This window comes from Lolium perenne, chromosome 2 (genome assembly GCF_019359855.2).
Source record: "Lolium perenne isolate Kyuss_39 chromosome 2, Kyuss_2.0, whole genome shotgun sequence".
In the NCBI taxonomy this organism is placed as follows: Eukaryota; Viridiplantae; Streptophyta; class Magnoliopsida; order Poales; family Poaceae; genus Lolium; species Lolium perenne.
Window position 1 is genome coordinate 115178806 of NC_067245.2, and position 72089 is coordinate 115250894.

The 72089-nt window shown below is 42.4% G+C and overlaps 1 protein-coding gene across 28 annotated transcripts; it reads left to right on the forward strand.

The window, feature by feature from the left end:
* Nucleotides 1-42923: 42923 nt before the first annotated feature.
* Nucleotides 42924-52143, forward strand: LOC127333594 (uncharacterized). Of its 28 annotated transcripts, none has more exons than XR_011751836.1 (8): nt 42924-43698; nt 43841-43913; nt 44033-44153; nt 44597-44815; nt 45017-46370; nt 46622-46985; nt 48299-48798; nt 51853-52143. XR_011751836.1 is itself a non-coding variant. In XM_051359968.2 (4 exons), exons 1-4 carry the CDS (start codon nt 43362-43364, stop codon nt 51867-51869), a joined length of 603 nt encoding a protein of 200 aa, XP_051215928.1. In that variant the 5' UTR covers nt 42924-43361; the 3' UTR covers nt 51870-52143. The 28 variants fall into 28 exon arrangements, 2 of the variants coding, with proteins under 2 accessions (XP_051215928.1, XP_051215930.1); XR_011751850.1 differs by lacking the exon at nt 42924-43698 and having other exon boundaries at nt 43705-43913; nt 44000-44815; nt 45017-45196; nt 46023-46091; nt 46191-46370; XR_011751854.1 differs by lacking the exon at nt 42924-43698 and having other exon boundaries at nt 43705-43913; nt 44000-44815; nt 45017-45093; nt 46023-46091; nt 46191-46370.
* The last annotated feature ends 19946 nt before the right edge of the window (nt 52144-72089 follow it).

A 72089-nucleotide genomic window follows, 5' to 3' on the forward strand; every position in this document is an offset into this window, starting at 1 on the left:
TGTGTGATATGTAGACAAACAAAGAAGTCCCTAGTATGCCTCTTAACTAGCTTGTTGATTAATGGATGATTAGTTTCATAATCATGAACATTGGATGTTATTAATAACAAGGTTATATCATTGTATGAATGATGTAATGGACACACCCAATTAAGCGTAGCATAAGATCTCGTCATTAAGTTATTTGCTATAAGCTTTCGATACATAGTTACCTAGTCCTTATGACCATGAGATCATGTAAATCACTTATACCGGAAAGGTACTTTGATTACACCAAACGCCACTGCGTAAATGGGTGGTTATAAAGGTGGGATTAAGTATCCGGAAAGTATGAGTTGAGGCATATGGATCAACAGTGGGATTTTTCCATCCCGATGATGGATAGATATACTCTGGGCCCTCTCGGTGGAATGTCGTCTAATGTCTTGCAAGCATATGAATGAGTTCATAAGAGACCACATACCACGGTACGAGTAAAGAGTACTTGTCAGGAGACGAGGTTGAACAAGGTATAGAGTGATACCGAAGATCAAACCTCGGACAAGTAAAATATCGCGTGACAAAGGGAATTGGTATTGTATGTGAATGGTTCATTCGATCACTAAAGTCATCGTTGAATATGTGGGAGCCATTATGGATCTCCAGATCCCGCTATTGGTTATTGGTCGGAGTGAGTACTCAACCATGTCCGCATAGTTCACGAACCGTAGGGTGACACACTTAAAGTTGGATGTTGAAATGGTAGAACTTGAATATGGAATGGAGTTCAAATATTTGTTCGGAGTCCCGGATGATATCCCGGACATCACGAGGAGTTCCAGAATGGTCCGGAGAATAAGATTCATATATAGGATGTCATTTTATGTGAATTAAAATGATGCGGAAGGTTCTATGGAAGGTTCTAGAAGGTTCTAGAAAAGTCCGGAAGAAACCACCAAGGAAGGTGGAGTCCCGGTGGGACTCCACCTCCATGGACGGCCAACCCTAGTGGGGGAGGAGTCCCAAGTGGACTCCCCCTTAGGGGGCCGGCCACCCCCCATATGGAAGGGGGGAATCCCACCCCAAGTGGGATTCCCACCCTAGGTAGGTTTCCTTTTCATATGGAAGGTTTTGGTTTCGGGTCTTATTCGAAGACTTGGAGTCCAACACTTGGGGTTCCACCTATATAATGAGGGGCCAAGGGAGGGGGCCGGCCACCCCAAGACCACAAGCTGGCCGCCCCATTGAAGTGGCCGGCCACCCCCTCCCAAACCCTAGCCGCCCCCTCTCCTCCATATCTCCAGCGTAGCTTTAGCGAAGCTCCGCCGGAGTTCTCCACCGCCACCGACACCACGCCGTCGTGCTGTCGGATTCAAGAGGAGCTACTACTTCCGCTGCCCGCTGGAACGGGAGGTGGACGTCATCTTCATCAACAACCGAACGTGTGACCGAGTACGGAGGTGCTGCCCGTTCGTGGCGCCGGAAGTGATCGTGATCAAGATCTTCTACGCGCTTTTGCAAGCGGCAAGTGAACGTCTACCGCAGCAACAAGAGCCTCATCTTGTAGGCTTTGGAATCTCTTCAAGGGTGAGACTCGATACCCCCTCGTTGCTACCGTCTTCTAGATTGCATCTTGGCTTGGATTGCGTGTTCGCGGTAGGAAATTTTTTGTTTTCTATGCAACGTTATCCTACAGTGGTATCAGAGCCGTGTCTATGCATAGATGGTTGCACAAGTAGAACACAATGGTTTGTGGGCGTTGATGCTCTTGTTATCTTTTGTTTGAGTACTTTGCATCTTCGTGGCATAGTGGGATGAAGCGGCTCGGACTAACTTTACATGACCGCGTTCATGAGACCTGTTCCTCGTTCGACATGCAACTTGTATTGCATAAGAGGCTTTGCGCGTGTCTGTCTCTCCTACTATAGTGAAGATTCAATTTACTCTTCTATTGAAAACATTAGTATCAACGTTGTGGTTCATGTTCGTAGGTAGATTAGATTTCTCTCGAAAACCCTAAACCACGTAAAATATGCAAACAAAATTAGAGACGTCTAACTTGTTTTTGCAGGGTTTGGTGATGTGATATGGCCATAATGTGAGGATGAATATGTATGAGATGATCATTATTGTATTGTGGCAACCGGCAGGAGCCTTATGGTTGTCTTTAAATTTCATGTTGAGTAGTATTTCAAAGTAGTTGTAATAGTTACTACATGGAGGACAATCATGAAGACGGCGCCATTGACCTTGACGCTACGCCGACGATGATGGAGATCATGCCCGAAGATGATGGAGATCATGTCCGTGCTTTGGAGATGAAGATCAAAGGCGCAAAGACAAAAGGGCCATATCATATCATATATGAACTGCATGTGATGTTAATCCTTTTATGCATCTTATTTTGCTTAGATCGTGACGGTAGCATTATAAGATGATCCCTCACTAAAATCTCAAGATAATAAAGTGTTCATCCTTAGTAGCACCGTTGCCAAGACTTGTCGTTTCGAAGCATCTCGTGATGATCGGGTGTGATAGAATCAACAAGTGCATACAATGGGTGCAAGACAGTTTTGCACATGCGGATACTAAGGTGGCCTTGACGAGCCTAGCATGTACAGACATGGTCTCGGAACACGTGATACCGAAAGGTAGAGCATGAATCATATGGTTGATATGATGAACACTTTGAGTGTTCGCCATTGAAATCACACCTTGTCTCGTGATGATCGGACATAGGTGCGGTGGATTTGGTTCGTGTGATCAATAAGACAATGCGAGGGATATTGTTTTGAGTGGGAGTTCACCTAGATTTTTTAATTATGTTGAATTAAAATTTGAACTCAATTTGTTATAAACTTAGTCTAAACTTTTGCAAATATGTGTTGTAGAGATGGCGTCCCCAATCAATTTTAACCAGTTCCTAGAGAAAGAAAAACTTAAGAGCAACGGTAGCAACTTCACCGACTGGTTCCGTCATGTGAGGATCTTCCTCTCTGGCGGAAATCTGCAATATGTGCTTGATGCACCGCTAGGTGACCCTCCTGCAGAAACTGAAACCGATGAAGTAAAAGATGTTTACGAGACTCGAAAAACTCGGAACTCTCAAGTTCAGTGTGCCATCCTGTGCAGTCTGGAATCCGATCTTCAAAAACGTTTTGAGCACCACGATCCTCATGAGTTGATGAATGAGCTGAAAGATATATTCGAGACTCATGCGGCCGTGGAATGCTATGAAGCATCGAAACATTTCTTCAGCTGTATGATGGAAGAAGGCAGCTCCGTTAGTGAGCACATGCTCGCCATGACCGGGCATGCGAAGAAACTCAGTGACTTGGGAATAGTGATTCCTAATGATCGGGATTAATCGTGTCCTTCAATCACTGCCACCAAGTTACAAGAACTTTGTGATGAACTACAATATGCAGAACATGAACAAGGAGTTACCTGAACTTTTTGGCATGCTAAAAGCTGCTGAGATTGAGATCAAGAAAGAGCACCAAGTGTTGATGGTCAACAAGACCACCAGTTTCAAGAAACAGGGCAAGTCTAAGGGAAAATTCAAGAAGGGTGGCAAGAAAGCTGCCACGCCTCCTATGAAACCTAAGAACGGCCCTAAGCCTGATGCTGAGTGCTATTACTGCAAGGAAAAGGGACACTGGAAGCGTAATTGCTCCAAGTATCTGGCTGATCTGAAGAGCGGCCTTGTCAAGAAGAAGAAAGAAGGTATATCTGATATACATGTTATAGATGTTTATCTCATCGGTTCTCGTTCTAGTACCAGGTATTTGATACTGGTTCGGTTGCTCATATTTGTAACTCGAAACAGGAACTAAAGAATAAACGAAGACTACTGAAAGATGAAGTGACGATGCGCGTTGGAAATGGATCCAAAGTCGATGTGATCGCTGTCGGCACACTTCCTCTACATCTACCTTCGGGATTAGTTTTAAGCCTAAATAATTGTTATTTTGTACCCGCGTTGAGCATGAACATTATATCTGGATCTTGTTTAATGCAAGACGGTTATTCATTCAAGTCTGAGAATAATGGTTGTTCTATTTTTATGAATAATATCTTTTATGGTCGAGCACCACAAAAGAATGGCTTATTTCTGTTAGATCTCGATAGTAGTGATACGCATATACATAACATTGATGCTAAGCGAATTAAATTGAATGATAATTCTACTTATATGTGGCACTGTCGTCTTGGTCATATTGGAGTGAAACGCATGAAGAAACTCCATACTGATGGATTACTTGAATCACTTGACTTTGAGTCACTTGATAGATGTGAAGCATGTCTAATGGGAAAAATGACTAAGACTCCATTTTCTGGTATGATGGAGCGAGCTACTGACTTATTGGAAATCATACATACCGATGTGTGCGGACCAATGAGCGTAGCATCGCGCGGTGGTTATCGTTATGTTCTAACCTTCACAGATGATCTGAGTAGATATGGGTATATCTATTTCATGAAACATAAATCCGAAACTTTTGAGAAGTTTAAGGAATTCCAAAGTGAAGTAGAAAATCAACGTAACAAGAAGATTAAATTTCTACGATCTGATCGTGGAGGTGAATATCTGAGTTATGAGTTTGGCATGCATTTAAAGAAATGCGGAATACTTTCACAATTGACACCGCCAGGAACACCTCAATGTAACGGTGTGTCCGAACGTCGTAATCGAAATCTCTTAGATATGGTTCGTTCTATGATGTCTCTTACTGATTTGCCGTTATCATTTTGGAGTTATGCATTAGAGACAGCTGCATTCACTTTAAATAGAGCACCAACAAAATCCGTAGAAACGACACCGTATTAATTATGGTTTAATAAGAAACCTAAGCTGTCGTTCCTGAAAGTTTGGGGTTGCGAAGCCTATGTAAAGAAGTTACAACCGGACAAGCTAGAACCCAAAGCGGAGAAATGCATCTTCATAGGATACCCTAAGGAAACTATAGGGTATACTTTCTATCACAAATCCGAAGGCAAAATCTTTGTTGCTAAGAACGGAACCTTTCTTGAGAAAGAATTTCTCACTAAAGAAGTGACTGGAAGAAAAGTAGAACTCGATGAGATTGATGAATCTATACTCGTTGATCGTAGTAGCGCGATCTGGAAGTTTTACTGCATCGCCTACCGGCAACAGAGGAAGCTAATGATAATGATCATGAAACTTCGAACGAGGAAACTACTGAACCTCGCAGATCGACAAGGGAACGTACCACTCCTGATTGGTATGGTCCTTGTCTAAATGTCATGATTGTGGATAACAATGATGAGGACCCTGCGACGTATGAAGAAGCGATGATGAGCCCAGATTCCAACAAATGGCAAGAAGCCATGAAATCCGAAATGGGATCCATGTATGATAACAAAGTATGGACTTTGGTAGACTTACCTGATAGCCGAAAGGCTGTCGAGAATAAATGGATCTTCAAGAGAAAAACAGATGCTGATGGTAGTATTACTGTCTATAAAGCTTGACTTGTCGCAAAGGGTTTCCGACAAATTCAAGGAGTTGACTACAATGAGACTTTCTCACCTGTAGCGAAGCTAAAATCTGTGAGGATTTTGTTAGCAATAGCTGCATTTTTCGATTATGAGATTTGGCAGATGGATGTCAAAACGGCGTTCCTTAATGGAGACATTGAGGAAGAGTTGTATATGGTACAACCCAAAGGTTTTGTCGATCCTAAAAATGCTGACAAAGTATGCAAACTTCAGCGTTCAATCTATGGACTGAAGCAAGCATCGAGAAGTTGGAACCGACGCTTTGATAAGGTGATCAAAGACTTCGGGTTTATACAGTGTCATGGAGAGGCCTGTATTTACAAGAAAGTGAGTGGGAGCTCTGTAGCATTCCTGATATTTTATGTAGATGACATATTATTGATCGGGAATGATATAGAACTATTAAGCAGTGTTAAAGGTTATTTGAATAATAGTTTTTCAATGAAAGACCTTGGTGAAGCATCGTATATATTAGGCATCAAGATTTATAGAGATAGATCAAGACGCCTAATAGGGCTATCACAGAGTACATACCTGGACAAGATTCTAAAGAAGTTTAGAATGGACGAAAGTAAGAAAGGGTTCTTACCTATGTTACCAGGCAAGGTCTTGAGTAAGACTCAAGGACCGGCTACGGCAGAAGAAAGAGAAAGGATGAGTAATATCCCCTATGCCTCGGCAGTAGGATCTATCATGTATGCCATGCTATGTACTAGACCGGATATAGCACATGCTGTTAGTTTGACTAGCAAATATCAATGTGATCCAGGAATGGAACACTGGACAGCGGTCAAGAATATCCTGAAGTACTTGAAAAGAACTAAGGATATGTTTCTTTGTTATGGAGGTGACCAAGAGCTCGTTGTAAGTGGTTATACCGATGCAAGTTGGAACACTGATCCTGATGACTCTAAGTCACGATCACAGGTACGTGTTTATATTGAATGGTGCTGCGATGGTGGGCAAGCTCGAAGCGGTGCACGGTGGCGAAGTCTTCAACGTAATCGAGTACATAAGCGGCTTCGGAGGCTTCAACAGAAGCGGTATGGATGAAGAGGTTCATTGTAGAGCTCGGTGTGGTTCCTAGTGCATTGGACCCATTAATCATTTACTGTGATAACATGGGTGCCATCGCCAATGCACAAGAGCCAAGGTCACACAAGAGGCTAAAGCATATCAAGCTGCGTTACCACTCGATTCGTGAGTACATCGAAGATGGAGAAGTAAAGATTTGCAAAGTACACACTGATCTGAATGTAGCAGATCCGTTGACTAAAGTTCTCCCTAGGGCAAAGCATGACCAACACCAGAATGCCATGGGTGTTAGGTATATTACAATGTAATCTAGATTATTGACTCTAGTGCAAGTGGTAGACTGAAGGAGATATGCCCTAGAGGCAATAATAAAGTGGTTATTATTTATATCTTTATGTTTATGATAAATGTTTATATATCATGCTATAATTGTATTAACCGAAACATTAGTACATGTGTGATATGTAGACAAACAAAGAAGTCCCTAGTATGCCTCTTAACTAGCTTGTTGATTAATGGATGATTAGTTTCATAATCATGAACATTGGATGTTATTAATAACAAGGTTATATCATTGTATGAATGATGTAATGGACACACCCAATTAAGCGTAGCATAAGATCTCGTCATTAAGTTATTTGCTATAAGCTTTCGATACATAGTTACCTAGTCCTTATGACCATGAGATCATGTAAATCACTTATACCGGAAAGGTACTTTGATTACACCAAACGCCACTGCGTAAATGGGTGGTTATAAAGGTGGGATTAAGTATCCGGAAAGTATGAGTTGAGGCATATGGATCAACAGTGGGATTTGTTCATCCCGATGACGGATAGATATACTCTGGGCCCTCTCGGTGGAATGTCGTCTAATGTCTTGCAAGCATATGAATGAGTTCATAAGAGACCACATACCACGGTACGAGTAAAGAGTACTTGTCAGGAGACGAGGTTGAACAAGGTATAGAGTGATACCGAAGATCAAACCTCGGACAAGTAAAATATCGCGTGACAAAGGGAATTGGTATTGTATGTGAATGGTTCATTCGATCACTAAAGTCATCGTTGAATATGTGGGAGCCATTATGGATCTCTAGATCCCGCTATTGGTTATTGGTCGGAGTGAGTACTCAACCATGTCCGCATAGTTCACGAACCGTAGGGTGACACACTTAAAGTTGGATGTTGAAATGGTAGAACATGAATATGGAATGGAGTTCGAATATTTGTTCGGAGTCCCGGATGAGATCCCGGACATCACGAGGAGTTCCGGAATGGTACGGAGAATAAGATTCATACATAGGATGTCATTTTATGTGAACTAAAATGATGCGGAAGGTTCTATGGAAGGTTCTAGAAGGTTCTAGAAAAGTCTGGAAGAAACCACCAAGGAAGGTGGAGTCCCGGTGGGACTCCACCTCCATGGCCGGCCAACCCTAGTGGGGGAGGAGTCCCAAGTGGACTCCCCCTTAGGGGGCCGGCCACCCCCCATATGGAAGGGGGGAATCCCACCCCAAGTGGGATTCCCACCCTAGGTAGGTTTCCTTTTCATATGGAAGGTTTTGGTTTCGGGTCTTATTCGAAGACTTGGAGTCCAACACTTGGGGTTCCACCTATATAATGAGGGGCCAAGGGAGGGGGCCGGCCACCCCAAGACCACAAGATGGCCGCCCCATTGAAGTGGCCGGCCACCCCCTCCCAAACCCTAGCCGCCCCCCTCTCCTCCATATCTCCCGCGTAGCTTTAGCGAAGCTCCGCCTGATTTCTCCACCGCCACCGACACCACGCCGTCGTGCTGTCGGATTCAAGAGGAGCTACTACTTCCGCTGCCCGCTGGAACGGGAGGTGGACGTCGTCTTCATCAACAACCGAACATGTGACCGAGTACGGAGGTGCTGCTCGTTCGTGGCGCCAGAAGCGATCGTGATCAAGATCTTCTACGCGCTTTTGCAAGCGGCAAGTGAACGTCTACCGCAACAACAAGAGCCTCATCTTGTAGGCTTTGGAATCTCTTCAAGGGTGAGACTCGATACCCCCTCATTGCTACCGTCTTCTAGATTGCATCTTGGCTTGGATTGCGTGTTCGCGGTAGGAAATTTTTTGTTTTCTATGCAACGTTATCCTTCACGCTTGACGTCGGAAGACTCCTAGTTTTCGTAGGCGTCCTGCTGGTCATCTCCTTGTTCATCTTCATACTCTGGCCATTTGAATAGCCAGGGACAAAGCCGTGAGTACTTTAAGTACTCGCAAACTAATACTAATGTAAGTGCTAGACATTTCTAGTATGGTTTGCTAAGCTCTAGTTTATTTGCATAAAGCCAAGTTTAGTTCACAAGTATTTGAGAAATCTTATTCAAGTGCTAACTAACTCAAGTGGGAACATTAGTGTCATTCCCACCATTCAAGTGGTGATTTCAATTCAATTCACCACAAGTCATTTCACCATCCTCTTTCAACATCATTTTCAAAGTTATGACATCGGAAACTGTATGGCCTTTCCAACCGTACGTAATCGTGGACGCGGCTATTCGAATATGTTTACACTCTGCAGAGGTTGCACACTTGTGCCACAACATTTGATTTCATCCGTCGGGATTACCCCGAATCATCGCAACACAGTACGCGGATCATCAACCATAACCTTTCACTTATAAATCCTAGTATGAGCACCTCTCCCCATGAGCTTGGCCTCCCAGTGAAGACCAACTCAGCAACCTCGGGAACTGCACAGGCTTGGCCGTACAATTCACCTCAATTTCACATCATTTCTCAACAACGGAGGCAGCCTCAAGCGTAACCCCTATGACGTGTGTTCAGAGGGAACCCATACTAAGAGGCATAAACTTCCAGTTAAGCCCTACCCATAATCAGGTATTGTGGGGGTACTTAATAATTGGAAAGGTATCACATTCAAACCAACATCATGTTTATCAAAAATCACCATCTTCTCTTGGTCATATTCACCTTCAAAAATCATTCAATGGAATGCTTCATCATTCCAAGGTTTCAAATTCATTTCAAGTCACATTGTTCCCATCTAGAGTAGTCAAGTTTTATTTCATTAGCACTAGCTCTAAATCATGAGGGGTGCTATCTTGCTTTGCTTGATTGAGACTACTTCACTACTCTAGTAACCAACCTTTACTTTGACCAAAGTTAACTATAAAAGTAACTCTTTAAGAAAACAAGTAAAAACTTGTAATGTATAAACTTGGGATAGGTTTATGTAAGAAAAGGTAAGATTCATGGTGCCTTGCCCCAAGGGGCTTTGCACTTTGCAAGAATATTAGCTTGCCTTGGTAGTTCTCAAACTGTTCCTCCTCCTCCTCCTCCTCTTGGTAGCAACCTTCTTCTTCGGTGTACTCTCCGGTGCTAGCGTCTAAATTTGAATACGAGTATAATTACTCATTAATTCAATGGCTATTCCATATATCACATACAAACACACAAACTATTCTATGCACATAAATAATTTAACTAAGGTGCATGGGTTGTGTGATTTGAATAGAATTCACTTCTTTTTATTTAATATGTAAATGATAGTTTCCATAGGGTTCTTGAGAAATAATTTCCTCTTATTGAAATCTTCTTAAGATTTAATTTCTCAAACCATCATATATGAACTTATATTGACCTAAGTCAAATGTTCATCATCATCATTTGAGAAAATGATTTAAATGGGGTGGATCACCTCATATCATTTAAATACACTACATGTGATTTTAATCTCTAAGTAATTCATATAAGAGAGTTTGGGACAGGGGTCCAAACATCCCATGAATTCATGTGAGACAAGATTTAAATGAAGTTTAAGACTTCATATGAATTACTTAATAGTTTTGGACAATATCAACTAGTTAAACTAGCCATATTATCCATTACTTAAACTAGGGCATGATCATGCAAAGTGACCACACCATTTTATTGCATAATAAATTAGTGTAAGTCAAATGTGAGCTATTAGAGTTGGAATCAACTTAATATCTATTTTGGTTGATTTTTAATAATTATTTGAATATGAACAAGTCCCTGCCTTCTTCTTTTTATCAAATTAATTCTACGATGAATCTGGTCATGGGACCAGTGGCATTGTGTAGATATTTTCCTTAGCTTTCCAACAATATAAAGTTCATTAAATTTGGTTTAGCCAATTTGAATCTATTGAATTTCAAAGTTTGGGCAGTATTGAATTTGTTTGGAAATGTTTAAATCGAATTTGAATTACACAGGCCGGCGGGAAAACTAACTGGGCTGAAAGGTTTAAAAACGGCCCAAGGCCAGCCCAGCCACGGTCCAGAGACGCGCGGGCTGCCTGACAGCGGGGGCCACCCGTCAGCGAGTATTTAAACCCGAAACGGTATGGATCAGCGTGGGGCGTAGGATTAGAATTAGATCGGACGGCGCTGGTGCGTCGTCTTCTCCGGCGAGAAGCAGAGGGTCTAGCGGCGAGGGTAGGGGGTCGGAGAGCTTACGGCGGCTCCAGCTAGGGTTGGCAATATGCGTGACGAAGTTGTGGACGACGGCGAAGCGGCTGGTAGCAGTGGCGGAGCTCGAGGTGGTCTGGTTTGCCGGCGATTGCTGCAGAGCTTCCGCGGCGGTGATCTTGCGATTGAGCTTGCTCTGGCGAGGATTCGATGGGTGGAGTGGTGGTTGAGAAGCAGTGAGAGGTGGAGAGCGAGGTGGTGTGCTTGGATTGTCCAGGGGAGGTCTCCTTTTATAGCAGCTCGAGGGTGCTGCGGGACAGGGTGGTGGTCGACCATGGCGCGGCTTCTCCGGCGAGCTAGAGAGCTAGGCGAGGGTGCGGCAGTGTTCTACTATTCCTGGCGATGCTATTGGCGGCGACAGCTTGGTCGGGCAGGGCTTGGTTGGGTCGCATTGCTTCCAGGCATGTCGCGGCAGTGGCAGGATCTTCTTCCCTGTCTACGGCGGCAACGGTCCAGGGTCTGGTCGTGGCCATGTCTGGCGGCGTCGTGGTGGCGTGGTGATGCTCAACGGCTAGTAAGCGGGGCCAGTGCGAGCGCGAGGTGGTGGCGCGGCGCGTGTCCAGGGCTTGTCCACGGCGTGCACGCGCGCGACACGAGCGGCGTCTGGGCGCGTTCTGGGCGCGCATCGTCCGGCGTTGGTCGTCGTCGAGCTCGATAGTGGCGGTGCTAGGAAGGTGTAGGGAGGTGCGGTGGCGAGCTGTGGCACGGTGGCCAGGGCAAAGAAGCAAGGGGAGAGGAGGTGGTGCGGCAAGGTGGCGACATGGCCGGCATGGCCATGTCCATGCCTTGCTAGCCCTCCCCTAGGGTTCTATTTGGCATTGAATGGGATTAAGGGGACCAGGGGACCATTTGGTGTAGGTTTGAGGTAGATTAGGTGGAGTAGATCACTATTTGCAATAGTGTCAAATAGTGCCATATTGGAAATTTGTGAATTTTTTCTAAATTTGGTTTAATTCAAATGGTTGACCAATTTGAATTGTGTGCGTTTAGATAAGTTGTATTTGACCAGAGATGATGAGGGGTGGTGGTGGAATTGTGGAATTCAAAAATTTGCAAAATTTGATAAGTGGGAGATTGTTACATATGTTAAAAAGTTGAAACTTTGGATGAGCATAGCTAATGATCAAGAAAGATTTTGACATGGTGATCTTTACAAAAAGTGTTCAGCTTGATGTTGACTTTGAAGTGGTGCAAAGAGTTAGCAAGATTTAGTTTGAGAAAATTAAATTGCAATGGCTCAAAGTAGTGATTAGACTATAATTGTCAATCTTGACCATAATCATATGTGAGCATGCTTTGTGTTTGAAATTCATTTGAATTGTGATTCTTTGATTCCAAAAGTTGTAATAAGTGTTTAGTAACATTATTCAACTAATGGTGAAGACCAAATTGGTCTAGGGTCAAAATTTATAAAAATGCCATAGGGCATATGTTAGGGTTTTTAGGGTTTTTCATTTATTGGATTTTCTTCCTCTTTGCTTTATTTGGTTGGTGATCTTCATATGATCACATTAGGGTTTTAGAGTATAGCACATACAAATAATAACACTCATCATGGCATATCACTCAAATGCACAAGTCCTATGCATGGCACTATATGCAATTTAAAAAGTTTTTGTTTGTTTGAAATTTTGCTCTCTGGAATTCTCTAACTTTCTTTTTATTGAAATTTGGGATGTTACAAGTTGGCTGCACGAGTAGAGCTCATACTCGGTACAAGTGAAGGCTAGCAATAGACTGGGAAGAGACAATCAAGAAAGCAGTAGCTGTCATAATCATGCTTGCGACGGATAAAATTAACGGAAGCATAAACGTAATACAAGAAATTCGAGGCAAGATAAATCATCGATGCTTAAATGACTTTTCTTTTAGTCTTATGCATGCTTGATCATGTGCCAAGTCGATTCAAATGAAATATTCAGAGGAGGATACCACAATGTCATACCGTTATATGAATATAGAGCAATGCAAACAAACATCTATATGACATGTTACCTAGTATTAGTAAATTGGAATTAATCATGAGAGAGCATAAACTACTGAGAATCATCAAGTAGCATACACCTTACACAAACAAACTAAGCATATCCACGTTAATGAGCATATGTACCAAAATGAAAACAAGTATAGTTCATACCAGCCTCTCACCACAACTCGAATTGTGGTGACCGTCATTATTGCTCTTCACTTGTGTGGATTTAATAATATGAAATGATAACCAAGCTCCAATGAAGTCACGGAAGACCGTTGAACCCTGCATCAACTTTACAAAACCAAACAAGAACAACAAATATTTTTGGGTTTTTGATTTTTAATCAACACACAAAGCAAAATCTTTTTAGATATTTCGCATAGAAAACCATAATGAGAATATGAAGCAAAATAAGAAGCAAATGAAGATAAACAACAAAATCTTTTTGGTCTTTTTTGTGTTTTGGAAAGTAGAAATAAAAGCAAGAACAACAAAAATAAACATGTAAATACAACAAGTGGCTGAAATCTGCCAACCCAGAACAGCAGGCGAAGATCGATTTTTATGAAGATGTTCTGTAGCTCATCTCGAAAAGTGCTCAACTAACTAAAGTTAGATAACAACCTGGGCATATGCTCAAAAACTGGCAGCTGAAAATTTCAGTCTGGCTATTTATACGAATTTTTATGATGACAGCACAGAATCTGTTTTTAGATAGCAACTCTCCAAATTTTTACCTCCTTCCTATTAGAGGCTATCCTTGGTATAAAAACGAAACAAATAAGCTAAAGAGAGGTTATTATAGTAGTAAAAACTCCCAAGATTCAAATAAAGAGAAATTACTGAAACAAAACTAACAAGAAAAAATAGAAAGCGAAACATGCATATACAAAGTTCCGACGGAGTATGATATGTAGATGAGCGAGATGTCGGTATACCTCCCCCCAAGCTTAGGATTTTTGCCTAAGTGGAGATCAACTCCATGGTGACCAAGCATCGAAATAAATGTTCCCCAATAATACGACGAAGATGCACCTTCGTCCTGGTACTCGAGGAAGGCTCGATGTAGTGTGCGGTGTAATCCTCAGGGGCTAGCTCCTCCTCCTGCTGTTGCTACTGGTCATGGAATCCAAGAAGTCGAAGCTGCTCGTCCAACTCCTCCTTTTAGCGAGACCACGGCCTCTTGTGAATACTAAACAAACCTGGTTGTGGTAGGGGAACCTCCCTTTCTTCCCCATCAACAAATAACATTCTATGAACTAAATTTCATACACAAGAGTCAGCAGTAACAAAGTGGTGATGTTTCATGGCAGCAAGGTCAAGTCTTTTTGGTTCCAATAACACATTCTTTGGATCAATAGTAAGATTCAAAGCAGCTACGATTCGTGCAGCAAGCGGCGAGCAACAAGAGCACCAAGATTATACTTAGTACTATCATCGAGTGCAGTCGCTAGAAAAGCCAAGTGATAATGGGAAATGTTGCTAGTATTTTCCCTAGCAAGAACACTAGTAGCAAGGTAATGGGTAAAATATATAATAGCTGGGAGTTGGATATTTCTTATCTTGCCACGTTGGGCCTTGCGGTCATCATCGTTCATCACCTCCCGGTAAAGTTCCATCAAGTCAGTGGGGTGGTCCTTGATCTTCCTCATTGTCCCTGCAGTAGGAATACCTAGGATCGAACAAAATTGTTCCAAAGGCAAAGTGATAGACTTGTCATAGATTTTAAATGCAACACTCGGGTTGTACTTTGTGCTGCTAGAGTGGAAATTTCTCCACAAATATTTTAGTGGGCAAAGCATATTGCTCGCTCTCATCATTCATGTAATCGGTTAGGCTGACCTTGCCAACAAGGTATAAGAAATCATCACGAATCCCTGCATTAATCATGAAGTCAGTGCAAGGAAAAGCAGATGGATGTGCCTCCCCTTCATCCCTTTCACAAAAAATCTTGAGAATTGATATCTTCATTGTAAGATCGCTGGTATTGAGTAGATGATCTTGAAGATCTCCTTGGTCCAGGTCCTTCCCTCTCAAAGATCTCTCCATATGTGTGGTTGTCCATACTTGTTCTCTGAATTTTTTAACAAACCTCATACAAAATGATTTTAAGACAAACAAATGAAGGAGAACACTATGAAGACTCATAAGAGGACTAAACATGCATCAAAAAAACTTATCCCATCATAATACAAGCATGCAAGCTCACATATCATGTCATCTACAGCAGCAAAATATTCAAGATATACTTCACCAATCAAAATTCTACTTGGATAATTGGAGGAGTCACATATCGGAGAGCAAATGCTTCAAATTTCAGCAAGAAATATGGGCTGAGGAAGGAGATCGAAAAAATCGCGATGAAGAACAGCAAAAGCACGGGTTTGAGCAATGGGGATGTGTTTACTCGGGTGAGAAAAGGGAATGGCAGAGGAGGGAGCAAGTGGAGGGCCAGGGGGCCCCACACCTGGCCTTGGCGCGGCCAGCGGGTGACCCGCACCACCACATGGTGTGGCCAGCCTGTGGGTCCCCCTGGGCTGCCCCTGCAGGTGCCTCTTTGCCCCTTTTCTCACGTTAAATTTTTTTGTACATTTTTTGAATTTTTTGAGAAAGTTTATTTTTGGAAAAATTTCAGAATTTGAATAATGGTTTTCTCACAGAAAAACAATTATGGAATGATGAAAAACAAAATCAAAACCAAATCTACAACAACTCTAAGACATTCTAATATAAATTCAATCAATGGTACATAGGTGAAAACATAGTTTCATTCATTCAAGATTATTTTGTAAAAAAGGTTGATCAAGTCTTGTTGTCAAAATAATTTTATATGAAGCAAAACCTTGTACTTCACACAATGATTATGTTACCTCAACCTCGACGGTAATAGTTCCAATCATGACAATATTCTTCTTCTTCTTTGGCTTGGGAAAAGGCAAATGAAATTTCCCAATTTGGATGGTATCAACATTAATAATTGAGTTTAGACCATAATTCACATCAATCTTCTTGAGAAAATAAATCGTATGCTCTTTGTCATCGACATTGACAGTTACTTTTCCTTCGTTGCAATCAATAACAGCCCCTGCAGTGTTAAGAAAAGGTCTTCCAATAATAATAGACATATTACATCCTCCGACATTTCCAACACAGCAAAGTCAGTTAATATCATACAATGATGAGCAACTTGAATAGGACATCCTCACATATACCAACATGAATGGTAGTAGACTTATCAGCCATTTGCAAGGATATATCAGTTGGTATTATTTTTTCTAGATCAAGTATTCTATAGAGAGAAAAAGGCATAACGCTAACTCCTGCTCCCAAATCACATAAAGTTGTTCTAACATAATTATTTCTGATGGAGCATGGAATATGGGTATACCTGGATCACCAAGCTTCTTTGGAAACTTACCATTAAAAGAGTAATTAGCGAGCATAGTGGAAATTTCCTCATTTGGAATCTTCCTCTTATTAGAGACAATATCTTTCATATACTTTGAATAAGGAGGCAATTTAATAACATCAATCAAAGGAATTTGCAAAAACAAAGGTTTCATCCATTCACATAACTTATTATAATGTTCTTCCTCCTTCGATTTATGTTTCCTATCAGGAAAAGGCATTGGTTTTTGCACCCAAGGTTCTCTTTCACTACCTTGTTTAGTGGCAATGAAATCTTCCTTAGTGTATTTTATATTCTTAGTATGCTTTTTAGGTTCTTCTTTAATTTCTTCTTTACCGGAAGCATCATTTTTATCATTAGCACTTTCAGTTTCAGCATCAGAAATAGATATACTGTTAGGATCTTTAGCAGGTTTAGAGGATTGTACAACAGTTTTTATGTTTCTTCGTCTTTTTCTTAGACTTAGTCCTAGTATCATCAACTCGTGGAGAATCTTGTTCAATTCTCTTTGGATGACCTTCAGGATATAGAGGATCCTGAGTAGAAACACCACTTCTAGTTCTTATTTCATAAGCATGTTTTTTCCTAGAAGCATTAACTAGCAAATCTTTTTGCACTTTAGTGAGCTAATCAATTTGAATTTGAACCATTTAGAAATGTTTAACAAGCATTTTAACATCATTAGAGGTTCTTTCCACAATATCATGCAAATTATTGATAGCTCTAGAATTTTCCATTAGGTGATGTTCCACTCTCTTATTAAAATTATCTTGATTCAAAATATAATTATCAAATTCATCTAAGCATTGATCATGAGGTTTTGAGTAGGTAATATCGCTATTATCAAAGCATTGGACAGAGTGTACCTCAATAGTGGAAGAACGAGGGATTGGCTTACATAATTCTTCTATAGGTGGTAGATTTTTCAAATCTTCAGAATTAATACCCTTCCCCTTAAGAGATTTCTTGGCTTCCCTCATCACTTCATCATTTAATTCAATCATTCCCCTTTTTCGGTGTTGGTATCGGCTCCGGCGTAGTCCAATCATCATAATTCTTGCTTATTTTAGCCAATAATTCCTCAACTTCAGCTGGAGTTCCTTTCCTGAAAACACAACCAGCACAACTATCCACGTATGTCCTGGATTCAATGGTTAGTCCATTATAGAATATATCAACGAGTTCATTTTTGGCTAATGGATGTTTAGGTAGTGCTCTAATTAAAGAACAAAATCTAGCCCATGATTCAGGCAATTTCTCTCCTTCTACCTGCACAAAGTCAAAGATTTTCTGCAAAGCAGCATGTTGAGCACTAGCAGGGAAATATTTCTGAAAGAAAGCATTAACCAAACCAATAGGACTATCAATAGATCCAGGAGACAAATTATCATACCAAATTTTAGCTGCTCCTTTCAGAGAGAAAGGAAAAAATTTAGTGACAAAGTAAGTGCATATCTTAATATCATCGGAAAATAAATTACTCAAAGTAGAGAGTTCATTCATATGTTTCATAGCACTTTCATTTTCAGTACCACAGAAAGGTTCTTTATCAACAATAGATATGTAAGATAAATCTAGAGAGAAATCATAATCCTTATCTCTAATGTTTATAGGAGATGTGGCAAATTTAAAATCAGGAGACAAATTATATCTAACAGCTCGTCTTGCAAGAAGACTTTTCATAGAACTTGCATCTATAGTAGCATACCATTCTTCAATGAAGTCATCATCAAGTTCAGTATAAGTTTCATCAAGATCGTCGCTAGGATTCCCCCTAGCTTGAGGTGAACTAACATGTGTAGTAGTATTTTTAGCATTTTCAGTTTGTTTAGCTCTAGCAACAGTAGTTGCATCATCATAATCATCAGGAGCATTATCAGATTCAGCAGAAGTAGCAGTAGCATGTGGTGGAGTAAGAATCTTACTCATAACAGAGCGACAGAGGTGTTCAGAGTTGTACCTCTTCTTGTAGTGGATGGCAATATAGGGAACTTCGATTCAGGAGCTTTCCCCATAATGAATAAATTGCAGCGAACAATATCACCTTCAAGTGGGCTTGTATATAAAGCTATGTTCCCTGGCAACAACGCCACAAAATAGTCTTGATGACCCACAAGTATAGGGGATCGCAACAGTCTTCGAGTGAAGTAAAACCCAAATTTATTGATTCGACACAAGGGGGGCCAAAGAATATTTATAAGCTTTAACAGATGAGTTGTCAATTTACATGCACCTAAAAATACACTTGCTCGCAACAGTTTATCAGTAGTAATAGTTTTATGGCAGTGGGAGTAGTGAAGTAATAAAAGTAATGAAATAAAAACAACAGTAGCGATGATTGTAGTAGACATCAGGATTAAAATATTCTAGGCATTGGGATGGATGAACGGGCATTGCATGAATGAGTGAGTCCATGTAATAGCAAGACATATGCATTGCAAATGATAATGATAAAAGCATCCTAGCATAATATATCCATGGGATTTCTATTTTCGTGCCCTCGGGTCCTTAGTTGTGCTCAGTTTTCCCCAGCCGCTTAGTTTTTCCTCAGTTTTCCCCAAACCCTTGTCTGAAACCCTCACAAGGAGCTCGGATGGGAGGAATCCCGTTAAGTTGATCGTTAGTGGGGCCGCTGTTGGTGCCCTGCAGTGGACACGTCTCCACTTATCCAGATCATCGTGGGACCCAAAACTTGTCCACGTTAGCGCGCCGGACCCACAGCTTACCCAGGTGACCATTGCAAAATGGGAGCCCGAGCCAGCCCCACGCCCGTGCCCGTGCCATTGCTTCCCCTTTCTTTCCCCGCGCCCCTTTGTTCTTCTTCTCCGCCAGCAGCAACCCTTATCCAACAGGCGGGTGATGTCTACTTTCTCTTCGACCTCCCGTTCTTCATGGCCGCAGTATGGACCCGTGCCTTTGACAAGATGCCCTGACTGCCCACGCCAGGAGCCGCATGCGAGAGCTTGCCATATAGAGAGGGGGATAAGGTTAGATCTCGCTCCAATTGCTCTGTTTTCTCTTGATTTTCTTATTATTCCCTCGAATTTTGGATTTAGGGTTCACGTTTTTGTTTTCAGATCCTGAAGAAATGCAGATATTTCGAGTGGATCGATATGTACGTTCAGAGGCTTCAATTCCAGGAATCAATTGACGCTATTGGGGAGCGCAATTTTGGAGGGGGGACTTGCTGTAGAGAATGCGGCGGAGAGAGGAGCCGATCCGATTATGCCAAATGCTCCCAATGCAGAACTTGTGGAAGTGAAGGGAGAACTTAAGAAAATGAACAAGCAGTTAAGGCAATTGATCAAGTTGAAGAAGCAAGCTAATCTGATGGCTGGTTTTTTTTGTTGTATAATTGCGATCGGATTCTTGTCATTGCTCATCAGGCGCTAGAAGTTGTTACATGGGATCCCTTGTTACAAATCCATTATAAAGTTACAAGTACTTGTAGTTGTTTTAGAAGTTAGTGTGTGCATTCACAGAAATTACCAAAATAAATAAAAATACGTGTTAGGGAATATATGAAGCTAAAGATAGTTGATAATTGTTAGAGGGGTGACAAATAATGCATTCACCGAAATCCCACAAATATGTATGTCTCATATTTATACAAAAATTATACCACTTTTGGGACGTTTCAAATAACCAAAACTATATCCCAAACTATATTCCCTAAAAGAAAATGAATGCTAAAGAAAGTTGATAATTGTTAGAGGGGTAATAAATAATCCATTCACTGAAATCCCCGAAATATACCAAATATGTATGCCTCATGTTTCTACCAAAATTATACCACTTTTGGGCCGTTTCAAATTACCAAACCTATATTCCCTAAAAGAAAATGAATGCTAAAGATAGTTGACAATTTTTAGAGGGATGACAAATAATGCATTCACCGAAATCCCACAAATATGTATGCCTCATGTTTATACCAAAATTATACCACTTTTGGGACGTTGCAAATAACCAAAACTATATCCCAAACTATATTCCCTAGATGAAAAGGAATGCTAAAGAAAGTTGATAATTGTTAGAGGGGTGATAAATAATCCATTCACCGAAATCCCCAAAATATGCCAAATATGTATGCCTCATGTTTATACCAAAATTATACCACTTTTGGGGTGTTTCAAATTACCAAAACTATATTCCCTAAAAGAAAAGGAATGCTACAGATAGTTGATAATTGTTAGAGGGGTGACAAATAATGCATTCACCGAAATCCCACAAATATGTATGCCTCATGTTTATACCAAAATTATACCACTTTTGGGACATTTCAAATAGCCAAAACTGTATCCCAACCTATATTCCCTAAAAGAAAAGGAATGCTAAAGAAAGTTGATAATTGTTAGAGGGGTGATAAATAATCCATTCACCAAAATCCCTCAAATATGTATGCCTCATGTTTATATAAAAATTATACCACTTTTGGGATGTTTCAAATAACCAAAACTATATCCCAAACTATATTCCCTAAAAGAAAAGGAATGCTAAAGAGAGTTGATAATTGTTAGAGGGGTGAAAAATAATGTATTCACCGAAATCTAGTTTTTGCGTGAAAAGTAATGGCTACAAGAAATCGGTGATGGTTTATCATTTTATGCGTGAAAAGTAATGCCTAAAAGAGTTTATAATTTTTAGCGCGTGAAAAATAATACAGAAAACCAAACTTGCTGAATCCGGTGGCAAACTGGGTATTTAGCATACATAGAGGGTGGAAGCTAGCCGACGATAGAGAGAGAGAGAGAGGGTGGTGTCCCCGATCAGAGAGAGATGGGTTATCCTACCCGTTAGATCATACGATCAACGGTCGGTGGACACGATCCGTGTGACAAGGGCTAGACCAATCAGGGCAAGGTTGGGCATCTGTGAGAATTTGTGAAGGGAGAGGACAAAACTGAGTAGTATCAAGAAACCAAGGGCACGTGAGTAGTAAACAGACTAAGGGATTCAAATATGAGATTTCAAAAGTGGAAAATGAGTGTTTTGTACAATGAAATCCATCTTGGCCTACCTCAAACTATTTGCAATACAAATATACATGAGTGTGAAAATTGTGGCCTCATTCAGACAAAGTATGTTTTCGGAAAAGCTGTTTTGGGAAGGGCTTATTGTGGAACGCCATGCACCTTCATAGCTACTAGGTGATTTGAGAAGTGGCAATTTGTGGTAAAACTTGATTTATCTATGAAGTGGCAATTTGAGGTAAAACTGAGTAAGTGCCACTATGGTTTTATCTTTATTGGATTTTTTTCACATTAAATGATTCATTTAACTAGCTTAATCCCATTTGTTGACTCTCTGTTGACCAACCACTTGAGGGTAAAACTGAGTATATTGCACTAGCCAGTATTAACACTGAAGGGGAAAACTAAGCACACAAAAAGTGCTAGTATAAGAATTGAGGGTATACCTGAGTATATCTAAATTTCGAGGGTTAGACTCGAGGATGCGTGTTGCAGTGCAGAAGTGGAAGACGTGCAATTGTTGACACGTAGGACGCGGGTCGCAGTGCAGAAGCTGAAGACGTGCAATCGTGGATGCGTGTCGCGGTGCAGAAGTCGAAGACGTGTAGATGTGCAACCGTGCACGCGTAGGACGCGGGTCACATTTAGGACCCCTCGCCTTTATAGATACCTCTCCATGTTCGCCTCCTCACACTATCACACTGTCACTCTCACTCCCTCGCGCAACGCCGCCTCTCACATCCCATCATCTTCTCCAAAGGAAAAAAACCTCTCCCTCTCTTCTGCCGGCGATGGAAAAGGAGAATGCGAATCCGTCCTCCGTCCTTGATGCCGTCCCCTCTAAGCACGACGCCTCCGTCTTCGACGACGTCCCCTCTACGGCCGTCGCCGCCGCCGATGCATTGGCGGCTCCCGCCGGTGGCGGTCAGATCCCGCCAGAATGGGACCCCTACGAGAAGGTGCCGTACATCTGTCCGACGAACCCCTACGACACCTGCATGGACGACCCTTGGAACGAGGTAACTACAGTTTGCTCCCTTGTTGTTCCCCTTTCCTTTTTCAACCCTATTTTTGGTGGTTCCCTAGTAACTATTAGTGCCGATATGTAGGTAGGATGAGTATTGGGTTAATATTTGCGCTGATTTTATTCCATTTTGATTTGATCCCTTCTTGATTTATGCAAGTAATCATGGGATCTCAATCAGTTAAGATTTGGGGTTAAGATTTGGGGTTCGTCCGTTCGGTTAATTTATGCAAGTAATCACATGATCTCAATCAGTAAAGATTTGGGGTTAAAATTTGAGGTTCGGCTGTTCAGGTAATTTATTCAGATCTGGAATTTGTTTCTTTGCCTATGATGAATCGTTGGGCACAAATTTGTACAGGGCGGGTTCAGCGAACCATTGCTGTGTACAAATCTATTGGACATGAGCTTTGGTTCGCTAACCCCGTCCCTTTAGATATATAATCATGTTCAATCTAACTGAGGTTGCCTCTGTTTTTCCTAACTTTGTTATCATGCACGTTACGTCATCATTGCAACTCATTCACTCATAGTTTCCATTTGATATGGATCAGGTGTTTGGCAGCGACGTCGGTAGCGACGAGGAGGATCAGCACACCAAGGCTCGGCAGGTGCTGCGGAGGCTGCAGGTCGGCCAGTTCGCCTCCTACTTCACCAAAGGTGTCTACAAGTGCCCCTTCTGCACTAGGAGACTCGGCGGCACCGACTTCAACTGCCTCCTCATGCATGCCGAGGACATCGCAAGGACCTTCCCCAAAGTCGGCGTGAATGTGAACATCTACGCCTTCCACGCCAAGCACAAGGCGCTCGACATTCACCTCCTCAACTTCCAGCGGGTGGAGATCGCCGCCGGGCGTATGCCTCCGATCAAGCCCAAGGTGCCCAAGATCAAGGGACAGGGGAGCAAGAACCGGAGGAGGAGGCAGATGGAGTAGGCGGCATCCAGGACGTGTGCGGCTGCTGCAAAGCAACTTTTTATTTTGTTGTTGTTAATATGTTGGTGTTGTGAAGAACCTAAGAACCTATTATTATGTTGGCTGCTGTATGCAGCTTATTATCTATCCCTATTCTAATATACTTTGTTGGCCCTACTTTTTTTCTCGATTTATTATGACGGTGTGAATTTATCATACATTACCATCGAGATTTGCTTCTAGATTTAACTAGATACTCTCTCCGTTTAGAAATATAAGATTGTTTAGATGTTTTTAGAGTGGACTGCATTCAAACTAAAAAGAGTGAACCTACACACTAAAACCTAGACTAGATACAAACTAAAGTAGATGAATCAAAGAAAAAACCAAAACATCTTATATACATGCACGGAGGGAGTACATATGAACCACGATAGGTGAGGTCATTAATTAATATGGACTAGAGGGAGTACTAGAGTTGCTGCCATATTGGGCAAAAAACGAGGGCCAAAAGGCACAAATAATGGAAGAAAGACATAAATGGAAGCTTCTCTAGATTTGATAATAATCTGGTGAAAAAAGACAAAGAGAGAAAGAGGGGAAAAATGTGCTCTTAAAAGGGACCCCTCTTAAAAATGCCAATTTGGGCCGAGAGAGACAGAACCCAGCTCCTGCTCATGTACAACCAAACGCGGTCTCGTCCTGTCCCATGCGGTCCCTTTCTACCAGCCCCACGCGACGCGGCCCCACACATCAGCACGAAACGGTCAACTAAACGGGAATCCTCCCGTCCGAGCTCCTTCTGCGGGTTTCAGACAAGGGCTTGGGGAAAACTGAGGAAAAACTAAGCGGCTAGGGAAAACTGAGTACAACTAAGGACTCGAGGGCACGAAAATAGAAATCCCTATATCCATAGGCGTGTGTTCCTATTTAGTCGTGCGTGCTCGCAATGAGAAACTTGCACGACATCTTTTGTCCTACCAGCCCGTTGCAGCGGGGCCTCTAGGGAAACTAGTGGTAATTAACGTACTCCTTTTAATAGAGTACCAGAGCAAAGCATTAGCACTATGTGAACACACATGATCCTCACATCATAGCCACCCCCTCCGGTTATCCCAATTCTAGGTCACTTTGGGGCCTCGAGTTTCGGACAACAATGTGTGTATATAACTTGCAGATATGATAAAAAATAATAATTATCCTCATGAATCAATAACATGTTCAGATCTGAGATCATGGCACTCGGGCCCAAAGTGACAAGCATTACGCATAGCAAGTTCAGGGATACTAGGCACTATGAACATAACAATCTTATAGCTATACATGACCAATCTCATCCAATCCCTACCATCCCCTACAGCCTACAACGGGGAGTTACTCACACATGGATGGGGGAAACATGGATGGTTGATGATCTCCTCCAAATCCCCGTCCCATCCTCGAAGGAGAGGTCATGGGGGTGGCCAAAGCGGCCACACCACCCCTAGGAACGGCCAAGCCTGGCCCGCGCCTAAGGCAGATGTGGGCCCCTTGTGGCCTCCCTCCATCTCGTCTTCTGGCTCCAGGAGTCTTCAGGTGAAATATTGGGTTTTCTATATTTTCTAGGATTTTTCCCAGAAGTTGGATTTCTGCACAAAAATAAGACACCAGAGCAATTCTGATGAAAACATCGTTAGTCCGCGTTAGTTGTATTCAAAACACACAAGATAGAGGGCAAACAATAGTAGAAGTGTTTGGGAAAGTAGATACGTTTGGGACATATCAACAACCATCAAAACTATCCAGGTATGTCCTAGATTCAACAGTTAGTCCATTATAGAATATATCAAGGAGTTCATTTTTAGCTTACAGATGTTTAGCTAATGCTCTAATTAAAGAACAAAATCTTGCCCAAGATTCAGGCAATTTCTCTCCTTCTACCTGCACAAAGTCAAAGATTTTCCGCAAAGCAACATGTTGAGAACTAGCGGGGAAATATTTCTGAAAGAAAGCATTAACCAAACCAATAGGACTATCAATAGATCCAAGAGACAGATTATCGTACCAAATTTTAGCTGCTCCTTTCAGAGAGAAAGGGAAAATTTTAGTGACAAAGTAAGTACGTATCTTAATTTCATCGGAGAATAAATTGCTCAAAGTAGAGAGTTCATTCATATGTTTCATAGCACTTTCATTTTCAGTACCACAGAAAGGTTCTTTCTCAACAATACATATATAAGATAAATCCAGAGAGATCATAATCCTTTTATCTCTAATATTTATAGGAGATGTGACAAATTTAGAACCAGGAGACAAATTATATCTAACAGCTCGTCTTGCAAGAATACTTCTCATAGCACTTGCATCTCTAGTAGCATGACATTCTTCAATGAAGTCATCATCAAGTTTAATATAAGTTTCATCAAGATCATCACTAGGATTTCCCCTAGCTTGAGGTGAACTAACATGTGTAATAGTATTTTCAGCATTTTCAAGTTGTTTAGCTAGCTCTAGCAATTGTAGTATCTAGAAAATGACCTAACGACCCACTCTTATCAAGCACAGTAGAAGCATCATCAAAATCATCAGGAGCATTATCATATTCAACAGAAGTAGTAGCATGTGGTGGAGTAAGAAGCTTACTCATAACAGATGGCTAGTCAAGAGCAACAGAGGTGTTCAGAGTTGTACCTCTTCTTGTAGTGGATGGCAATATAGGGAACTTCGATTCAGGAGCTTTCCCCATGATAAATAAATTGCAGCGAACAATATCACCTTCAAGTGGGCCTGTAAATAAAGCTATGCTCCCCGGAAACGGCGTTAGAAAATAGTCTTGATGACCCAGAAGTATAGGGGATCGCAACAGTCTTCGAGGAAAGTAAAATCCAAATTTATTGATTCGACACAAGGGAGCCAAAGAATATTTATAAGCTTTAGCAGATGAGTTGTCAATTCAACTGCACCTGGAAATAGACTTGCTCGCAACAGTTTATCAGTAGTAATAGTTTTATAGCAGTGGTAGTAGTGAAGTAGAAACAATAATGAAATAAAAATAACAATAGCGATGATTACAGTAGCCAACAGGATTAAAATACTGTAGGCACAGAGATGGATAAACGGGCGTTGCATGAATGAGGGAGTCCATGTAATAGCAAGACATATGCATTGCAAATAATACTGATATAAGCATCCTAGTATAATATAACCATATACGCGTGTTCCTATTTAGTCGTGCGTGATCGCAATGAGAAACTTGCACGACATCTTTTGTCCTACCAACCCTTTGCAGCGGGGCCTCTAGGGAAACTATTGGTAATTAAGGTACTCCTTTTAATAGAGTACCGGAGCAAAGTATTAAGTATAGCAAGTTGCAACAATGCCAAAAATACTAACAACGAATACTAGACACTATACCCATAACAATCTTATAGCTATTACATGACCAATCTCATCCTATCCCTACCATCCCCTACAACCTACATCGGGGAATTACTCACACATGGATGGGGGAATCATGGATGGTTGATGGAGAGGCGTCGGTGCTAGCGATGGCGATGATCTCCTCCAAATCCCCCTCCCGGCAGGGTTCTAGAACGGAACTTCTGGTCCCCGAATTGGGGTTTCTTGTGGTGGCGGGGCAGCAGAACTCTTTCTGGAAAAACGTCGAACCCCTCTCGGTTTTTAGGTCAGGAGGCTTATATAGTGCGAAGGAGAGGTCGAAGGGGTGGCCGAGGCGGCCAGACCACCCCATGGCGCGACCAAGGCCTGGCTCACGCCAAGGGTGGGCATGGGCCCCTCATGGCCGCCCTCTGTCTCATCTTCTGGCTCTGGGAGTCTTCAGGTGAAATAATGGGTTTTCTATATTTTTTGGAAATTTTCCTGAATGTTGGATTTCTGCACAAAAACGAGACACCAGAGCAATTCTGTTGAAAACAGCGTTAGTCCGCGTTAGTTGTATGCAAAACACACAAGATAGAGGGCAAACAACAAAAAACGTGTTCGGGAAAGTGGATACATTTTGGACGTATGACGTCCTTACTCCTCAAGATAATGCCACTCCTAGTGCTGAGGTGACCCCTCCAAAGACATCCATTAAAAATCCAATCACTGGCTTTGTCCCCGCAAAGGACAAACCCAATGAGGATGATGGAGTTGGTGAAACCGACACTTCGACTCTAGGGGATGATGGAACAGAAGAGGAGAAGAGAGATTTGGGGGATAGTCCGGCGGTGCCTCCACCAAGTAGCTATGCCCCAAATGACCCTACTCACATGCCCCACACATCGTCTCACAAGGACCATCGCCTATACTTGATTCTTTAAATTTTCCAAATTGGCAATTCTTAATGCGCTCACACATTCACAACTCTTCTACCGAGTTATGGCGTGTCATAAAAGAGGGCTTCAAACCCATGGTCCGAACAATCTCTCAAGGAGGGGGGTGGTGGACAACCAGCTCAACACCACCGCTCTTCACATGATACACTTGGCGGTCTCCCCCAAGGAGACATCCGTCTTCACAAGACCGCCAAGGAAGCATGGGACAAGCTCGACGCGCTCTTCATCGGCAATGAGAGTATCCAAGACTCCAAGTTCAAAGAGGTCAACACCGCCGCTGATGGCTTCATCATGAATGAGGGAGAAACCGCGGAAGACATGTACTGGCGGCTCGTCACCCTCGCCGAGCAAATGCGGGATCTTGGTGCTTCTCACGCCGAAGACAAGTTGATCAAGAGGAAGTTTTCGATGCTCTCCTACCTTATGAGGAGCAAAGGTTGAACTCTATCCGACAAAACTCGTGTTACTGGAGAATGTCCTCCAATGAAGTTTTGAGCGAGAACATCGCCATGGGCATCTCGAAGAAGAATGCGGACGAGCTTGTGGCGCGTGCTCTCAACTTGCGCAAGCCAAATCTCGCATTGAAGGCCAAGCTTGAAGATGAAGAAAGTGAAATTGATGATGACCCTTTGGATTGGGCACCCGAGGATATCAAGTATAGCTACCATGAGCATATGGTTCTCGCCTCCAAGAAGTTTTGGGGCGACAACAAGGCAAGAGGATCCAATAGAAGCTTCTTAACAAGAGACTCACCAAGGGACAACCTAAGATACTATCCACATCCATCCTCAAGAAACTCAAGTGGGCCCAAGGAGATGCAAAAGGCAAGGACTTGCTACAATTGTGGTGACAAAAGTCACTTTGTCGCCCGATTGCCACTTTGAGAAGAGGGAAGACAACGGCGGAAAACTTGTCCACAAGGACAAGTACAAGTCTCTCTACAACGGCTACACCAAGTAATCCCCCAACTCCAAGAGCTCCGACCAAGGGCCTTTGTGGCTCATGAAGAGTACTCCTCCTCCAAAGACACTTAGGACATCACTTTGCCTTCATCACTTTTCCTTCATGGTCACGTAGGACAACACCCCATGCTCCATTATTTTCTTCACGAGAGGAGCCATCGTCGACAATGGGTTTGTACCAGCCTTCTGCTTTGCTTGCTGTGGCATACCATCCCTAATTTGGTTTACCGCTTTCTTCCCTTTAATATCAAGATCAAGCTTTGAATTTTTAACCTGCATAAACAAAGACAAATAGGACTGGATAAATGAGGCCGACTGCTCAACACTAGATTTTCCATTGCCGAAGATCTAGTTTTTTCTTAGATGCTAGGAGGCGCCACCAGAAGAATAATATCTTGGATCTCATTTCATCAATGCATTAATTAAGGGGAATAAGCACCCAGTCCACACCTGTGTATCTGAACATGACAGAGACCAATTTTCCCTTAGGCAATGTCTCAAAGCCTTTGCCTTTGAGCATGTCACCATTGCGTGGCGATTCAGGTTCCATTCCACAAATGGTACAAATGGGTAGTACATCCATGTTTCTGCTACATCTGTGCACTTGAACGCCAAGCTTATTAGAGGCAGCTTCCAGCCAAATACTTTCAGTTCAGGTGGCACTTTTGCATTCCTTAACAGTTTCCATAATGATCTGTCACCTTCAGGCATGGAGCTAGTTGCTTCTTGCTTTTCTTTTTCCTGCAGTCGTAATCCCAGTTTATACACACTTCTGACGGAAAACACGCCGGTTTTTTATGAACCCATGCACTGAAACAATCTCTCGGTACCGAAGGAACGGTGATGTGCATGTCTTCATCAGCATCTGGCGGGTGTAGGATAGACCGTTGCCTCATTCAACAAATGGATCAATGACGAGCTAGTCGTAAACAGTTACCTCAACAACAGCCACACGCTTCATCACCAAAAACACGGTGAACCTTTGACCTAATCTGTGATGTACTGATGTATGTGCTAAGGTCTGAAGTTTATCTAAAAAGAACCAAGTTTCCCGTAACTCCTCCTCCCGTGGTAACCCCTCCCGTGGCGCTCCCCAGGGCGCCGCCAGGGAGCTGATCTCCCTCCTTCCGCCACCCCTGGCCACGGTGGCGGCGGGCCCCAACGCTAAAGTGCCTGGGGGGTTGTTGGAGGCGGCGACCGGCGGTGGCGGCGACCTCCGGCTTCGGCGTGCTCCGCGTCTAGGGCGGCGTCCCTGGATGTGCGGCGGCGGCTCCTCCTCCACGGCCTCCGGCAATGGATGGTGGTGGCGGCAGCTGTTGGATCTTGTGCCAGCCGAGATCCATCATCGGCTTCTGTTGGCGGCGCGAGGAAGGGGGCGGCGATGTGCGGGGCGAGGATGGTGTGGTCGCGGCTTCCGCCGTCCACCGAATTCTCCTTCATCGTCGTTGGTCAGCGGATGGCGGTGTGGGGGCATGTTCGTCTGCTTCGGGTTTGAAGGTGGTGGTCCTAGGGTTCTTCTTCTGCGAAGATGAAGACCTACCAGATGCTGATCCTTTTCATCTAGCCTTGGTGTTGAGTCCCGGAAGGCTCCACCGGCGAATGCATCAGCGCATCTTTTGCCTGTAGTTTGCTGGATCGGGTGGTATTCGGTGTCGCGCGCACCCATGCTTTTATTCCGACCGTTTGGTTCTGGAGGAAGCGGTGCGAAGCTCTTTTTCTGTGTTGACATCAAGTGACTATGGATCCATGATGAAAGTCGGAAGAAGAGGATTTCATGAAGGCCGAATGGGAGGTCTACTAGCTAAGGGAGGTTCAAGTCTCCGCGCTGTTGAGGGACTTGCTTGGTGTTCCGGGCTTCACAGCAGCGGTATGAAAGTGGGGGCGATAACACAGATGAAGTTCAGAGTCCTACATTTAACTGGTTGTGCCTGTCAATGACCTTGTTGGAAGCATTGTTTTGAGAGCGGAGACTATCTTCAGGGTGAAAACCAAAAATCTTTGATCGAGCGGACGGTGTTAGAGCATTGTTCCCTTCTTGAAGGCGTCGTTTTCGGAGAGTCTATATTTGAGGTGTTATCTTGGTGGTGGATGTATTGCTATTGTTAGGTCCGAGATACTGTAGCGGGACTTTTGTTTCTTAGTTTTCTTTTCTATTTTTTTGGATGTGTGCATCCGTAGTGCCATTAGGGTGGTGCGTTGTTGCAGAGGTTGAGTGTAATTAGTATCTTTTTATATTAATATATTTTCTTTATCGAAAAAATATGCTCAGGTCTACTATTTTTCAGTTCTTTCTGGCAAGACACCGTCCGTGACTCCCTACGAGCATATCCAGTTACCATGGAAAAGGAAATTATCTGTGATGCGGATCATCATGGACAGTTCAGAAAACCATGTCTGAACCATGTGTGATCCTGTAGCACCGAAAGGCATCATTAGACGGTTAAAACAGTCTCTGATATGCATTTTAGAAGAAGTCGTCTCTTACGAAGCTACTAATGAGACTTTCTGTAGGAGTATACACAAGACTTGATGAGGTTTTAACTTTTAAGTGGTGACATTCCCAACAATTAGTGTTGGCTATGTTACGGAGGCAACGAGGATTGTATTGACTTGCAGGTATAAATAGCTAGCTACTTTCCGAGAACATCAGTCTAATAGATGTTTATACCTCTTTCTACAACTGTGTGCATCCTACCTATGCACAGACCGGATGTAATACTTCTGAGTAATAAAATCGCCTATTATAGAAAAAAAAGAGCTAGCTAACTGACCAAAGATCCTTGCGTATCACATTGATGTAATGTAAGCAAATCCTGGAAACCGAGTTTGTGAGACGTTCTGGATCAACCTAATCCAGCGCAGTCGCATGTGCCCTGTACGGATTTCACACAAAAAATCGACTGTGGTGCCCACATGCACGTGATGATCTCCTAGACCACCAATGCAGTGAATTATAATACATGTTGCCTGGATAAATGTAACATACAATGGCCTTTGGATATGCTACAAAAGTATATCCTTCTCATCAGGTAGGGTAACTTTTCTTAACTAATGCATGTATGTTTAGTGGTTAGTTGCTCACAAGCTTGAGTTAGTAGCATCGGTCGTAGCCTCATAGAGATCTATAAATATTAATATGGTCAGAAAACATATTAATAGAACACATTGTATATGCCAAATTGACGTACATTTGCATATTATTATGCCAAGTTGAGGTGTACATTTGTGTTCGTTAAATGTTTAGGTTGCTAGCTAGGTATGAGGCTATGAGCTCACAATTATCGATGCGAGTTAAGTGAGTCGCCAACCCCCAGCTGGTGGTTCTAACGTATATGCACGAGCACATGGAAATAAATTAGATTTGCAGCTAATCGTTTGCCTGTAATCAAAGTCATCACGTAGTAAATAAATAACTAAACGTGTAAAGTTGTGCTTAGGAAGCACCATACATAGCCGCCTCCCATAAAATGTTCATTTTAACTTGGTCGGTTTGCTATTGTAAGTTATCTGCAGACTCATGCTCCTCGCAACAGGACAACAAACAGCCGGCCTGAAACATTATTAGTTACAGCACTGACTCTGTCAAAAACGAAGAAAACAAACTAGTCGCTTCGTTTTCACAAAACTCATGCTTTCTTGTTACCTCCTGTCCGGCAAGAATTAGACCCGGTCTGCAGGTGGTGATTTCGTCAATCTCAAGATCCTTCGGATATTTCAATTCAGTCTCTCGGAGGTGCTCATAGGTGTAGGATGTACGTGTGTTCATAGGGGTGAGTGTATGTGCTACGGCGTCCTTCCCCTCAGCTCCATGGTTCTGAAAAGTTGAAGCTGCTCTTGTTTTCTTGGTACAAATACATGGAGTTGGTTCCGCGGTACAGAAAAATGCGGAGCAGCTATTTATTTGTGTCCCAGTGCCACCGATAAATGACCGAAATGTTACACACGTCTTATGTCTCTCCCCCTCCTCTCCCGGGTACATTTTCTAGCTCTTAGACTCTTCCAGATTTGAATCCCCACCGAATCGAAGCCGACGGCGAACGAATCGACATACCTTTCGCTAGAGTCGAGCTTGTTCAATCCGTTCTCACCGCCGCACATATCGAGTTGTAGCTCGCTGCCGCTACTAGGACCTTGCCGCCGCCAAGTGCTTGTTGTCGCCGGTGGCGAGAATGAGCCGGTGGAAGGTACGTCGATTCGTTCGCTGGTGGCCTCGATTCGGTGGCCGCAGACGTGAATCGCGTTGCGGTGAAGTCAAATCTAGGACGAGTCTGGACATTGGGAAATATGTCCGAGAGAGGAGGGATGGGAGAGATAAGACGTGCGTAACGTTTCGGTCACTTATCGATGGTAGTGGGACGTAAACTATAGCCTCTCCGTGTTTTTTTGTTTCGCGGGGACCACGGCACCAAGGGCGGCGGCCCTGGATGGCGGAGACGCCGTCGACCTGGTGGTAGGTGGAGGGTGTCTGGTGCCACTGCCCGTGGCACCGCGGTGGTGGTCTTCTCTCTCGCTGGAGGAGATCGGCTAGTTGTGTGGCTAGCCGTGGCGGACCTTGCGATCCGTCGCCCAGCCCCCGATGGCGAGGCGCAGCTGCCGGTGAAAGCCGGCCGGACTTCGGTCATAGCGGATGATGGCGGCGTGTTTCGTCCTTACCTTGTTGAAGGCATTGTCTCTGCAGCCTGCGTTTCTTCGCCTGGGCTGCTCCAGGAGAAATCCTAGACCCGGGTCTCCCGGATCGGACGATGGCGGCGCGCAACGCCGTTCTCCCTGTTGGGGGCATCGTTTTTGGAGCAGACAATGGATGGCGGTGGTGCTGAGGTGGAGCGGTGTGCTTTCGCTGTGTCGGCGTCGTCGAGTCGCCGCGACATGGTGCAGTGGTGTCTCGGGACAGATGCAATGTGATGGACTCGCGCAGGATGGTGGAGTCGTCTGGCGCTGTGGTGGCATCGATGGCAGGTCTGGCATGGTCAATGCGATGATCTCTCTTGAAGATGGAGTCGAGGAAGACGGCGGTAGCAACTTCTATGGCGTAGGCTTTGGCGTATGCTGAGAGTCTGCTTGACTGGATGTGCTTCTCATCTGCTATTGGGTGGCCTGGGAAGGCATTTGGTTTTTGGTTGATGTGAGTTGGTGAATTGTCACCCCCTTCATCCCTCTTTAGGTTTAGCGAGGTGGCTTCGAGTTTGATCTTTTGTATTGCTATTGTAAGGTGTTATGAATAATCTAATAAAAAAATCCGTGTGCATCCCTTGGATGCAGAAGCTGGGGCGATATTTTCTCCATTTCGAAAAGAAAAAAACGTATTTGTACCAAAAGGTAGAGCAGCTCCAACTTTTCTGAACCGCGGAGCTGGGGAACACCGAAGCAATCGTCATATTTGTGAGCGCGTCTATGCTATGGTTCACAAAAAAAGGACGATTTGCAGGTAAACCCCTGTGGCAGAAATGGGCTTGCAAGAATTCAATGTGATTCAGGTTTGTGTAGCTCCGTAAAAACAATAAAGCACAAATCAAGCTCCTTAAACCGAATAAGCATGTACTGGTATCTGAAAGTACAAATCATATAAACAAAGTTCATTATCGCATGGATCGAATGGTTAGGATCTCGATTTGCAAATGCATTTCACTATCTTAAAGCCAGCATTGCAACAGGCATGTGACGTGATGTCTCAATCTTTTAAACTATTCTCAGATACTCTATAAAGAGAAGGACCAAGTGAAGGGTGGAGAAGCATTCAGACGAAGATAAGTCAAGAACAGAGAACGAGAAGACATGCCATGGTATTGACTCGGTTCATCTCAGCGACAGCCAAACCGCAGCGCCGGAGGTGAGCCGAGCCAATATCACCTCATGTCCTCTACCGTTCTGTAGCTGCAAATTGTAAGTTCTTCCTGACATATCTCAGTGTTTCTGTTGGAATTCCTTCCTTGGGTTCTAATGACATGATCGTGTCCTTTCTATCAAGATCAAGAAAAGAAAAACAGAGAGGGTGATGTTTTACTTGACATAGATGTATGCAATTTGTGATGCTTTCTTCAGTTAGTCTTTTGTGTTTGCTTGGGGCGTTTTCCCTGGTTTAGTTATGTTCCAGTTTTTCCCTGGCATTCCAACATTTGATATAAGGCATAGAAGTTTGAGATTGATATTCTTCTGATGTTTGCAAGCGAAGAGACAGACAAAGTATGCGACGTTTATCTCAACAAAAATTACCATGTAACGCGTTGTCAGTTGTTCCATGCTATAACTCTGCATTTTCTTCTTCCTAAAGGGACCAAGCTAGACATCACTCTCCTAAGAAAGACAGACAGCTGCTATGCTCTTGCATACATAATGCTGCTATTGTTCCACAAGGCCTGCAATTTGCTGCAAGAAATGGGACATAGATGAAAAAACATAGGTCTGAATCCAGGTCTTCAGATCGAAACGAGAGCTTCTTCACCATAGCATAGAATTGACAGATTTCCTTTTTTTTTTTTACTTTGAATTGAATGTAACATCTTAAATTTCCTTCCATGGATATCTGACACCACGTATAAGATACTTTCCTGACAAGGAATCATTAAATCAATAATATATATGGTGATCACACATCCCTCTAAAAACATATCCATGGGAAGGTAGCTCTAGAACACTTGTGCGGAGGATAATACTCCCTAAAATGTCAGATTTATACGCAAAAAATTAGGAAACTCGAGTCAGTTTACCTAGCCTAGGGTGTTGATTATTTGTTGGATAAGTTTACCTAAAACCGAATCTGGCATAACATGTAACTATGATTGATGTAATGACCTGGTATTATCTTCTTTTACTCGTTGACTTCTCCAGGATACTTGTAGAGCGATCATGGAATTTGAAAAAAGGTCTGTAGTTCATGCATTCCCTAAAAATTGGCCTCCTTAGTAACAAAATAAATTGGTCTCCATCACAGGTAACAAAATAAATAATCCTTGGTCCCCTCGTGCTTTTATCAATATGGCACATATCAACACTATCATACATGTATTAGTAGCCAAGACCTTTCCAACTTTTTGTATGTAGAGGCTTGCTTCGGTGTCCCCCCTTCACCAAAACTTGAAGGAGTAAGTTTTCCTTGGTGCCTTCTTTTTTTAGCCCGCAAAAATCCATATCAAGTCATATATATCCTCGTGTAGATATACTAGGTGTACTCAATGTTACTACCAACCGATGTGGTCGGCGAAATATTTTACCCACGGACGTTTCGGTTTTCAGCGAACACCCTTATCTACGCGTCTGACTACTGAACAATATAGACTTAAACGGACCGTATGGGCTACTCTAAGGTTTATATTTATGTCTTTTTATTCACTTTTAATCATTGTATCCCTGATTACAAAGAGATATAAAGAGATCCTGTTCCTTCATGTGTTTTAGTTCACTAAAATTTGAATGAGGGGGGGACACCGAAGCAAAAGTGTTGTATGACCGTATTACCAAAGATAAACAGTTAGGGCAGAGTCTGACAGCCACATAGGCATGTCATTTCTGTTGCTTGGTTCTCAATGGATGCTATTATTACCCTTTTTTATACCTGAAGTTGGAAACTTCCTATCTCTTGCTTTTTTCCTTAAGATATACTCCCTCCGCTCAGTTTTAATTGACGCAGGGGAGACAATATGAAAGAACAAAGATTGGTTTGATTGAAGTCAATTAAACCGGAACAGAGAAAGTGACTTGTATTGCAGATCTCAAGAAACTGGACTTGTAATTATCTAAATATGAAACAATGTGAGACAGTGCAAAGCTTAAAACAAATACTATGACATCAGGAAATTATAAAATAGAAAATTTATGTGATTATTCACCAATCATGCAACGTATTTGGAGAATGTTTGGATTCTGGACACAGACTTTTGCAACCGGAATAACAGATATCGGTTACAAAAGCGGTCAAGCACTTCACTAGTAGATGAAAACTACTGGTTTAACACTTTCAGATGTATAATAACAGTTTTAACAGTACATCTTAATTTAGGAAGTCAAAATGATCTACATTTGACAACCAATTTTGCCGTGATCAGTTCATAAAAGGATAAGATATGTACAGATAAGACACAACAATATATGTGGTTAACTATTTAGAATGAATTCAATGTTTCTTGTAATTTTTTGGCATCACGAGTTTGCAAAAGCACATGGATCCCTTTCTTCCTGCGTGCCTAGATTGATCGAAACTTACTGTAGTAACTATGGGTGATTTACAAAAGGTCTACCAGAAATTTAAGAATTAACAAGGGGATTCTCAAGTATTCCCCTGCTATGATGGATAACATGCTAGTTAGATTATTAGGTCATAGTTACACTGCCAAAATAGAACAGTAAATTTTCCATGACTACAATCTGTAGTAAGACCGCAGCATGTTGAAGGGACCATAGATAAAATCTCAGAGAAGTTTCTAAATGTTCTCAGCCAATTCTATAACTCGATCTGAATTCATATAAAAAACCCGCATGCCCTGCTAATATCCCCGATGAAAAAAGACCGAAATCACATCCATTTTCAGAACTTTTACTTGAGCAGAGAAGAATATTGACAATTCACACTTACCATTTCATAAGGCATGGCTCATGACATAAATTGTTAGCGTATCAACTCTGTATAGTTTGTTACGCAAGTGTAGATAGCAATCTCCTCAACCGATCATGTATATCTCTTGGTTTGGTAGGATTAGATTGTATTCTTGTGTACCAAGGCACCGTACTCGGGCCTATATATTAACATTAGCTGAACGCCCCAACGTGTGGCGAATTCCCTCAATCTCTCTCTCGTTTACATGGTATCAGACGACTAGCTTCAAACCGATCTCAGGCCTAAACCCTAGCCCACCCGCCACCCTCCCCAGCCGCCGCCCTCCATTGCCTCCATGGGCGACACCAACGCCGCTCCCTCCATGGCCACGACGGGCGCCCTGACCTCGGGCACGGCGGGCTCCCTCGCTCTTGGCACCGCTCCCGCCCTCGCCGACCTGACGGCGCCGTCCTCCTCCAACTTGGCGATGGGCGTGGCCAGCGTCAAGACGCACGTGCCCGTCGTCCTCGACCTCGCCAAGTCCAACTACGCCAAGTGGCGTATGCTGCTCTCCGTCCTCCTAGGCAAGTACGAGCTCACCTCACATGTTGTTGTGCAGACCGCCGCCGCCGATCGCACCCCTGCATGGGCTCGTGAGGACTTCATCGTCCGCTCGTGGCCCTACGGCTCCATCAGCGAGGAGATCCTCGACATCATCATGGCGGAGAACCAGACCGCCTTCGACGCCTACGTGCTCATCCGCAACCTCTTCCTCGACAATCAGATGACCCGCGCCGTCCACCTTGAGGCCGAGTTCCGCGCGCTCGTCCAGGGCGACCTCTCCGTCACCGCCTACTGCCACCACCTGAAGGCCCTCTCTGACGCTCTTCGCGACGTGGGCCAACCCGTCACCGACCAGACGTTGGTGCTCACCTGCCTTCGCAGCCTCAACCCGCGCTTCTCCGACCTCACCAGCCTCGTAACCATGCAGACGCCGCTGCCGTCCTTTCTGCAGACACGCTCCATGCTGCTCCTCCGCGAGACACAGCTCCACCACGCAGCACCCGTCAACCAGCAGACGGCCCTCTACGGCCAGGGCAACGGCGGCACAGGCTACGGCCAGGGCAACGACGGCGCTGGCTACGGCCAGGGCAACGACGGCGCTGGCTACAGCCAGGGCAACGGCGGCACTGGCTATGGCCAGGGCAACGGCAATGGCGGCCGCAACCGTGGCCGGCGGGGCAACCGCGGCAATGGCAACAACAACACCAGCGGGGGCCCTCGCCCCCCCGTCGGGCCCTGGGTCTACTTCAACCCTGCCACCGGCGCCATGTAGCCCGTCCAGCCCTCCTGGCGCCCCGCAGCTCCCCCTGGCGGTGGCCAGGGGCTCCTCGGCCCGCGCCCCGCTGCACCACCAGCTACGCCATCGCATCGCCCACAGACGTGGGTGCCGCCGGGCCAGCAGGCCTACACCACCGTGATGGCTCCTCTGCACGGCTAGGCTTTCGGCACCAACCAGCCTCCCCTGGCCCCGTCTACTATGGCGCCCCTGCACACGCCACCGACGGCGCGCCGGCCTGGGACTGCTCCGCCCTCATGGCGGCCCTGAACAACGCCGCCTCCTCGTCATCAGCCCCTGCTGCCGCTGGTGAATGGGTCATGGACTCGGGTGCCACCTCTCACATGGCCTCCAACCTCTCCTCCCACAACCTACCCTCCCAACCCTCCCATGTCACCGTCGGTAACGCCGTCTCCTTGCCTATCTCCCACACCGGCCACACCTCCCTCCCCCTCCCACCCTATTCTTTCTCCCTTAAACATGTTCTTATCGTCCCACACATTATCAAAAACCTGCTATCTGTTCGTCAATTCACTATAGATAACCTTGTCTCTATTGAGTTTGACCCGTTTGGTTTTTCTATTAAGGACCTTCGCACCAGGCGCGTGATAGCTCGATGCAATAGCACCGGTCCACTCTACACCGTCTCCGCCGCATCACCGCCTTCCAGCCTCGGCCTCGTCGCCTCCACCAGCCATGAGCTTTGGCATCGACGTCTAGGGCATCCGGGTCGTGACACCATGTCACATTTATCTAGCAAATTTTCCCTTCAATGTAATAATGCAACACCTCCTGTGTGCCATGCGTGTCAGCTCGGCAAGCATGTTCGCCTGCCGTTCTCTAGGTCTAAAACTTTTTGCACCATGTCGTTTCAGTTAATTCATTGTGATTTGTGGACTTCTCCCGTTCTTAGTGTCTCTGGCATTAAATACTACCTTGTCATTGTTGATGAATATTCTCATTTTATGTGGACGTTTCCCCTCCGCCACAAATCCGACACCGCCACCACTATTCTCAACTTCATCGCCTACGCCCAAACCCAATTCAACCTTCCCGTAGTTGCCATGCAAGCCGACAACGGAACCGAGTTCATCAACTCCACGATCACCACCTTTCTCTCCAGCCACGGCATCCACCTACGCCTCTCCTGCCCGTACACATCCCAGCAAAACGGCAAGGCCGAGCGCGCTTTCCGCACCCTCAACAACCTCACCCGAACCCTCCTCTTCCAAGCCCATATGCCAGCCTCCTACTGGGCTGAAGCCCTTTCTGCTGCCACTCACCTCATCAACCTACGCCCCTCCCGGTCCATCGACTTCTGCGTCCCTTATGAGCGCCTCTACCGCTCTCCAGCCGACTACAGCAACCTTCGCGTCTTCGGATGCCTCTGTTACCCCAACCTATCTGCCACCGCCCCTCACAAACTCTCCCCGCGCTCCACAGCTTGTGTTTTCCTCGGTTACCCCTCCTCTCATCGCGGCTATCGCTGCCTAGACATGAGCACCCGCCGTGTCATCACTTCTCGTCACGTCGTGTTCAACGAGTGCACCTTTCCGTTTGCTGCCAGTCCACCCACACCACCTACGCCTCCCTCCGACTCCCTCGACTTCCTCCTCGACCTCGCAGCAACCGACTCCCTTCCACCTGTGCCCCCTCCCGCACCGCACGCCGCGACCTCACCCGGGGCAGCCCCTTTCGCTGCTCCCAACTCTCCCGTGTCGCGCGAGCCTGCCGGGGCAGACTTCTCACCCACGGCTTCCTCCCCTGCTGCCTCACCCACCCCTGTCGCCCCTACACCAGACCCCTCGCCCACAGCAGCACCTCCTTCAGTCGCAACACCACCTCTCCCTCCAGCCGACAATACCCACCCCATGACCACCCGTGCCAAACGTGGTATCCACGTTCCTCCCCGTGAGCGCCTAAACCTTTCCGCCACCGAGTCAGCCATCTCTCCCATTCCCAAAACCTACCGCACCGCTCTCCATGACCCTCACTGGCGCGCAGCTATGACTGACGAGTTTGACGCCCTCATGCAGAACCGCACATGGACTCTTGTTCCATGCCCGGCTGGTGCTAATGTTGTTTCAGGAAAATGGCTATTCAAACACAAGTTTGGCTCTGATGGTGGTCTCGCTCGCTACAAGGGAAGATGGGTTGTCCGTGGATTCTCGCAGCAGCCCGGCGTCGACTTTGATGAGACTTTCAGTCCCGTCGTCAAGCCGGCCACTATCAGGATCGTCCTCAGCATCGCCACCTCTCGCGCGTGGCCCGTACACCAGCTGGACGTCAAGAATGCCTTCCTCCATGGCAATCTTGACGAGGAGGTCTACTGTGTTCAACCCCCCGGCTTCATCGACCCGGCTCATCCTCACCACGTTTGTCGGCTTCACAAGTCACTCTACGGCCTCAAGCAGGCCCCTAGCGCAAGGTGCCAGCGGTTCGCTCTCTACGCCCACCGACTCGGCTTCGTCGCCTCGCAGTCGGATGTGTCCCTCTTCGTTCTCCGTCAGGGCACCGAGGTGGCCTATCTCCTGCTGTACGTCGACGACATCATCCTTACTGCATCGACATCGCGGCTATTCCAGCACATCACCGGGCTCCTCCACCGCGAGTTCTCCATGACGGACCTCGGGGACCTCTCCTACTTCCTAGGGGTCTCCGTCACGCGATCCTCCACCAGCATGCATCTCTCCCAGCGCCAGTACGCCCTCGACCTACTGCAGCGCGCCGGGATGCTCGACTGCAATCCTTCTGTCACTCCTATTGACACTCGTTGCAAGCTCTCCGCGGAAAATGGTCCCCTTCTTGCTGACCTGACGGAGTACCGCAGCTTTGCCGGGGCCCTGCAGTATCTGACGCTCACCCGCCCGGATATTGCTCATGCGGTGCAGCAGGCCTGCCTCTACATGCATGCGCCGCGCGAGCCACATCTCCTCCTCCTCAAACGGATCCTTCGCTACATCCGTGGGTCTCTCGACTATGGTCTTCAGCTTCATGCGACGCCCTCCACCACTCTCACTGCCTACTCCGATGCCGATTGGGCAGGTTGCCCCGACACTCGCCGATCTACATCTGGTTACTGCATTTACCTTGGTGATAACCTCGTGTCATGGTCATCTAAGCGGCAAGCCACTGTTTCTCGCTCTAGCGCTGAGGCGGAATACAAGGCTGTCGCTCACGCCGTCGCCGAGTGTTGCTGGACGCGACAGCTACTCCAGGAGCTTCATCAACCCCTCCGCGCAGCTACTATTGTCTTATGTGACAATGTCAGTGCGGTCTACATGGCCTCGAACCCTGTTCAGCACAGCCGTACGAAGCATATCGAGATTGACATCCACTTCGTCCGGGAGAAGGTGTCTCTCGGCCAGATACGGGTTCTTCATGTGCCCTCCTCGCAGCAGTTCGCGGACATTATGACCAAAGGGCTTCCCTCGCAGCTCTTCTTGGACTTTCGGTACAGTTTGTGTGTTCGTTCGCCCGACGCACAAACTGCGGGGGATGTTAGCGTATCAACTCTGTATAGTTTGTTACGCAAGTGTAGATAGCAATCTCCTCAACCGATATGTATATCTCTTGGTTTGGTAGGATTAGATTGTATTCTTGTGTACCAAGGCACCGTACTCGGGTCTATATATTAACATGAGCTGAACGCCCCAACGTGTGGCGAATTCCCTCAATCTCTCTCTCGTTTACATAAATGAACAAGACTAAGGTGCTGTTGTGGCGTACAACATTAAGTCTTAGGAGCGAACCCTGTCTGCACGGGTCCCAGCTGCCCACCGTGACGACGTCATGGCGGCTAGGGTGAGCCAGAGCGGCGAGTGGCTGGAAAGGAGCGGCGTCTCCATTGCTAGGTTCCTTGGGCATGCTCGTTCTGAAGCCCGGCTCCCTTGAATGGTCGGGTAGACTTTTGTAATTTAAATGAATAAGTGGTGGTTCTTCGAACTTGTTGTTGTAATGTGGTGTTTTTTTTTTGGAATTTACTCTGAACCAAAGCGACGCCTCCATTGCTTTTTTAGGACAATTTTCTAGGCTATTAATCAATCAGAATGTTTACAAGTATAGAGTTTGAATAGGGAATATCAACCCACAGGTGGTGTCCTGCTCCAAAAGAAATCATATGCCTAGCTAGATTGTGTGCTTCAAACTTTGAAGCTTGACCTTCATGAGCAAAGATGCATTCATGAAAACTTGCAACGCGAGATCTAATAACTACTATACTATTTGGGAACAAACATCTTTTTTGTAAGAATTTTGAGGCCATTTAAAGGGGTCATGGCATGGTGACACGTGTTGTTTTGGGTGATTGATTCTTCCTGTGTGCGTTTCCGGGTGTGACTAGAAATTAGGTGTGGGTAATTATTGTTGTATTGCGGTGGCACTCCTTTCGGTCTGGGTGTGTGTAGCAATTTCTCCAACCGCTTAGGCTGATCCTATCCCTTCTCTGTCTAAATCACCACGGGACTAGCTCAAAAAAATCACCACGGGACACAGGAGAGCAATGGGGAGGAGACGCATCCCGGGAGGGCCGCCGCCGCCGACGAGCGCCTCGCGGGAGGCTCCGCCAGGACGCGTCCAATGAGCACGAGGAGGCCCGTCGCATCGCAGGGGCTTCTCTACGACGCCGTCGACGTGCGTGGAGGCCCATCGCGGGAGGCTCCGCTAGGAGGCCTCCGACGAGTACGGGGAGACGCATCGCAGGGAAGGCAGCGCCAGACCGCCGTCGAATCTACCACCTCGCCGCCAACAAGCATGAGCTGTGAGGAGGGGGCGCGTCGCGGGGATGAATCCGACAGGACACTGTCGACTCCACCACACCGCCGCCGATGAGCTCGAGGAGGAGGCGTGACAGGCGGAGAGGGCTACACAAGGCCACAGATGACTCCACCGTGAAAAGCAGCTCTGATGGACCCCGACCGCCTCGGCGTGTGCCCCATGTCGGGATTTCTTTTCGTCTCCTCCCCGCCACGATCTCTCCTGATGCGGCGGTTGAATGGAGGCGAGAAACATCGGGAGCCCTCGCCGACGTCTTCATTGCTGGCGCTGCGGTGGCCGGCGATGTCTTGGGCCGGGGCGCGGAAGAGGTTGGACAAGCAGTCACCAACTCGCCATGCCACAACGCGACGGAAAGCCCCCGTGCTAGCAACGCCTTGGCCCCGAGCGGCCACTGAAGCCAGTGGAGGACCCGACGGTGCCGGTTCTCCTATTGACGGCAAGATTGGAAACCTTCCTTCTCAATCAGGTTCGGCTGCAATGCATGTTATCCTCATGTTACTTGCCATGAAAATATTTTAGTTTTTCTTGCTGTGTACAATTGAATCTGGGACTATGCGGGTACAATTAAATCTTGATGAGGTCTTGGAAGATTGGGTCATGCTTTGCAGCCGTGGCCGACGAGCTTATGGAAAGCAACGACAACTGCGGAATACGGTTTTTGTTTGCTTCCTTAATTGCCAGGTGAAGAACCATCTCTCCTCATGAAGATTTAATTTGTCATCCCTTCAGGCAATGCTGAGCTCGATAACCATGTTCTTTGCGTTCAGGCCATGACTGGAATAGGTCGTGGTTTGTGGCAGGCATCCTACATCGAGTATCGAGAACTTGGCATTTGTTTGGTTTCTTAATTCTCAGATGAAGATTTGCGCCCCTTCATCAAGATTCAGTTTATTTTTGTTTGTTTCGTCCATCAGTAGCAGGGTGAGGTCGATGCCCATCCTCTTATGTTCAGACTTTGAGTTCATAGTCTGTTGCAACTTACTTTGACTAGGATAATTAATCCTAGCAGTGTTTGTAGTTGGTTGGCTTAGCTGCTTGACACTTACAGTTACAGAAATTGCAGGACTGCTACTTGAGTTGCTGGTTTAGCAACTACATAGTTATAGGTGACATGTCATATTGTTTGACCGGTGCTTACCTACAGAACCAAAATAAGTAAACACTTGGTATTCAGATGAAGAATTAACAAGTTTACTAAGCAGTTTCGTGTTTCCAGTTTCCCTAGCCATATTTCATTAGCTTAGTACGAAACTATATTTTTTATTTTCCTAGAAGTATTTGCTCCTTAATTGGGCCATATTATGATGAATCTATCCCATTTTTCTCATTCTCACTACCTTATTTTCGCTGAACCATCCTAGCAGGGCAAACAACTTTTTGGTTGGACAGATACCTCCCTTTCTACTTCCCCGTCGAACCATTGATTGATCATAGTTGATCCTTGCTTAGCTTCATGCCGCTGTTGCTGATCCAATCGACGTCAGGGAGCCGGTTCCTCTTCGAGCAGTGGAGAGTTTTCATGCTCAATGAGAGTTGTGGCAAATAGAATCAAGCGCACTCTCTTCAAACTCAACGAGCTCACTGTATGTTCTTTGCACGCTAGCAGTTTTCACCTCACGATTTTTCTTGCCTTGATTAAGTAACATGGAGTTGTTTATGAAATTAAACATGACCTCTTCGTTGCTGTACTTTTTTCTGTAGTGGATGAACCACTAATTCATGCTTCTCTATATGTTTTAGATTCAGACCCTAAGAGAAATTCTCATACTTCTGTCTAATTCTAGGACATCTTCACACTCGTGGACTCTGGTGCATCCAGGATAGAAGACCGATATGCTTCAGTACCGACATTGATCTACAAGTAATTAGTTCTTTCAGCAACAAATGCAAATGCTTACATGGTAAAACATGGACATGCATTGGACCATTCTAGAGATGTCTCATTGCTTCAGTTTTCTTTCTAGGTATCCTTTAATTGCTGGCCATTCTCAATTAGTTTATTAACAAATTAATTAGTATGTGAAGTATTCCTATTCCTTACAGAGTACCTTGGTTCTGCTCCTTTGTCCAATTGTACTGTGCTTGCATACATAGCTGAAAACCCCCAAAATTATTCCATGTAATTTGCAAGCAGTTCAGAGACTCTTTGAGCACGTGCATTGTTGAGAGCATGTGTCCTTAGGTCTTCCATACTTGAATTGCATGATATGCATCTTGATGCTAAAAAGAAGATGATGTACATATATGTGTGGCTCTTCTGAGCAAGTTTATTAATGTCTGGGAGGCTACTGTTAGTTATATTTGCCTGGTAGGTGCCTACATATGATTCTTTTCAACATTAGTCTCACTTGATTTTGTGCAGCGTATCTACTGCTGTAAAACTATTTTATCGGTTTTCGCATGAGGATATGCGTAATGTTCAGTGAATAGATTTTAGAAGGCACTATCTATTGCCTAGCTCATACTGAAATTGCATAAATGATCAGTGGGGAGATTTTAGAAGGCACTATCTATCTATTGCTAATAGTATGATAAGACACTACATGGTAAATATATTAGCATCCCGTTCAAATGACTGGAGGTCTTCCTAATTGAAGGGACTCTTTTCTAGCCAAAAATTTATCACACTAACAATACATCTATACAATGTGATATCCAGTCAGAAGCATCACTACCCACACCCAGCTGTTGCTTTAATATCAAATAGAACTGCAATTGCTAAACTTCCACGTCTTTTTTTTGTCAAGAGCTACTAAACTTTCCTCTTATTTTTTTGGATGAGGTGTTCAGTTCTTTCTTGGTTGGGATTGACACCGAGCACTACCCAGAAAGTTTCGGTGGGACAATATTCTCTACAAGGTCGGCTTCGGATCATCTGAACATGAAACAACGACGACAGAAGACTTACATTACCTTTCCGATGTTGGCATTATAGCTTTTTTCAATTTCTTTGGACAGAGCTTGCTCCAGTTCTAGCCCTCCCCGTGCGAAGCAAAGAAATCATCACCATCATTCATCTGCCACTGAATATAACAGTGCCAACCACTGATAGTTTGATGACAGGGGAACATGGAGACCACCCGCCTTAGCATGCTAAAAAATTATATTCATGCTAATTAGTTGAACTATACAGTTCAGGTACTGCTTAGGAACGTCAATCCTATCGGTTATGTAATGAAAATAATCTATGTGTGTTAGTATCTCTAGCCAATGTTCCCTACGTGGATTTATCTTACCATCTCTGTACTCAACTAGGAATATATATATTAGTAACAAATTCAAAAGCCTGTGGAAGTTTTTTCGTAGTACATGAATTTTACTCATTCGTTCAGTATGTTTGGGATAAGGATATCACATAGATAAAGTTTCACCTTGAATTGCCACCGTAGGCGCGGCGTGCCGCCGCGCCAGTTCATGTGGGCGGATGTGGGGCGTGAGCATAGCAGGCAGTCCGAAGACCACCGGCGCGGGAACTCCGGCTTCCAGGTGAACCATTCCACTCCGTTCTTTTTTACTTCCATCAATTAGATAATTTCTCAAATATTTTCTTCTCTTTTCTCAGTTCAGTCAGGTCAAGCCATTACTGGTTCCCCACATTGCACGGTGGGGGACTAGCCGTGTGGAAGCACTTGCCGGTTGCCGCCCATCATGGCTGCACTGCTCAAGGCCAAGGCAGCATGCTTCTTGCTACGGGAGTACCTAGACTAGACTACAATGCAGCTCAAGATTTCCTCGCACTTCGACTTCATTCAGGTACTTAGACTACCAAATTCCAATTGTTTGTAGTGTGTATACTATTATGGGAAACATTGGTAGCTGAAGCAAAGTTAGTTAATCTGTAATCATTAAACTTTTTTTTTCGCCCAAGCCCTTATGATGATGCTCTTGAATTTAAACGCAGCAATTATTTCAAGATTTTGTGGAATTGTATTTTTGAATGATCCTCACAACTGTTGTTGATCAAGCAGTAGCAGAGTTAGCATCTTAATTATTATTTTTAGAAATAGGAAACGCAATCTCAGTAAGTTTGGTTTTGCTCGGCAAAATAGCTGAAGATCAATGCATGCCTATTTTGTAGCATATAGTTATTTCCATGTTCAGATAAGCTTTTCCTAAAATGTAAGGTTCTACAGAGGTTCAACGTTATCTCATGCCTTGCTTCTCACGATAAACTGCTTGTGGTGTTCAGTGTGCTCCCCATCTGTAGAAATTTGCTTATTGTCAATTGTCTACTTTATAGAGAAACAATAGAGTGCTTGCCCTATTTCCTTCAAAATTCGCTTCCCGTCCATTAAAATAAGCTTTGCAGAAATCATAGGGTGCTTATTATTGTCATACTTGGCAACAAAAATGTCATGTCTTTTATTTTTACTCGGAATGGTGCATCCAGGAGAAAGTATTCGTTATTCAAAAAATTTATGTATTCTATCCTCAACGGAAGGAAATAATGTGACTTCTTTATGGAATTAATGTTTGTTATTTTTCTAAATTATATTTGCAACTCAGAAAATGATTGCTTATGCTATTTCATACAAGTTAAAAAATGCTGATTTCTCACAAGGTTTGGTACAAATAAGGTGCGGCTGGTACTGGCTGATCCTAACATGAAATTTAATCTATGTGTTCCTATTTAATGCGCTGGCACTAATGTTTCTAACTCTATTCGTTCCTATTTAATTTTCCTAGCACTAATGTTTCTAATCGATTGAAAAGATTTTTTCCAGGCTGTAGACAACCTTCTTTCTCACAACCGCAAGTAATTTCTGGGGTAAAAATTATGCTTCGTGACTCAAATAAAAATAATATTTATTCATCGATTCCTAATATTATCGTACTAACTGGCCTTATAAGTTGAGAACGTTAAGGTGTACTGTATCTTGTGAAGATGCATCTCTTGCCAACGTTGTGCATTTCTGGAACAAGGTTCACACCCATGTCCATATTGTTTCACTTGCCTTTTTTTTTCTGTCCAATCTTATTGTTGTGTGATGTGTCATTTCTTCATTTCTAAAGCTCCTCGGTGATTTTCCTAATTTCTAAGTTCTCACTACCTTTTTTCTGGTCAGTTCTTAGTCTACAATCCTTGGACTTATGATCTCCAGCCAGTTAGTGTGGCAAACGGTTTAAGAAATTCCAACCAGTTAGTGGCAACCAGAGAACAACATAGAGTTATCCCAACTTATGAGGTCTTCTCATAATAGGCAACTTTCCCCCCACCAGTTCAGCATGACGTAAGTGGAAGTTCAGGGTTTTCACTGTTTACCTATTCTATAAGAAAGTTTTATAACAACATTCGAAGGAATAATTTAGGAGGCTTTATTTGAGAGGGTGTCTACCTTGTGTCTATCTGAAAAATGTTTTGCTGGTCTGGTTGTCATCCCAAACTAACAAAATAATTATAGACTTTAGAGGCTCCCTTGCCGATGTTTTAATTTCTTTATTCTTTGGTTCTTCGTGCTAGGTTTTCTCCTCTGGTACGTATAATCTTATGGCTGTTGGGAATTCTGGACTTCACTGTGTCCTGCTCCTTTCTTTTTCTCATTGTTCCTCGCAGCTCCGCTCACAGGTACTCACTTTATCAACTGGATGGCATGCTTGGGGTCTCCTTTTATCAGCACTACAAATGGCTTCAGGTTTTTCGTGTGCTGAAATTATAAGAACAACTAGATGATTCCTCGCGCTTTGCAGCGGGAAATGATGTTTTTTTTTTATCATACTCTATAACCTACACTCGTACAAACATTAGCAAATGAATCAAAAGAATTATCAATAACTATGCATGGTTTCATTTAGAAAGTGCAATTCCGATGTATACTATAGAAAATAAATAGTGCATATGCATAAGTCGAAGCTGCTGGCTATGTTGGTTCTCTTGTTGTACACATTGGGAGAAAGTGGGCACTATTTACCAATGTGATTATATGAATAAACTTTCGCCAAACTATTATTTTGAAATCTTGTGTTTCATGTGGCCTAAAATCAAAAGGTATATATATTTTTTATGTTTAAAAAAGGCATAAGAATATAACAGTTCACAGATGTTGGGCTAAATAAGCAATTCATATTTAATCTCGCCAAGTGAAATTTGAACAACTGAACAATTTATCTTTATATTTTGTTGACATTGTGCATCTTGGGAAGAAAGAGAGCTGCAATAGACCAAAGGCACCTAAGTAGATAAAATCAATAAACACCGTAGTGCATAATCATACTTTAAAAGAAAAGGTGTTTTACCTAAATCAATAAATATTAATATACATGCATAACTAAACTTCGGTTTTGGTTCCCCAGATAGACGATGAAAGTGAAACCATTTGTAATAGTCGTTGAAGTCCAATGATGTGAAACAAATAATAAGATACATGATTGAACGTAATGGGTGGAAACTTGGTTAACATCTTATTACATTCTCAAAATGCCAGGCAGTCAGTGAAAATAAGGCATTCCATGTCTACTACAATAAGCACGGTAAAGAATTATGTACAGAGAATCATGTTTCACACTTGCCGAAGAAGATAGCGTCTTGTTGATTTTTCCTTTTTGAGCCTGGAATTGTCAAGGTATCAAGGCTGAACTCTCAATTAGTGCTAACAAAGTCGAACAACCTGGGTCAAAATAAATAGATCAAATAGATTGAGTTCGGAAGGTAAATACCTTACCAAAATTCCAGGATATGTAGTCGTGAATTCCCTACAACGGTTTCTTGTCAACCATGCATCTCCATTCCAATCTATATGCAACATGAATGAAGAAAACCTAATCAGTTTTGACAAACATTAGACTCTTACTCACCATCAGCACTATTGTTTGTTCTGTTGTTCCCTCATGCATTTCATCAGACATCGTGCTTGCACCCTCCAACAAATGTTGTCGTCCAGTACCTTTGCGGGTACCAGTAAATCATGTCAAAGTAGAAAAATTAGCTTGGAAGTACCATGGCGCCGAAAGTACCTGTAAGGATGTTGAGGAAAGAAATTACTCCAACCTAGAAGAATCATGGCTTGAAACTGGGACAGGAGTAGATCGGGTAGTTGCAAATTGTTGTCCAGAACCTCGCCTCCTCCAGCTGGCTCCACATGGCCGCTGGGTTGCTCCACCCTCTCGCCTTCTCGGTGCTACGATCATGCTCCTCCATGATCAACGAAGAAGCCAGGCAAGGCGCTCAATGAAGGTGAAGGAGATGGGATGAACCGTCCTGCACTGGAGGAACTATTTAAAAGGCACAAGTCTGCTTGGATACCCTTGTCCGGCTATTTGGATGCTTTGCGCATTTATTTCTTAGTGCACATCATGGAGGAGAGGAAGATCAAGAGACAGTGTTGGCAAATAAATTGCAAGGAAGATGAACATAACTTGGGATTTTATTGGGATAGATTGAACAGTCCCGAACAGGCTTTAATGCAGGTAGGCTGCTTTAGTACACGTTATACGGTTATAGGCAGCCGAATGGATTGGAAAACTAATGTTCCGGCAAGACAAATAGGGGTTAGTTCAAAGGAAATGAATGTCGGTAATTAGATGCAATCAAAGATGGATGGAAGAGGACTTTCTTGGTGGGAAGCTGAACGGAAGGGGGTGCATTGAACGTAATGTGATCTGCAATTTTTTATGGGGCTGATGTGGCAATTATGCTGATGTGGACATGATGTGGCGCGCTAGGATTGCTCAAGGTTGATTGATGAGGTGGATAGGCTGCATGTAAAGAGAAATGGGATCACCTATTAAGAATAGAAAGATAAGTAAATAAGTTGTATTAGGCTAACAAAGCATGTATGCATGTTTTTGTTTTGACATCTGTGACAAACATGTGGCATCTGGCTGCAAATATAGATCATATTTATCATGGAAAACACAAATCGAAAAAGGAACTAGCCTGTTTGAAATTCATACATGTTGCACATTTTCTGAATTTTGAAATATAATTGGTTTCTACTCCTGCTAGCAAGGAACATAACTGTTACTTTGTGAATTAGTGTTTTAGTTGCATGCTTTACTGTGTAATAAAGTGTACAATTAAAAAAGGACTAGCCTTGCAGTGTGTCTCTTGCACTATCAGTACCACAAAAAGGCAAACAACTGCTGGAATTATTGATAAAAAATAGGAGATGATCCCAAACTGACTGGCTAGGGGGCTATAAGTCTTTGCAAATTTGTACAATAGAATATATATTTAAGAGGGGTGATGATTATACTATTGGTTATTCATCCTTCGTGTACGTGTTCTAGAGAACACGTATAAGGAGGAATGATATATATGCTTTCATTGTTTGTAGCTGGTAATTGAAACATTAGTAGCTGGTTAAATTAATAACCAAAAAACTACCTCTGATTTGAATATCCAGATAAAAGCACCACTTATAATAGTGCAGATGTGCTTCACATGTACGTCTTTCTAGAGCAAGTGGACGTGTTGGATAGTTTATCTTTGGGTGGATAAAAAATTGTAACTTAATTACATGGTCACCGTTAACTATCAAGTCTGGCCAGTATCTGTTTACGTGTGGTTGGCTCATGTTCTCGATCACATTCAAAACCTAGCATATGTCCACTTGCATATTTTCTTATGGAATTTTCCTCACTAGCAGATTATTTTACACCATTTGCATTTTACTTTTTGCAGGCGTAATAATTCAATAGTTTGGAGCTTGAGAGACCACCAAGAATTTAGTGAAAAAAAAACACTGAACACGTCTATTGTATGCCAATTGAGAGATCCACCTGTCCTGTTCTAGACAACAGGTTTTCGTTGTTGTTCTTTTCATAGGGGTTACCTTTTATTCCACTTCGTGGGTTAATTGTGCAGAAATATAAGTGCAACCTGTGACACTGCACAGTCCTGTTGCCACAGTTCAATTTCAGGTGGACATGAATGAAGCTCTTGTAGATATCATGCTGCCACTTCATTTTCTCATATTTAAAGTCTTAGTCCTTCTAGATGAAATAGTATAGTGCAGAAATCCAACAAAAGCATGTACTTTCTGTTAAAGTTACTAAGTTATTACAGAAGGTAAGAAATGTGTTCTTGGTTCCAATCAAGCTATCAAGCTAAGTATAAAGGTGAATTTTGCAAATAGATAAATAAATTATACATTTGCCATTTGACTAGACCCAGTAGGTCCTCTTACCTTCATACTATTCTGAGTGGGATGTTCAACAATAATATGACATCTCAATAAATTTTAGGTCTAAAGGCGCAACGTGATATGCATTATGATACCAACATATTGCTAGGTACAAGTAAACAGTTGTTTCCATTTTAATTGTACGGCTGGTATGTTTTCCCTGTAGATTACATGGGGCAAACGTGGTGCAAATGTCTCTGGTTTTTCCTGGGTGGTTTTGTTCTATTTTAATAGAATGCATTCTGCATTCTACTTCTTTTTCTGAAGATTTAACCTACCTGTTTATGTATCCTTTTGTTCCGGAAATGTGCTCTTCTTTAGAAATTGATTAGCTGCGACCGACTGCATGAGATTATTATATATTTATAAAATACCATTCTTCTGCTATATTTTTGCTTTCTGTTTCAAACATGATTTTGTTCTTTGCGCAAAAGCTCTCCTATAGAGATATTCTTTTAACATTTCGTAATTCAGTAACTATTTTATCTTATAGCTTCGGTACAACGTATTTTCATGTGCTACGGATGAGATAATCCTATCATTAAGTGACTATTGCTTTAATTGCCAATTTGTGAGCTGTTCTTCATGAACATCTTGCCACCGGCTCTTCTTCTATACGTATGTAAGATGCCATCAGCTATGTATGCGAATGTATTGTTGTCATTTATCAAGTTTGTTTGATTTTTTCATTGGCATTGTACTTAGGTATTATGACGGTTTAGCTTCACTTCTTTTGAGATATCCCTTACAAGTCTAAATAGTGTATCCATGCTATTTCACCTAATTCTCCAGTCAGCCACCATACTGGCACGGCGTGCCGCCGTGCCGATCATTGCTAGTCTCAATAATGATTGAACCATACTTGCCCATCGATCCATCTTTGACATCTGGGATGATAGGCTTGCAATCCGAGGCGACCAACATCTGATTCAAGGCCAAATCTTCAGCAAGAGCCAAAGCCTCTCTTAACTGCCACCGCCTTGAGGGTAGCAGGTCAGTGATCCCAGAAAATACCAGAGCCAATGCACCTAGATATGCCATTACTATTTTTTGAACAGTAGGCTCAAGAGGAGCCCGGCTTTGAATTAACGAAGCCATCAACCGGCCAGGGATTACACAAGGCCACCCACCTGCAATACAACACCACACACCAGAACGACCGAACGATACAAGGGAGCCTGAACAGCTTACAAATAAACACTACAGGCAAGCACCAAAGGAACTTGCAAGGTGAAGACTACCATCACTCTAGCACCAAGACAACAAGCAAAGAAGGCACGACGAGGCACTGCCATGGAGCAGAATCGCGACAGTGCTCGAGGAAGACACCCTGGACTTCCCACGCCGAAGAGGCCCCCTACCCTCTCGCCTTGGCTCGAAGGTGTCAAACCATCGGACATGAGATCAGATCACCCGAGAGCTGCAGAGATGTTGGACTCGAGCCCCGGGACAACCCCAAACCACGACCACCGGAGCAAGAGAACACACCACATCGGCCAAACCACTGCCGCCATTGGAAATCCTTAGAGATGCAGGAAAGCCACCGGAGGCAACTGCACAGGCCAAAGCTCCCGCCTTTAACTCTTCTCACCGAGCACCACACTCCCCAGGCGACACGTCCAATGAGGACATAACGTGCGACATGTGGACGTCACCCAATCCACAGGATTTTGGGCTTTCGCCCGAGAGGTATGTCAGGGTGTAAACAAGGGACCTCAGCCACACCTCCAAGGAGGGAGAACGCCGCCCGAAGGCGGCGCCACCACTGGGCCGGTTGATGAGTGTAGATTGCAGACTGTTAGGGAACCCCAAGAGGAAGGTATGATGAGCCCAGTAGCAAGTTTTCCCTCAGTAAGAAACCAAGGTTTGATCGACCAGTAGGAGAAATTCGTGACTTCTGAAAGTGTTGTTATCTGACCTGTGGCAGGGCGCACTACCGGCGTTAGCAACAACATGGAACCTGGACACAACACAACCAAACTACTTTGCCCCAACTTACAGTGAGGTTGTCAATCTCACCGGTTTTGCTGAACACAAATGATTAAATGTATAGTGTGGAAAGAGATGTTTGTTTGTAGTGGAATTAAAGAGAACAGTGCTTGCAGTAAGTAAACAAAACAGGATGATTTTATCAGTGTAAAAGAAAGGACCGGGGTCCACAGTTCACTAGAGGTGTCTCTCCATAAAGATTAATAACATTCTTGGTGAACAAATTATAGCTGGGCATTGACAGAATAAAGACCATACGTGACAAGATGATTACTATGAGATTTATTCGGGCATTACAACATAATACATAGACCGTAATCCAACTGCATCTATGACTAATAATCCACCTTCAGGTTATCATCCGAACCCCTTCCAGTATTAAGTTGCAAGCAACAGATTATCGCATTAAGCAATGTGTGTAAAGTAAACAATAGAATTATCCTTAGATAAAGCATTGTTGTTGTCTCCCTAGTAGCATTAGCACATCTACAATCTTAGAAGTTATTGTCACTCTTCCAGATTACTAGAGGCATGAACCCACTATCGAGCATAAATACTCCCTCATGGAGTTACAAGCATTTACTTGGCCAAAGCATCTATTAGCAACGGAGACCATGCAAGATCATGAATAACATATGTCAAGTATATAATCGATCTCAACATAGTATTCAATATTTAGATCCCAGCAAACACAACATGTAGCATTACATAAAGATGATCATGATCATGATAGGCAGCTCACAAGATCTAAACATGATACACAAATTGGAGAAGACGACCATCTAGCTACTGCTATGGACCCGTAGTCCAGGGATGAACTACTCACGCATCACTTCAGAGGCGGGCATAGAGATGTAGAGGCCTCTGGTGATGATCTCCCTCTCCGGCAGGGTGCCGGGAAGAGCTTCAGAACCCTCCCGAGCTACGGTCGGTGATGGCGGCCGCGACGGAACGTTTCATGGATGGAGGCTCGGGTATTTAGATTTTTCCCTAGATCGTGAATGAATAGGCGGAAAGGCGAGGTCGGTGGACGCGTGGGGGCCCACACCACCCCATGGCGCGGCCAGGGCTGGGCCGCACCAAGGCCTGGTGTGGCTGCCCTGTGGAAACTCTTAGTCTCTCCTCTGGACTCCGTCTTCGTTACGGTAAAATAATAACTTTGGCTTTTGTTTCATCCAATTCCGAGAATATTTCCTGTATAACTTTTCTGAAATACAAAACAGCAGAAAACAGGGAACTGGCACTGTGGCATCTTGTCATTAGGTTAGTTCCGGAAAATGTATAAAAGTGCAACAAAGTGTAAACAAAACATATAGGAATTGTTGTTAAGAAAGCATGGAGCATCAAAAATTATAGATACGTTTGCAACGTATCAACATCCTCAAGCTTAACTCCTGCTCGTCCTCGAGTAGGTAAGTGATAACAAGATATATTTTGAGGTGACATGCAGCCAATACAATCTTGATCATGTTATTGTAAAAGCATTGTGAGCTGGGATCAAAGTACTCTAAACATATACATGATAGATATAATTCTAACAATAGAACTTAGCAACTATGTTCCAAATGAGAAGTAACTCAAACAAAAGATCATGAATAATTGTGCACTGAAAGCAACTGTTTGTTTTTTAGCATAGAGAAAACATATCAAAGTGGTACTCAACTTGTCCTTTATGAAGTAGCAAAACATAAATGTCAGGATACCTTCAAAGTTCAAAGGGTGACTAGATACAAGTAATTTAAAAACAAGCAATATCATAATCATGAATCAATTAATAATAAATTATGGGACAATGCACATTATACTAAGAATGACAATTATGCTCTCTTAATTGGTGCATAAAGCAAGAAGATGACGAATCAACATAAAAGTAACAGAAAGGCATAGGGAAGCTAGATTAGTCATGTGCTAGAGCTTTTTTTTTTATTTTGAATGCAATAGGAGTGTTGAAAATATATTTTGAAAGGTATGCATGTCAATTCACTTTGGAGTGGCAGTAAAATACCGCATATAGGTATGTATGATGGACACAATTGGCAACTTTGGTTTTTGGTGGTTGGATGCACGAGTGGAGCTCATACTCAGTACAGGCGAAGGCTAGCAAAAGACTGGGAGCGACCAACTAAGAGAGCAATAATGGCCATAATCATGCATAGCGACAATACATTATTAATCAAAGCATAAAGTGATATTACAAGTCAAAAAATAAATGATCATAGAGTCTTTAGTTGACTAGTTTGTAGTCATAACATGATGTAAACATGTTCCAAGTCAACCCAATAAAGCATCAAATGGGAATACCACAATATTATGCTTTGTATGATGGAAACAAAACATGATTCTTTCAATGGCACATTATGCACTCTCAGCTATTTGAGACAAGTCATGCTGCAACAATAAATAATAAGCATATGATATAAATAGCATCCAACATGACATGCCAAAGCCTATACCACAGTCTAGACAAGCTTCCTTTTGCATCACTATAAGCATAAAATATTTTACTCGTCTCCAACACCAATCAACTTATTTGAAACAACTCTCATAGATAATAATCAATAAAGACCAGAGTGCTAATCATACCTAAATAAAGAAAAATAAAAAGCTCTGAACAAAATACGAGTGGAAGAACAAGAGCTAAATGCAGTACTAGCAAACTAGAACGCTCGCAGAACAATAAGAGCGAAAACTAGAGTGTTTCATGCAATTAAAATGGAGTGTGTCATTCTCCAAAACAAATATGCTGGAATCCAACCATATGGTACAGAAAACAAAACAAAAATAAAAATAAAGACGCTCTAAAAACAACAGATATCGTATGAAGCAATAAAAATATAGCGTCTAGAAAGATGACCTGATGCTTTGTTGATGAAGAGGGGATGCCTTGGGCATCCCCAAGCTTTGACGCTTGTACCTCTTCGATATTTCTAGGGGTGACATGGGCATCCCCAAACTTGAGCTTTTGTCCATACTTCATCTCATTACATCATTCTTCTCTCCCTACACTTGAAAACTTCCTTCATACAAAACTTCACACAATTCTTATTAGTATCAATAGTGCAATCAACATAACAAATCCACTTCAGTTCAGTTCTAACATATATCAAACATCCATTTAAACATTAGCTACTGTAGCAACCTCTTCAAAAAGTTCTTTCCTCAAAAGAACTCAAAAAGAAAGAGATAAAGAGGCAAATGCAAATAGTGCTAGAAATCTGTCAAAACAGAACAGCAGGTAAAGATCGATTTTTTCAAAAATCTTTCAACTAACGAAAGTTAGATAATAACCTGGGGCATATGCTAAAAATTGGCAGCTCAAAATTACATCCTGGCTGGAAATACGAATTTTTTTGGTGACAACACAGAATCTGTTTCAAGACAGCAACTTTCCCAAATCTTAATTTCTTCTTATTAGAGGCTATTCTTGGCACAAAAATGAAAAAAAAATGATAATGAGAGGTTATTACAGAGGTAATAACTTTCAAGACTCACAAAAGAAAAATTATAGAAATAAAACATGGGTTATCTCCCAAGAGTGCTTTTCTTTAACGCCTTTCAGTTAGGCGTAGAAAAAGAGCTAACATCAAGTATTATTAAGTGAAGCAGCATCAACATCATAACTTGTCCTAGCAATAGAATCAAAAGGTGACTTCTTTCTTTTTTTAGGGAAGTGTTCCATACATTTCTTGAGTGGGAATTGATATTTAATAATCCCATCTCTCATATCAATAGCCGCACCAACAGTTCTAAGAAACGGACTTCCCAAAATAATTGGACAAGAAGCATTGCATTCAGTATCCAAAACAACAAAATCAATAGGGACAAAGTTATTATTAACCATAATAAGAACATTATTAACTCTCCCCAAAGGTTTCTTCTTAGCAACATCAGCAAGATGAACATCCAAATAACACGGTTCCAACGGTGGCAAATCGAGCATATCATAGATTTTTGTAGGCATAACAGAAATGTTTGCACCAAGATCACATAAAGCATTCCAATAAAAGTCATCTACTTTCATCTTAATGATGGGCTCCCAACCATCTTCTAACTTTCTAGGAATATAAGCTTCATGTTTTAATTTCTCTTCTCGAATTTGCATGAGAGCATTTGTAATATGTTTTGTAAAAGCCATATTTATAGCACTAGCATTAGGACTTCTAGAAAGCTTTTGTAAGAACTTAATTACTTAAGAGATATTGCAATCATCAAAATTAAAGTCATTATTATCAAAGGTTAAAGGACTATTGTCTCCCATACTCCGAAAAATTTCAGCACTCTTATCAGAAAAAATTTCAGTGGCTCTAGGCAATTTTGTAGAAGGACTGGGACTTTTTCTACACCAATTATTTTACCATTAACAGTAGAAGGTTTGGTAGCATTTGATACTTCAGTATTACTAGTGGTGGTAATGGTACAAATTTTAGTCAAATTATTATTTCTAGAAATTTCATCTTTTCTTTCCCACCTAGCATGCAATTCCGCCAACATCCTAACATTGTCATCAATTCTAACTTGAATGGAATTTGCAGTAGCAAAGGAATTTTCATCCAAAGTTATAGGCCTAGCAGCCATTTTATTAATCAAAGAAGTTTTTGCTTCAAACAAGGATGAAATACAAGTTTCAGCATTTGAAATTCTGACTTACAAACTAGAAATTTCCCTATTTAAATTCTCAAGTTGATGCCAAATATTTTCAAAATAGCAGATTGTTCTTCCATGGTTTTAGTGAACACTTTGTTCTGCTCATATTGCATTTTCATAAAGTTCTTAGTGGCCTTTTCAACTTATAAAATGTTTTCCTCACTAGGCATTCCAGATCTACCATAATAACTATTGCCACTATTAGCAGGATATGGCATTGATGACCCACAAGTATAGGGGGTGTATCGTAGTATTTTCGATAAGTAAGAATGTCGATCCCAACGAGGAGCAGAAGGTGTTGACAAGAAGTTTCGATGTAGGAATCACTGTAAATGCTCACAGACAAGTATTCAGGGGGTTTTGATGTAGCAGTTGAATAAAGTACGAGTAAGTAAAATGCGAGAGTAAAAATTGCAGCGAGTGGCCCAATCCTTTTTAGCACAAAGGACAAGCCGGTTTGTTTACTTATAATGACCAAATGTTCTTGAGGACACACGGGAATTTAGTCTAGTGCTTTCGCTTCATACAGCTGATTAATTTTCATTGTTTTGATAAGTGTTGTGTGGGTGAACCTATGCTAATGCACCGCCCTTCCTAGGACTAATACATACTTGTGATTATACCCCTTGCAAGCATCCGCAACTACAAGAAAGTAATTAAGATAAATCTAACCACAGCCTTAAACTCTGAGATCCTGCTATCCCTCCTGCATCGATATACCAACGGGGGTTCAGGTTTCTGTCACTCCGGCAACCCCGCAATTGGCAAACGAGTACAAGATGTATTCCCCTAGGCCCATAAAGGTGAAGTATCATGTAGTCGACGTTCACATGACACCACTAGAAGAATAACACCACAACTTAAATATAATAACATTGAATATTACTCAACCATAATTAACTACTAACATTTAGACTTCACCCATGTCCTCAAGAACTAAACGAACTACTCACGAGACATCATATGGAACATGATCAGAGGTGATATGATGACGAATAACAATCTGAACATAAACCTTGGTTCAATGGTTTCACTCAATAGCATCAATAACAAGTAGAAATCAATACTGGGAGAGTTTCCCCTATCAAACAATCAAGATCCACCCCAAATCGTTACAGCGGTGACGAGGTGCAGCGGTGGAGATGGCGGTGATGATGATGGAGATGATGGTGATGGTGGTGGAGAGGATGTCCAGCTTGATGACGGTGACGATGGCGTCGATTTCCCCCTCCGGGAGGGAATTTCCCCGGCGGATCTCAGCCTGCCGGAGAGCTCTTTTCTCTCTGGTGTTTTCCGCCCCGCAGAGGCGGTTGTGACCCTTCGCGACTATCCTCTGGAGCTTAGGTTTTCGGGGTGAAGATGTACGCGAAGGAGAGGAGGCCAGAGGGGGCTGTGGGCCCCCTCCCCACAAGGCGGCGCGGCCAGGCCTTGGCCCGCGCCGGCCTGTGAGGTGGGCCCACGGCGGCCCTCCTCGGCTCCTCCTTCTGGCTCCCTTCGTCTTCTGGAAAAATAGGATTTTTCATATAAATTCCGTCAATTGTTGATCTTCCGAAATATTGCATTCTGACGGCGCTTTTTCCAGCAGAATCCTGACTCCAGTGCGCGATCCTCCAATAATCATGAAACATGCAAAATAGATGAAATAATATAAGTACTACCTCTAAATATGAAATATATCAATGAATAACAGCAAATTATGATATAAAATAGTGATGCAAAATGGACGTATCAACTCCCCCCAAGCTTAGACTTCGCTTGTCCCCAAGCGAAACTGAACTCGGTAAACAGGACCACATGTTTATGGAGTGAAGAGTCGATAAATAAAATACGGACAAGAAGCTTCATATTCATTCACACAAGACATTCTAGTGAACAACTTCCTCATATAATTCAACTTGAAACAAGTATAAGGTAATCACGAATAAAGGTGCATAAGAAATCATAATTGGTGATGGCAAACTTCGTTCTTGGTCAGAGAACAATTAATAGGTTATACTTATCTATCGAGCAGCGCTCTCATGTTAAAGTTTATATGGCACAACTTGCATACTCAATCATAATAGTCTCCACATAATCATTGATAACTTTCAAAGCTATATTCATTCGGATAAAACTTGTACTAAACAAGGAAGAGTAAAAGACATGATGAAATAGATCACAATATAAATGGTTTGATCACAACAACTTAAATGCTTGCTTGAGATGGAGAGAAATAGGTTACTGACTCAACATAAAGTAAAAGACAGGCCCTTCGCAGAGGGAAGCAGGGATTAAATCATGTGCTAGAGCCTTTTCAGTTTTGAAATCATACAAAGAGAGTAAAAGTAACATTTTGAGAGGTGTTTGTTGTTGTCAACGACTGGTAGCGGGTACTCTAACCCCCTTGCCAGACAAACTCTCGAAGAGCGGCTCCCATAAAGTTTTATTTTAGGTTGGCACTCCTCCCAACCTTTGCTTTCACAAACCATGGCTAACCGAATCCTCGGGTGCCTGCCAACAATCTCATACCATGAAGGAGTGCCTTTTTATTTTAGTTTTATTTAGATGACACTCCTCCCCTCCTTTGCTTTCTCAAGCCATGGCTAACCGAATCCTCGGGTGCCGTCCAACAATCACATACCATGGAGGAGTGTCTATTTTTGTAAAATTATGAAGGTTAATTAATCGGGGCTGGGAACCCCATTGCCACCTCCTTTTGCAAAATTATTGGATAAGCGGATGAAGCCACTAGTCCATTGGTGAAAGTTGCCCAACAAGATTGAAAGATAAAACACCACATACTTCCTCATGAGCTATAAAACATTGACACAAATAAGAGATAGTAAGTTTTGAATTGTTTAAAGGTAGCACACGAAGTATTTACTTGGAACGGCAGGAAATACCATGTCGTAGGTAGTTATGGTGGACACAAATGGCATAGATTTGGGTTAAGGTTTGGATGCACGAGAAGCATTCCCTCTCGGTACAGGTTTTTGGCTAGCAAGGTTAATTAGCAAGCATAAGAGTTGAGGGAAACAACCAAATATACATGTGATAGAAACAATCATGCATCTTCCTTGTAAGCGCAAACAATTTTAACTTCAGAATAATAAGCTAAGGAGCTAACAAGAAAGAAAGACAATGAAACAACATATCTACATGTATTTTTCTTTTCTACTTAAACGTCAAAGTGTTGTTGCTATTGACCAATGCTAAGTTTTCCAAAACCAAATAGATTTACTCAATGCTCCCAAAGTGATACCAATACTAATAACAAGATCAATCATATAATAGAGGTTGCAAACTAAAATAAGATGTGCAATATGTAAATGATAAGACTTCTCATTAATATTTCATAACGATAACTCACACCAAGGGATACATAGACAACCAACTAAGGAGAGATACTTCCACACTGCAACCTATCTTATATGATAACTTCCCTACTCATGATATGACACTACTTGATAGTAAAAAGTAAAAGATAGTGATGATGTGATACCGCAGCACTCCCCCAAGCTTGGAACAAACCAAGGGGATGCCAATACCGATGATGAATTACTCCTTCGGCGGTGGTGGTGATGATTTCCCATCATCAGACTTCCAAGGAAGAGGCTCTCCATCAACAAACGACATCTTGGTCTCGGGAATCCTGAAACTAGCAGCATAGCTTATGTGTTTAAACCTGTTTTCATACTCACAGTTTTGATTCTGAACATCATAGAGTTGAGCTTGGAGTTTGTTGGTGGTGTCGTGAAGCGAGAGGATGTCGTCCCACAGCTTTGAAGTCTCCTTCTTGTGTCCATCAATAAGTTCAGACACAATCTTGTGGAAGATGTCCACCTCACGCTCAGCCATCTTCTTGTGGGAAAAGGTCCCATGAAGTCAAATCCCCAACAATCAAATGGTTCAATAACAAGAGTATAATTCATAGGCATTTCATTGCGTCTAGAGATATTACCAACCCTTTGACATTCATCACAAGATAAAATAAACTTCCTTGCATCCTTGAAGAGAGTTGGCCAATAAAAACCTGATTGTAGAACCTTTTGCGTGGTTCTATCTCCAGCGTGATGTCCTCCATAAGCACTACCATGACATTTACTTAATATCTCTTGTTGTTCATATTCGGGAACACATCTTTGCAGAATACCATCCACTCCTTCTTTATATAAGTGTGGGTCATCCCAGAGATAGTGCCTCAAGTCATAAAAGAATTTCCTCCTTTGCTGGGCTGAAAAGGTTGGAGGCAAGTACATGGAAACAATAAAGTTAGCATAATCAGCATACCAAGGGCTATCTCGCGAGCTCACCTTTATTACAGCCAATTGTTCATTTGGAAAACTATCATTAACAAGAACAGGATCATAAGCAATATTTTCCAATCTAGACAAATTATTAGCAACAGGATTATCAGCACCTTTCCTATCTACAATATGCAAATCAAATTCTTGCAACAGAAGTACCCATCTAATAAGCCTTGGCTTAGCATCTTTCTTTTGCATTAGGTATCTAATTGCAGCATGATCAGTATGAATTGTAACTTTTGAATCAACAATATAAGATCTAAACTTGTCACAAGCAAAGACTACAGCTAGCAATTCTTTCTCAGTTGTAGCATAATTTCTTTGAGAAGCATCAAGAGTTTTACTAGCATAATGAATAACATTCAATTTTTTATCTACTCGATGTCCAAGAACAGCGCCTACAGCAAAATCACTAGCATCACACATAATTTCAAAAGGTAAGTTCCAATCAGGAGGTTCAACTATAGGTGCAGTTGTTAAGGCTTTCTTTAGAGTTTCAAAAGCTTCCTTACAATCATCATCAAAAACAAAAGGTACATCTTTTTGAAGAAGATTAGTAAGAGGCTTCGAAATCTCGGAGAAATCTTTAATAAATCTCCTATAAAACCCAGCATGACCAAGAACACTACGAATACCTTTAACATCCCTAGGATAGGGCATCTTCTCAATTGCTTCAACTTTAGCTCTATCAACTTCAATACCTCTCTCGGAAATTTTATGTCCCAATACAATTCCTTCATTAACCATAAAGTGGCATTTCTCCCAATTAAGAACAAGGTTAGTTTCTTCACACCTCTGCAAAACTTTATCAAGGTTCCGCAAGCAATTATCAAAAGAATTCCCATAGACAGAAAAATCATCCATGAATACCTCTACAATATTCTTGCAAAAGCCATGAAAAATAGCAGACATGCATCTTTGAAAAGTAGCAGGAGCATTACATAAACCAAAAGGCATGCGTCTATAAGCATAGGTTCCATAGGGACAAGTGAAAGTGGTTTTCTCTTGATCCTTAGTTTTAACAGCAATTTGTGAAAACCCAGAATAACCATCAAGAAAGCAAAAATGAGTATTTTTAGATAACCTTTCTAACATTTGATCAAAAAAAGGTAAAGGGTAATGATCTTTCTTAGTAACCTTATTAACTTTTCGATAATCAATGCACATTCTATACCCTACAACTACTCTTTGAGGTATGAGCTCATCATTATCATTAGGCACAATAGTCATTCCTCCTTTCTTAGGAACACAATGCACAAGACTAACCCATCTACTATCAGCAATAGGATATATAATACCAGCTTCAAGAAGTTTTAATACCTCATTTCTTACCACATCCTTCATCTTAGGAATTAGACGACGCTGATGTTCAACAACAGGCTTTGCATCATCTTCCATATTAATGGCATGTTGGCAAATAGAGGGAGAAATCCCCTTCAAGTCATCAAGAGTGTAGCCAATATCTCCTCGGTGCTTCTTCAATATTTCCAATAACCTTTCTTCTTCAAACTCTGAAAGCTTAGAACTAATAATAACAGGATATATTTTCTTATCATCAATATGAGCATATTTAAGATTATCAGGCAATGGTTTTAAATCAAAAACAGGATCCTCTTTTGGTGGTAATGTTGTACCTAGATCTTCTACAGGCAAGTCATGTTTAAGAATAGGTTGACGAAGGAAAATTTCTTCAAGCTCATTTCTTTCTTCCCTAAAAACTTCACTCTCACTATTCTCCAAATGTTGCTGCAAAGGATTATTAGGAGCAAGAGAAATAAATGCACACTGTTCAACTCTAAAATCATTATTAGGCGAATCAGCTTTATAAGGAGTTTTGGCAAATTTAGAGAAATTAAACTCATAAGACTCACCAGCAAATTTAGTCAAAATTTTCTCTTTCTTGCAATCTATAACAGCTCCACAAGTATTTAGAAAAGGTCTACCAAAAATGATAGGACAATACTTACTAGCAGCAGAACCAAGTACCAAAAAGTCAGCAGGATATTTAATCTTACCACATAGAACTTCCACATCTCGAACAATACCAATTGGAGAGATAGTTTCTCTATTAGCCAGCCGAATAACCACATCAATATCTTCAAGTTCACACGAACCAATTTCGTGCATAATCTCCGTGTAGAGCTCATAAGGAACAGCGCTAATACTTGCACCAATATCGCATAAACCATAATAACAATGATCACCGATTCTAACAGATAGCATAGGAACACTAGTTTTCTTGGACTTATTAGGATGTGAAACAATATTAGAAGCATCTTCACAGAAAATAATATGACCATCCTCCACATTTTCAGTCACAAGATCTTTAACTATTGCAATAGCAGGTTCAACTTTTATTTGCTCTTCAGGTTCTATAGGTTTCTTTTCACTTTTATTAACCGCACTATTTATAACAGAATACTCCTTCATTTTAGCAGGGAAGGGAGTTTTTTCAATATAAGCTTCAGGAATAACATGATCAACAGTTTCAACTACAACACATTTATTTATAGATGAATCAATTTTATCTTTATACGGTTCATGATACTTATCAAAGTTCTTCTTAGGCAATTCATAATGAGAGGCAAAAGCTTTATAAAGATTTGCAACGACTTGAGAATCAAGACCATAAGTAGCACTAATATTACGAAATTTATCAGTATCCATAAAAGCTTCAATGCATTTGTAATCATATTTTATACTTGACTCTCTATCTTTGTCGTTCTCCCATCCTTCAGTATTCTCCTGGATCCGATTAAGAAGGTCCCTTTTAAACTCTTCTTTGTTGCGTGTAAATGATCCAGAACAAGAAGTATCCAGCAAGGTCTTGTCTTGAAAAGAAAGTCTTGCATAGAAATTATCAATAATAATATTACTAGGAAGCTCATGAATGGGGCATTTGAGCATTAAAGACTTCAATCTCCCCCACTCTTGGGCAATACTCTCTCCATCATGAGGCCAAAAATTATATATGCGGTTCCGATCCTTGTGAATTTCACTTGGAGGATAGAACTTAGAATAAAATCGGGGCACAATATCATTCCATTCAAGAGAATCCCCATTATCCAGTAATTTATACCAATGCGCCGCTTTACCAGACAGCGATATAGAGAATATCTTCTTCCTCACTTCATCCATAGCAATACCTGCACACTTGAATAAACCGCATAATTCATGTAAGAACAGTAAATGATCTCCTGGATGGACAGTTCCATCCCCTGTATAGCGGTTATCCACAACACGTTCAATAATTTTCATAGGTATTTTGTATGGTACTTCTTCCTCACCTGGCGCCTCATCCACTACCTTTGCAGTAGTAGTAGATTTTCCAAATAAAAATTCAAGAGAAGATCTCTCCATAATGAATTATAGCAGCAGGCAGGAATAAAATCAGCATAAACAGTAAAAGTTTCCCTTACCAATTCCACTTACCAATAGCGCTTCACTCCCCGGCAACGGCGCCAGAAAATAGTCTTGATGACCCACAAGTATAGGGGGTGTATCGTAGTATTTTCGATAAGTAAGAATGTCGATCCCAACGAGGAGCAGAAGGTGTTGACAAGTAGTTTCGATGTAGGAATCACTGTAAATGCTCACAGACAAGTATTCAGGGGGTTTTGATGTAGCAGTTGAATAAAGTACGAGTAAGTAAAATGCGAGAGTAACAATTGCAGCGAGTGGCCAATCCTTTTTAGCACAAAGGACAAGCCGGTTTGTTTACTTATAATGACCAAACGTTCTTGAGGACACACAAGAATTTAGTCTAGTGCATTCGCTTCATACAGCTGATTAATCTTCATTGTTTTGATAAGTGTTGTGTGGGTGAACCTATGCTAATGCACCGCCCTTCCTAGGACTAATACATACTTGTGATTATACCCCTTGCAAGCATCCGCAACTACAAGAAAGTAATTAAGATAAATCTAACCACAGCCTTAAACTCTGAGATCCTGCTATCCCTCCTGCATCGATATACCAACGGGGGTTCAGGTTTCTGTCACTCCGGCAACCCCGCAATTGGCAAACGAGTACAAGATGTATTCCCCTAGGCCCATAAAGGTGAAGTATCATGTAGTCGATGTTCACATGACACCACTAGAAGAATAACACCACAACTTAAATATCATAACATTAAATATTACTCAACCATAATTCACTACTAACATTTAGACTTCACCCATGTCCTCAAGAACTAAACGAACTACTCACGAGACATTATATGGAACATGATCAGAGGTGATATGATGATGAATAACAATCTGAACATAAACCTTGGTTCAATGGTTTCACTCAATAGCATCAATAACAAGTAGAAATCAATACCGGGAGAGTTTCCCCTATCAAACAATCAAGATCCACCCCAAATCATTACAGCGGTGACGAGGTGCAGCGGTGGAGACGGCGGTGATGGTGATGGAGATGATGGTGATGGTGATGGAGATGATGTCCATCTTGATGACGGTGACGATGGCGTCGATTTCCCCCTCCGGGAGGGAATTTCCCCGGCGGATCTCAGCCTGCCGGAGAGCTCTTTTCTCTCTGGTGTTTTCCGCCCCGCAGAGGCGGCTGTGACCCTTCGCGACTATCCTCTGGAGCTTAGGTTTTCAGGGCGAAGATGTACGCGAAGGAGAGGAGGCCAGAGGAGGCTGTGGGCCCCCTCCCCACAAGGCGGCGCGGCCAGGCCTTGGCCCGCCCCGGCCTGTGAGGTGGGCCCATGGCGGCCCTCCTCGGCTCCTCCTTATGGCTCCCTTCGTCTTCTGGAAAAATAGGATATTTCATATAAATTCCGTCAATTGTTGATCTTCCGAAATATTGCATTCTGACGGCGCTTTTTCCTGCAGAATCCTGACTCCAGTGCGCGATCCTCCAATAATCATGAAACATGCAAAATAGATGAAATAACATAAGTATTACCTCTAAATATGAAATATATCAATGAATAACAGCAAATTATGATATAAAATAGTGATGCAAAATGGACGTATCAGGCATATAGTTGTTACTGCCAAAATTATTCCTATAAGTATTGTTGTTGAAATTATTCTTTTTAATGAAGTTCACATCAATATGCTCTTCTTGAGCAACCAAATAAGCTAACGGAATATTATTTGGATCAACGTGTGCTTTACCATTAACAAACATAGACATAATAGCATCAATCTTATCACTCAAGGAGGAGGTTTCTTCAACAGAATTTACCTTCTTACCTTGTGGAGCCCTCTCGGTGTGCCATTCAGAATAATTTATCATCATATCATCAAAGAGTTTTGTTGCAACCTCCAAAGTAATGGACCTAAAGGTACCTCCAGCAGCTGAATCCAGAAGGTTTCTTGAAGAAAAATTCAGTCCTGCATAAAAAGTTTGGATGATCATCCAAGTAGTCAGTCCATGAGTGGGTCAATTCTTTACCAAAGATTTTATTCTTTCCCAAGCTTGAGCAACATGTTCATTATCAAATTTTCTAAATTTCATTATGTCACTTTTCAAAGATATAATCTTAGCAGGAGGATACTATTTTCCAATAAAAAGATCTTTGCATTTAACCCAAGAATCAATACTATTTCTAGGCAAAGATAGCAACCAATCTTTAGATCTCCCTCTCAAAGAGAAAGGAAACAATTTCAGTTTAATAATGTCACCATATACATCTTTAAACAATCATCGGTACTAACACCAGCAAATTGCTCTTTCCTAACAAAATTTAACAAAGCAGGTTTAATTTCATAGAAAGCTGCTTCAGGAGCAGGTGGAGCAATATGTGTACAAATAAAATCATTGTTGTTTGTGATAGTAAAGTCACACAACTTAGTGTTTTCAACAGTGCCCATTTTTAGCAAAATTAAAACAGAGCAACAGAAATAAATGCTATAATAGAAACTAATTTTTTGTATTTTTGATATAACTAGCACATCGGCCCTCGCAAATGCGAGGGCAATGTCTGAGTATGTCTAAAAAATTATGATTCTACATATATTTGTGTGTTCAAATAGAATCAATATGCTTTTATAATCACCGTTAATATTATGCTAATTGAAAAGTCAATTATGCAAAGGCATATTTAATCAATTATAATTTGTGAAATAATAATTAATATCTCTACCAAAGAAGAGTATCAATGATCAAATGTGCCTTTTGTACCGTTGTTATTAAAGTGCCACATATAATTAAATTAATATTGCAAGCTAAGTTTCGAAACTACAAATGTAGCTCGGGCTACATGTAGGCCACTTTTTTGAAAATTTGAAAACGACATTTAGATTTCTAAAAATTATTTTTTATACATGTGGATAATGGTGTATTCTACTACCGTGTAAAATCTTAACTGAACACACATTGTATTTTTGTCCACGCAAAATTGACAAAATCTGATAATTTGGAGGTTTCAAAATTTGCATTGTTCACTACTTTAGATTTCCAATTTTAATATTTTTACACATCCTAGAACATAAGATATTTCAAGTCAATATTTTGCATGTTTATAGAACACATCATTATCTACATATAGGATTGTTTTCATATTTTTTTGCAACTCAAAAATGCCGTTTTCAAAATTTTCGAAAAAAGGGTTCTACATGTAGCTCAAGTTACAAACCGCCGCACGATGATGTACTCTTTATTTGATGTTACTTCTGTGTGAGGTTAGATCTTATGCTCGGCAATTTATGATCAAGGTAGAATCAACAAAACCTATGTGTTGATGTGTAAATAATAAGTCTCTGGCCAATGGTGTTTAAATATAATTATTAAGCTCAAATAGTCATCTTAATAGAAGACACTACCTTTTCACGTTTTAGACAAATTAACATGCAATCTCCTAAATTTAGCTTTGATCTTTTTTTATATACATATTCCAAATAACGGAAATCCATATATGTTCGTGCTCAAATTTAATAATACTACTCTACTTTTTTTTAATCCCGGCAATATTCTGCAGTGTGATATGTATAAAAAGTGTGGTCTTTTTTTTTTTGCTTTTCTTGATCTCATTCTGGGGTATCTTTCACCCTTGGATGTATTTTTTCTGCATTGTTGTTGATATGTATCGTCGTGTGAGGTAATGTGAGTGCCCTGACATCTAAATTGATTTATACTTGATTTTATTGCAAGACCCACGTGGCTTTTTTCAACCACATTATTGTTGCTCTTTTTTCAGTTAAATCATACCTATACATCAATTTCCTTAATTTTGTACATGTTAGAAAGAGATGTGAGACTCGGACCGTGTCCTAATATTTTGTAATGTGTTTTTACTTTAAGATAGTATTAAATTTTCATTAGCAATATTGACGTATTTTGAGTATTTTTACACATGTGCCTTATGTACGTGCGCTTAGGCGGCATGGCGTGAATATATTCAGAAATTGTCATAGTATTTTTTTTCACCCATACCACGTGCTCAAGCAGGACATTTACGTGTTACTTTAAGATAATATTGAATTTTCATTAGCAATATTGACGTATTTTGAGTATTTTTACATGTGTGCCTTATGTACGTGCTCTTAGTTGGCACGGCGTGAATATATTCAGAAATTGTCATAGTAGTATTTTTTTTCATCCATACCACGTGCTCAAGCAGGACATTTACGTGATTTACCTAGGTCCTAAAACGTATTAATCTAATCTAAATAACTTAATAACTCAACATGGCCTACATATTTGGAGCTAGCCCGGCCGAATGAAGTTGGACTCTGCCCATTAGCTTTCCAAGCCACGTGTTTATTTAATTCCATTGGATCTGTTAATCATGCAGCACACATTAGATTTTCCACGGATCGGTAATTTGAGATGGTTTCCCTAAACATGCACACCCGTACGTGGCCAGGGCTCTTTCATTACGTTTTTTTTACTAACTCTATTGGTTTGACACGGACCATACAAAATAATATCTTACATAATTTATGTTTACGTGCCACAAGTTTAGTTTTGTACATACATATTGTTATACGTAACACTTTAACTTTTAATCTCAAGCGTTAAGAATAAAATTACCGGTTTATATTTTAATAGCATATGTGGATTAACCTGGTTCCTCGAAAAACACCCTTATTTTGCTTTTAGTATATAATAGATGAAGCAAACAAGACAAAGTAAAATAAACTAAGCAAAACAATAACAAAGTAAAGAGATTGGAGATGAGAGACTCCCCTTGCAGAAATCCTCTTTCTCCCCGGCAACGGCACCAAAAAAGAGCTTAATGGCGGTTGACGTGCTTGATGGAGTGTCTTGATTATTCCCCGGCAACGGCGCCAGAAAAAGAGCTTGATGAGCGCAGATTGCACACCGTTGGGAAACCCCAAGAGGAAGGTATGATGAGCATAGTAGAAAGTTTTCCCTCAGTAAGAACCAAGGTTTAATCGACCAATAGGAGAAAGGCGTGACTTCTGAAGGTGTTGCTAGCTGACTTGTGGCAGGGCACACTACCGACATCAGCAACAACGTGGAACCTACACACAACACAACCAAAGTACTTTGCCCCAACTTACAGTGAAGTTGTCAGTCTCACTAGTTTTGCTGAACACAAAGGATTAAATGTATAGTGTGGAAAGAGATGTTTGTTTGCAGTGGAATTAAAGAGAACATTGCTTGCAGTAAGTAAACATAATAGGATGATTTTATCAGTGTAGAAGAAAGGACCGGGTTCACAGTTCACTAGAGGTGTCTCTCCATAAACATAAATAACATGCTGGGTGAACAAATTATAGCTGGGCAATTGACAGAATAAAGACCATACATAACAAGGTGATTACTATGAGATTCATTCGGGCATTACAACATAATATATAGACCGTAATCCAACTGTGTCTATGAGTATTAAT

Excerpts from the sequence above, each read along its gene's own strand:
- LOC127333594 (XM_051359968.2), top strand. The coding sequence starts at position 43,362 with ATGGACCCCGACCGCCTCGGCGTGTGCCCCATGTCGGGATTTCTTTTC. Across the intron at positions 43,699-45,016 it reads AAACCTTCCTTCTCAATCAG|GACATCTTCACACTCGTGGA; the intron begins GTTCGGCTGCAA and ends GTCTAATTCTAG. Across the intron at positions 45,094-48,693 it reads GTACCGACATTGATCTACAA|GTTTTCTCCTCTGGTACGTA; the intron begins GTAATTAGTTCT and ends TCTTCGTGCTAG.